Raw genomic sequence first — 72089 nt, 5'->3', positions numbered from 1 at the left:
TGGTTTTGATACATGCGTAGACTTGTGCTTATATCTCTTCCCACTCTTTAATTTTTATTGCTTAAAGAGCTCAATAAATGTAAATCTCAAAATGAAAAGAGATAATGAGCTGCAAAAGCCGTCGCATATACTAGTATTTGACTAGGAAAAAGGGAAAGCGACTTATATGAAATTGTATGATGCCCAAAAAGCCAAAGGCTTGTTCATCAAATTGAAATATCACAAATTTCAGGCATCGATCTCAAAATGAGATGTTTTGATTCAAAATGATCAAATGTTAAGAATTGTAAAGAAGCCAAATGAAAAGCTTCATTGTATGTAATCATTTTCTTGTGGGAGGTCATATATGTTCATTTCTATAATTGAGATAAACCACTTGACTTAGTACTAGTTGTGTATGACTTGATTGAATTGATCATTGAAGTTTCATTCTAGACTAAGGACTATTCCACATTTGATACACACACACAACACACATGCCTAATGTTCAATGAATGTCTTATTCATTTGTTAGATTGTACTTGTCTAAATGTGATGTGTGTGTGCTCAATCATATATGGTTCAATCCAAAAAGATTTTTGATCATTTTATATGTTTTTGGAAGTGATTTTTATCATTTTTTGTGTTTATGTTTAGTGCTTACTTTGTTTTTCAATGTTTAAACATGTTCTGTTTTGAAAACAAGTGTCAGAATTTTTGGCTACTCATTTTGGCTACTTGCGCGAGCTGCCAGCAAGCTGCCAGTTTTGGCTACTCAGTTTGGCGACTTGCAAGCTGTGAGTTTAAACTGCGAGTTCATCCAGAGAGGTTTCGCGGCTCTCTCGCGACTTGGCTAGCAACTCGCCAGTCGCGAAGCGCCCAGAATCAGCTTTTTAATGAGCTTTTTCGTGGGAAACTTGTTTTAAACCTCTCCCATCCTCTCTAAAACCCCTCTTTCAATATTTTTACATCAAAACCCAACCAATTTGAATGATTTTTCATTCCCTTAACATCTCTAAGGTAATTATAAACTCTTTTCATTAATTTTAATTCTTAGATTATGTTTTGGAGAGTTTTGTGCTATTGGTTGGGATTTTTATCATAGGGGTTGGGAAAACTTATTTTTTGTCAATTTTCTTCATGGGATTGGTTTCTTTTGATGATTTGCATTGGATGTTGGCCCCTTGTGGCAGAAAGAACATGTATTAAGGGTGGTTTTCATGATGTTCATGCATTGTTTCACATTTTTGTTCATAGTGTGCATGCTAGGTGTTTGATAAAATGCCTCTTAGACATTTTCTCGCTTGTTTAGACTCCGATGAGTATCATACTTTGGGGTTTCTCATGTTTCCTCATTAGGAACATATTTGGTTCATTGGTTGTGTATTTTGCACACTTTGCCCCACATGTGCATTTTTCATGCATTGGTCATACATTGCACTTAGTCACCTCTTGCACACACCTTTGCTACCCTTGTCATGCATTGGTCTTTACCTTCTTTCTTCATCCTAGCATGTCATGTTTACCTTATACTTTGTAGCATGTTACTTTGTCTTAGGTTTGAGTTTCATTTTCTCATTCATCTTGCACCCCTCATGCATCATTATCATTATTCGTTCTTTCATCTCTTGCCCTCTTTTCTCCTTGACCCTTTGTCTATTCCTGACAAAAAGGGGGAGAGTATACTCTAGAGAGTATACCGGAGTGTTTTGTCATTTCTATATGACTCTTGTTATGACTCTTGTGCACATCCTTAGGGGGAGAAATTCTATTTCTCGTGCACATTTGTAGGGAGAGAGATTTTTCATAGTGGAGATGCATATACCAAGGGGGAGAAGACATTGTGTTAACTAGAAAACTTTGTTCTGTTTGTTTTCTTGTTGGCTTTATGGTACTTTGAGTTATGCTTTGTTGTTCTCATTGCATCATGTTTGTGCTTTGGACATGCATATATCCCTATGCTATTATGCTTCCTTGAATGCATGTTCGGATGATCATTTGCTTTGCTATGTGATCATTGTAGTCATTTCTATATGATTGTTTTGGTGTTTGATCAAGTTTCTCATATGTTTCACAACATGTTTACTTGATCGCTTTTTACTTATTACATTATACTTGTCCTTGTATTACTTGCTTTACCTTGAGGGTCTAATGTGTTTTGTGCAAGTGTTTCAGGTTACAAGTATATATGTTCCCAGTGCATCGCAGCTTCTCATCATTTTGAAGGGGAGAAACTTTAAGCACTTTTAGTTTATATTGTTTAAGTTTTTATTCAATATAATGTGCTTTGTACCCATGTGCTTTTGTAAGCTTTTAGGGTTATGTTTTATGCTTTGATCTGTAGTCTTTATGGTCTGTGCCATGCTTGTATGCAGCCTTTTATACTTTGTTAAATCAATACTTTTAACTAAATGTCATGCATTTTCTTGTTAAGTACTGTCACTCTTGTGCCCTTGTAGGATTGTTCCTAAATGCATATACTTAGTGTATTATGCATTGGTTGAGTGTTTGGCATGCAAGAGACTTGCATTGAGCTTGTTAGCTTGTACGTCCTAGTGTTCATTCCAAGTGTGAATGAGCATTGTGGTCACTACCTTGTAGTGATTGCTTTGTTGATCTAGCCATGGTTTGTTTTTTAGCTCCATTTTTGCTTGATCACATATAGCTTGCTCCATATGCATTTCATACTTTTCTACATACAATGATCATGGTGTATTGTTGTGCTTCAGGAGACTCATGTTCATATGATTCAAGTGTTTCACAGCTTCTAGATTTAGGTGTGAGTGAGTTTTTCCATTGTTCCCAAACTCACGTTTAAGTCTAAAGTCTGTTTTAGGGTGTTTTGTCATGGAATAACCAAAGGGGGAGATTGTAAGGTTGAATTTAATCAACCATGTATTGGCTTTATTCCATGAAAAATTTGCTTGTAATACAGCACTTAGAAACCTTGTATTTAGGTGGGAATCATGTAAGGGTAGTGTGTGAGAGAGTGTGAAGAAATGCTCAAGACAGTGCAGTGAAGCGGAGACTCGCGGTTAGGACTCGCGGGAGGCTCGCGGCTTGCAAGCCGCCAAAAGTTGCACACGTGCAGAGCATGTAGGGGAGCTGAACAGTCATGCCAGCTGGAGCACTACAGGACAAAAATCCAGACTAGCCATTTAGCTAGCTTGCGGCTTGAACTCGCGACTCACTTAAGTCGCGAGGTCAAGTCGCCAGCCAGCCCTGTTTTTGGAAAACTGACTCTTCGCATTCCATTCACACACCAGTATAAATACCCCTCATTCTCACAAAATATGTGTGGCCATTCAGAAAGAAAAACCCTAAGAGAGGTTTCTTCAAAACACCCTCCCATTTAGAGAGAGCTACTCATTCTTAGAGAGAAATCTTTGTAGTCTCTTCTCATTCCCTCTCTCATTGTCATACCTATTGAGAGGAGATTTCTATCCAAACACTACCCACACCCATTTAGAGTGTTGAGTATTTTTGGAGCTTTGGGAAGCATTGGAAGATGCCAAGGATGGCGGATGCTTTGGTGAAGTAGCGGAATCCGGTAAGCTAGAAAAGAAAAAGGTTCGGCGCAACCTCGTTGGATCAAGAAGCTTGGAGGGCTTAGGTACATCGGGTAGATTAGGCTTGGAGGGTCTATTGCTGTTCATGTATCCCAACTACATTTTCTAGTGGATTATTGACCGCTTGGAGGGCGGCGGAGAGGTTTTACGCCGAGGGCTTCGGTTTCCTCTTCGATAACACATCGTGTGTTGTCCTTGTGTTTGCATCTCTCTTCCCTTTATCTTTGCCTTTTATTTTCTGCTGTGGATGTAATTTATAATTGGCTTAGATTGATTTCCAATTCTGTTTATAACTTATGTTCATTTTCCGCACACTTGTTGTTTGTCATAAAGTTTGAATTGGTTATTTTGTTTTTGGGGGTCTAAACGTTCAAGGGTGTTTTATACACGTTTTTGAACTTTCAAATAGTAAGCCCAGATAATTACAAAAAAGAACACACCTGAATTTTTGGAAACAATACACCAAGAATGGGAAAAAATTAAATTGAGCATTAACATTATTTTTAAACAAAACATTTTCCCTATTTCACCTAAGATAGTTGAACTCAACGAAGGCAAAACCTATTCTAAACCTAAGTTTCTATAATGCATTGATTTCCAAAACCCAATGACAAAATTGGCATTTGCCATTTTCACACAAATTATATAGCATTTTGCCCCATTTCCCAAACTAATTAGGAAAATACCCCGCTTTTGAAACTCGATTTACTCAAAATTGAGTTAAGCCATATAGTAGCGTTTTAAGGAGCCCTATAATGATATTTTAAGGACTTATAGTGGCGTTTTGGAACTCGAGCTCCATAAACTCGAGTTCAATGCAAGTTTTTTTTGTGTTTTTTTTTTTTTTTTTACCTATAACTCAAGTTCATGGAGCTCAAGTTCCAAAACGCCACTATAGATCCTTAAAACGTCACTATAGGCTCCTTAAAACGCCACTATTGGGCTCCAAAATTTTTTTTTAAAAAAAACTCGATTTTGAGAAAATCGAGTTTTAAAAGAGGGGATTTTTCCTAATTAGTTTGGGAAATGGGGAAAAATGCTATATAATTTGTGCGAAAAAGGCAAAGGCCAATTTTGTCCCAAAACCCAAGTTTCAGAAAAGCCAATATGCAAATTGACTTGTTTTCCTCTCCACTTCTTAGTAATAATAAAACTAAAGGAAATATAATGAATTTCTTCCTATTCACTTAAAAGTTCGTAGCAACTGAATGGAAAACACACATACTCAAAATTGCTACCACATAAAACCATACAGCATATGAGCAGAACCACGCAACAACAAAAGATCATCATCATCATATTTCCTTACAATGATACTTTTTTATAAGTAGTCCCTTTCATAAGTTTTGCAAACAATGTACCAACAAAACTATTTGATGATCTCTGCTAATGAGTCTAACCAAAGTAAATTTTTTGGGTACAATAGAAGATTGAATTCTCAACTTATATCATAGAATTTTGATTTTCTCTACAATTGATATATTCTTTAGAACTGAGTAGAAATTGTATGATCTTACAATATATGACCATTCATTCGATATGTACCAACTACAATATATAACCATTCACTTGATATTTCCTTTCTTAGTGGACAAATTCCCATTATGAGGCCAATGTACCAACTACCAACACCCTACCCCTAGTCATCTAAAAATCTTGGCGCAAACCCTTTGCTATTGGGTTAAAAATGCATCTTCTTTGCATTTATTGTGGTTCTTTCTTCATGAGTATTCTAATTGAAATATCCTTCTTATTACAAATAAATCTATTTCTATTTTTTTTCCAAAAAAGTAATCCAAGATTATTAACTAACCAGAGCTATTAATAAGTTTAATAAAATTGAGCAATATAAATCAATAACAAGGAACCCAATTGCAAAAAGACTAAAGCTTTAATGAATAATCTATGAAAATCAGAGGAAATTACAAACCCAAACCCCCAAAACCAAAGCAATTCAACAAAACAGAATATATATATATATATATATAAAATAAAAAAAAATTAAAAAAAAAAAAGCTCTTGAAGTTTTTGAAGGACACCCATTTACAAATACCTCATGTAGAGGACAAACTCCAAATTTATCCCCTCAAACGCATAAATAAAATTTGGTGTGTACAATATTAGTTAAGAAAGGCTTAGAATGGAAAAAGGCTAGAGTGATTACCTAGACTTAGGCAAACCAAGACTGTAGATGCAACCTTGTTCAAATACCAACATAACAAAACCTTAAAATTTCTAATATTACATGCTGCAAAAAGAGAATGCAGGCACAAAATCACAGCAAAAAGCACAACTTTGAAGCAAACCCACACACACATACATTATAAATAAACCTAACTCAAAAAACCCACATGAGACAACCTCAAAATCACCAAGAAATCACCAAAGAAACCATGAAGAAAGAGTTTACCCTTGTGGGTCACAACCAAAAACCTCAAAACCTTAGATCACCATCAAAGAAAAGCTGAGCCTTAGTGAGAGATAAAGTGTGTAAAATTGAAATCAAAGTAGGATATTATTAGGTAGGTGGTTTAATGTGATTGGACATATAGAGTTGGCTTTTAGAGTGAGGACTTGAAGAGCTAATAATCTTAACCATTATTCTAATACCACTGGTCTTGTGCTTTTTACAGGAGCTAAATCCAAAACCATTCATCTTCCGATCAAGTAAGATAGAGGACCATTTAAGAGAGATAGAGAACATTTAACTGTTTATATATCATCTCTTTGATTTTATAGGGACAATAGCAACTGAACAGGTATGAATTGGTTGGGTTCAATGAGGAGAGGAAAAGGCAAGAAAGGGAGAGATGGGGAGTCTTAGGCATTAAGGAGGTTACATTGGAAGTTGAAACCAATGGAGGGAGGGAGTTATGAGTATTACTTCCACATTTTATTTTTCCTTTTTTCTTTCCACCCGTTGAAGAGCACTCTAGAATTTTTATTTTTTTTTATTTTTTAATAAAGGCCAAAATTTTATCCCAAAATTTCAATTTTTTAAGTGAATGGTAGAAATTTAATTCAGCAAACTATATGAGGTTGCTGTAAATCACATATGATGGGTTGGATTTCTCCCGGCCACATCTATTTAGGAGTACAAAAGGCTTACTGTGCTAATCATTTGCCTCCTTGTATGTTGGTCTTTTTTGCTGTGTGCCATTGGATTATCTGAAAATTATTCTTGACATTTCGAGCTTCCTCTAACGGGTGTCCAAAAGAGAATACTACAAGTCTTCTCCCATAGACTTTGGGATACCACCTGCCCTTAATGACCAATGATTACATAGGGCAGGAATCATTAAAAATAAAATTTAACTTCAATTTTTTTTAGGGAAGTAAAACCTCAACACCCTTAAAATTTAAAGGGTAAAATCCAAATTCTAAAACATCAGGATGTAAAATCCAGACACTCCCAAACTTCAAGGGATAAAATTGAAATTCTAAAACTTCAAATTGTAAAATCCAAACATCTCCAAACTTTAGGACTGTAATTTGTAATTTACCCATATATATATATATATATCCAATATTGACCCATACTGAATTAGATCTAGGGAATAATTGATCAACTTGAACCATGTTCTTCTATTCTATAAAATAAAATAACAAAGACGAACTAAATCACATCCCTTTAAAACGAATAAACTTCCATGACTGGTCAAAATGTCTTAAATTAATTTTTTGGTAAAAAGATACTGATATTACAGAAAAACTAAATAGGAACAAAGTTTACAGGACAATGCCTATTAAGGTACAAACCATTAAAATTTGGGCTAAAAACAAGGTTTAAGTCCACAGGTGGACTGTCAAATAACAGAAAATATAAAGTTTGCTGAACTCCCATTCTAGCAAGGCTGATCTGCACTCTGCACATCTATTCGCTTCATGGTAGCAGTGCTTAATTCGAATCAGGTGAAATTGGGAGACTAGGTACCTGCAATCATCCACAAGAGGGGAGTTAGCTGAGTTAGCATGACTGGGATTAACAAGCATCTATACTACAGCTTTAACATCAAGTTCAACTTTTTCCACAAGAAAATTCCTAGCAAGACAGATATTAAGCCCATCACACAAAGGCCAAAGCTCAGCAGTAAAACTCGACGCTCTCCCAAAATGACTTAAATTATGTGTGTGGTGTTATGTATTGCACAATGTAAAAAGAAGTCAAGAATGCAATAATTAACACAAATTATAATTGCAAACAATGGACTTAAAACATTCTAATGAAAAGTGCTTTTCAAGTCATCTTTACATGCAGCTTGAAGTAGAATTCTAGCAAGGCGAACATAAGAACAAACAACCAGAGCAAAGCCCAAACAATTACCAGTTTGCATCACATGGATCCTCTTGTTTTTCTCCTTTGCTCATCCTTCAATAAAACCACACCAAGTTGCAAAATGAGGGAATTTAACAAAAGATGCATCTGTCATTTGGGATGGGAAAGCAAAATGCAAATACTTAAATGAACTAACCAGTTATTCAAATCCATTGTTGCCAGTATAATTTCTTGTTGTTTTGCTAAAATCTATCCGTTTATATTATTGTTAAAGTGTTGGTTTCAATTTCAGCATCAGTGAAAGACATGAAATTGAAATAATATGATGCTTGCATGGTTTTATTAATACAAAAAAGATGGTGAAACACATCAAACCACTCTACAAAAATTTGATCACCATTATGCTAAAAGTCACTTATAACGCAATCACCTCCTAATGGCTGTATGGGTCCTTTAGAATCTGGAATGTTATAGAAGTAAGAAACTTTTTCATATTACAAGACCATAAGATCATCAGAAATACCACATTGACCAAACAGACTCAGCAGAAAAGCGTCAAATACACATGGGGCAGAAAAAAAAAATGCCCCAAGAAGCCCAGTTTAAGAGTGACCCAATAAGCAATCACTTGTAAATCTAAATTTTTTTTCCTAAAGCTGCAGTCTTGCGCAGAGAAACATTGAAGGACATGTCCCTTTGGACTCCATCAAAACATAGCTCCAATAGGAAGCCCTACAATCAGAGTGGACTTCAAAAACTTTCTACATTCCATTAAATTCCAAACCATTTCATCCTCTATCCAAACAAATTTAGTGAACAAATCCCTTATTAGTATAGACCATAGCATGTTTCTCTAGCATAAAGAATAAAATAGTACAAACAGAAACACTACAGCTCAGCACCAAAACATGTTGATTTACATTTCCTAACAATAAACATGTGATTGAACCCAGCTAAGCATGAGAAAATAGCATTCTTATCAAAATATACATCTCATAATGGCAAGAGATAGGATGATATCACTCATCTTGGAACAGACTCTGTAGTATAAATTAGCTTTTTATTGTCAATATTAAGGTTAAAATGTGGTCCACAAACCAACAAAGACTATGTAGCTTCAACCAGTGAAGTAAGAACATGACCTTGGAATGGCTTTAGGCTTACTAGACAAGCACTTTGCCTAATCCTTTTCAACATTCACAGTTTTAGAGCTTCTTTTATATTCGATTATGTTTAGTCATTTAAAAAAGAAAAAGAAAAATTGAAGTCAAGAAGCTATAATCTAGCTCTTTTTAACCTAAGAAGCACAAACATGAACACGGGTACGGGTACATATACAACATTATAATTTTTGAAAAATTAGAACATGACATAGCAAGATACAAATATTAATTAATTAATTAATTAATTTTTATTTTGAAATATTATTAAGCATATATTTTTAAATATAATTTCAAACATGTATTAATTTAAGAGAAATAACGGATAATAAGGTGAATTCATGACTAATAAATGATATTTAGAAATTAAAATACAAATCAAGAATAAGATTCGAAAGAGCAAATAGAAGATAATTAGATAAGTATTCAAGATTGAAACTAAAAAGAAATAAAAGATAATTGTCTCTCCCATGTCTTGCAATTATTATTTTTTAAATACAAAACAATTGGAACACAAGTGCAGAAGCATCCTAGGCGTGTCTTGTATCCAATATGAGTAGGCACCTAAAATGAAGTGTTTGTGTTTCTTAGTTTGTAATACTAAGGAATAAAAATCACCCATACCACAACAACCATTCGCATACAAATATCAAGTATAAATGTATAGTAGCCACAAAAGGAAAATGTAAGCTTTGGACAAAATTCAAGCTTTTAGCAATACTATCATGCCTAATACAAAATGAAAAGGAAAAGCAAGGGTTTAGCTTCATCCATACCACTAATGATTTCACTTCTTATATGCACGCCACCATTTGCTTAGTAAGCTTCCACATTTGCTCCATCAAGTAAAACAAGGCTCTCAATAAAATTAGCTACAAATGAAGTACATTGAATGCCAGGATCTTTCTCATGTAGAGTTTCAGTGTCAATTAAAACAAACTTCGATCCCTGATTCTTTACTCTAGTGACGCACCGAGCCAGAAGTGAACCATACTCGGTAAAGGCAATGCAGTATGCTACTCTTTGAAATGGTACAACAAAAAGCTTATCCCAAGACTCAACCACACCATACTCCCTCATCACCCATATTGAGAATTGGAAGTCACGTTGTTCATTGCGTCCACACTTAATGAAAGCTAGTTTCCCTTTGAATAATGCAAGACATCTGTGCAGGGATCTTCCATGGAAACAATCATCGGGCAGTGCTAGCTTCTTGAACCTCTCACTATTGACATCAAATGCCATAATAATTACCCTCCTACAATTCTCTTCTTTTATATATGCAAACCAGTACAAAGATCCACTAATCAAAGGAACTGGCGAATAGAAATTTTTACGGAATATTAGATTGGCTGTCAACGAAATTTCAACCCTTCTCCATGAATCTGAACTTAACGTGTACACCTCAATCTTAGGTGTAGACAAAGAGCGACATGAAATCCTTACAACCTTGTAATCATTATTCTCGGAATGATAAGCAAATCCAAGTGTAACAAAGCTTACCTTTCCTAAGCAAGTATCAGGCAACTTCTTGAATTTTCTAATGCTGGGGTTCCACAAATATATATCATTATCGCCGGTGGAGAGACTTCTAAAATCAGCGAGACACAATAATCCATTGCACGAACCGACTATTTGGGCACAATCAGAAGAAAAATCAAAGGGAATTCTAACCTCATAAATCCTATCAAATGTGTGGTCAAAAGCAACCGTACAGACTGGGCTGTTAGAAGGAGTAGGAGGTGAAGACGGCTTGTGTATAATATAACCATTATCACGATCTTTGTTGTTGTTGTGATTAAGGTGGGTTGAGATGAAATAGGGGGTGGTGATTGAGGAATCCCAAGATTTGCATACGCATCTGAATCTTATCACTGATTTTACGGGTAGCTTTGCTAGGATGTTCAATGCGATGTCATATGGAATATGGTTATTCCTCCGTCGGAGGATCGGTGGTTGTGGACACAATTCTTTCATTTGGGATACTAGAATCAAATACAGATCAACAGCTAATATATGTCAATGAAGTTTCAAGATCAAATCTAGATTGGGCAAAATAGTAAACTAAACATACTGGCTGTGACTGGTCTGTTTGGGAAAGAAATGAAATAAGAGTATTGATCTGGGACAATGGGACAGTTCTATTAATTGAGTCAGTGCACCAACAAAAAACGGCAGTGGAACTAAAACAAATTAGAAATGATATTTGGATGTGCTAGAATATGCCTAATTCGTGATGCTACAAAGAGAAGGATTACATGTTTTTTGGTAAATCTTAGTTACATATTGCTATACAGGCTGGCCTGATTTGGTCTATCTCTCTATTGGGCTATTGAAGCATTCAAGCACAAACCATGTTTGCACTTAGAAGAGAGAAAAAAATGTGTGTAAAAAGGTGAAAAGGCAATAAGCTAAGGGGACGGAAATGTCTCTTACACACACTTTGTTGCACACACTGTATACATAAATTATTTTTTGAATTGAAATGTGTGCACATTGTGTGTAATAAGGCTGTGTATATTAAACACTACCTAAGCTAATAAGTTTAAAAATTTTCTAAAATAAAGGTTGTGATTAATTAAAAGTTTGCATTTTTACTTTGTATCTTAGTAATTGAATGGTGTGGACCTCAATCGCCTAGAAACTAATGCATGATTTTCTATCTTCAATCATTTATAAATAAAAATACTCTTATTAACCAAAGAAACGCATAAAAAAACTCTAACCACTTCAAGCTTTCATTGCAATAATTCTAGGTTCACACCCTACCTATACCCAATTTCATAACATACTAATGTGTGAGATTGTGTGTAGATACTTTCTATCCACTTCTATTTTTATTTCAATAAGTTGCAAAATTAAGTATGAATTTGGGTGTATCCGTAAGCGGCTTTTATTCATTGACCTCATTTATAGATTGTATTTACATTTTGGATTAGCATGTTTGTAGGTGGCCTAGATGCATTGCACTCTATTATTAACAAATTTATTGATTATACCTACTTTATAAATCAGTGTGCCCATAGACAGCCCACTTTAACCGCCCCCCCTATATTGACTCTACCAACTTTGTAGATCATAGATTGTCGCAATTTATCACATTTATCCAGAAGCTAATAAATGTGTGGATAAACTTGCTATGAACGTTAGATTGTGATCTGATGCAATACCTAGGATATTGTGCATCGGAGGCAATAACCAACCAAAATTTTAATAATTTGGAGTATTGCTTGAGATCCAAATTCATGAACAGTTGTAAACAACCAAAAAGGAAAATGCTATTGCGACACCTGCCCCTTTTATTGATAAATTTTTAAAAAGATTGTAAACACTCGATTTTGCACCCATAATTTAATCTTGGAAGATGGCTAGAGTGACCATTCATATACCCAAAATTTAGACTTGCATTACAAGCATTAATTAATTCATTGCATATTATAAAAATGATCTTGAGATTCTAACGGTCGCGATATGCCTGATTCCCAAATCGGACCGTTGGATTGGAAGATATCACATGATCAAGTTTTCACGATCTGCATGCATTTTGTTTTGATGGAACCGACCACGCATGATTAATTTGAATTAATTTTGATTGGTTAAACAATTAAGATTAATTAAATAATTTTGTGATTGGTTGTTGGTTAGTGTCAAAAATAGGCCTAATTGCATGGGAATAAAGTCGATAATCAAATAACAAAGAAGTTGTGGATAATTAAGTCTTTTTTGGAATATTTATCTATTAGATAATTATCACTTTAAAGACTTGAATATCAAGAAAAATGAATTAATTTTTAGAATATGAATAAAAAATGCATCTAGGTGTAATTTCTGGCTCAAAAATTCTCAAAAAGGAGTCCAAATCAAACCAAAACTCAAATGCGGGCCTGGCACCCAAGAGGGCCTACCAGCACTTCCCAAGTGCCGATTGGCCCAAATATGTTGCTCGGCTTGGGGACCTCCTGATTAAGATAAAGCCTATCTTTTTCAACTTTTTAGAGATAAGGATGCATTCCAATTTGTATTTGATCTCATTCAGCTTATTTTTTAAGCATCCCAACCTTTATAAATAGAGGAAAAAGATCAGAATTCAGGGCGCTTCTTTTCTGACTTATCTACTCCCCCTACGTTAAAGACGTTTTGGAGGCTGTTGCTTTAAGAACTTATTTTTTGTAAGTAAAGTATTTTAGACCTCAAAGAAGTGAAAATTTCTAAAATATTCTTCTATTGAAGAGCACGCTCATGCAAGAGGTATTTAGTTTTATTCTTCTATTTGTTTTTTTTGTCCACTAATTAATATGTTGTGATTGTTCATTGCATGAATATTGGTTAATATGTTTGATTTTATTATGCCTTGTTTTTAATTCATATTTGCCATGCTTATATACTTAGTTGGAATTTTCTTTGACATGTTCTTTAGTTGTTAGTTTGTTTTAATTTTTTCTTTGATTTCAAAATCTACTAATAATAACCAAAACATTTTTATCTAAAATAAAAACTGATCTGTATTTTCACTAAATATAGATCTGAAATTTTTTTTGAGTCAAAACTGATCTGTATTTTCATTAAATATAGATCTGAATTCTTTTCTAGTCACAAAACAGATTTGTATTTTCACTAAATATAGATCTAAATTTTTTCTGGAGACAAAATGATCTATATTTTCATTAAATACAAATCTGAATTTCTTTTTAACCACAAATCTGATTTGTATTTTCATTAAATACTGATAAGAAATTTTTTCTAAAAATGTTTTCTTTTTTTTATAAAATTGCAGATTTTGAAATTTCAAAGAATTGAATTAAAATTTAGGTTAAAGTTTTTTTAACATGTGATGCATGCATAATAGATTTGAATTATGAATATGAATCCTCTCTAAAAAATCTCATTTTTTAGCTTTTCAAAACAAGTATGATTTTTTTGAACAAAATCCTTCTTTTCGCCCTTTACAAAACATATATGATTTTCTACAAATCAAATCTCCTTTTTTTTTTTAACTCTTTTCAAAACAGATTTGATTTTCTATAAACTAAATCTCATTTTTGTTTCTTTTACAAAACAGATCTAATTTTTCATAAACCAAAAATCTCATTTTTTAACTTTACAAAACAGATTTGACTTTTCTTTGAGAAGAGCTAGGGCATATTCACAAGATGATTTTTTTTAAAAAAAAAAAAAAAAATTAATTTTACCAAGTGTTTGTTACATGTATTATAACATATTATTCAACATCATACAAAAGGGTATATAATGGTCATTAAAGTCCAGAAGACCAGACTCTGTCTTGGTGGAATGGGTTTCTAGCACCTTCCCATTCCGTAACCTAACCCCCGAACTTAGATTTTTGGATAAGTAGACTAGTGTTTTGTCTTTTGTTTTTGGTAGATTGTAACTAGGATCAAAGCTTTGTATTCTAGCATAGATTGTAAGTAGGACCAAAGCCTTGTAAGGTTATTCTACCAAATTGTACTTTTTTTTTCAAATAATGACATTTGATGTATTTTGGACATGTAATTGAACTTTATTTTTTCTTATTTTTTTTTTGTATAAAAAAATAAGTGGCAACTACACATAATTACCCAAAAGAGAGGTGCCCTAAGCACGCAAATCTCTTTTTTGAGAGCATTCCTTCATAAGAAGCGCAGTCTCTCATAGTGGCGACTCCACTAGGGATGTTAAGGGCTAACCATCGTATTAGACTTTAAGTGACCAAATATATACCCTTGTTTTTTGTATGATGTTGTTTGTTTGGTTGTTTATGTTTTGAGATATTTGTATGATAGTTTTTGTTTGTGTTGCCATGTTGATTGTTAAAAGCTTTCCCTAATTGTCATAGTGTGTGCCATCAAAATAACAAATATGCATGTATTCATCTCAACATATGGTGGTAGTAACCATGGATCACCGGACTTCATTAAATTCGGGTACCCAACAGTGAACTCACCAACTCATAGCCCAAAGTCATTGGATTATTTCTTGTTGACTATAAAGGATAGACCATGCCATTTGGACCAACGTAATGTTCATTACATTACAAGTTGGGAGGTGTAACGTCCTAGCTATGGGAAACAATGAAACAACAAACCCACCCTACAATGTAATGACTTAGAACTTACCCTTAGGCCGGTCCATGTTAAAATTGCATTGCCTTTTGCGTGTGTTTGTTTGGTTGGTAGATTGATGTAGATGGGGACCTAGCTTTGTTTGACCCACCCAAGCCTTTTCTTAGGGGGGAATTTGGTCAAGATCAGAGGGAAGACTCCAAAGAGAACCCAAGACCAACATTCAAGCTAGTAGTTCCAATTCCAAGCCCATCATGGTACTAAAGCCCACGAGCATAGAAGAAGTTTGAAGACTCCATTACTATGGCGGAAGGGGGAGAACATCCAAACATTAAAGAACCCATGTACACTTAAGAGTTACTAAACACCATGGTAGCTACTCAAATCCAATTGAGGGAAGACATGAACCTTATCGTACAACAATTTCAGAACCTGAAGAATGGCCAAGAGGAGAACAAGTTTGATCATAATCCCCCAACCATTGAGGGTGAGAAGAAGATTAACTAGAGGATAAATAAGGTGGAAGAGATGATCAAAGGAGCCCGCAAGATGGAAGACCTCATGGACTACCAATCATTCTCACTTTTCCCCGATTTGAGATTGCCTCCCAAGTTCAAGATGCCGACCTTGGACAAGTTCATCGGGACTGGCTACCCAAAGTCCCATTTGAAGATGTACATGAGGGCTATGAAGCCCCTAGGAGCAACTGAAGAATTACTTGCTCAAATGTTTCAAAATACCTTGACGAGAGTCGCTTTTAGGTGGTTCCTCAACCTAGATGATGCTAGGGCATGGAGTTGGGAGGACAACTGCCACGAGTTTCACAATCAATACAAGTATAACATTGAAGTGGATGTGATGAGGAGAGATTTGGAGACCACTAATCAAGAACCAAAAGAATCTTTCACTACCTTCATTACTAAGTGGAGGTCCAAAGCTGCACAAATGATAAATAGGCCAAGTGAAGAAGAACAATTGACCATGGTTGTAAAGAACTTGTTACCTATATACCATAAGTATTTGTTTGCTTAATATTTCCCAATTTTTAAAGCCTTGATTGCTGCTGGAGCCCAAATTAAGGATGTAATAAATAATGGCACTATAAAAAATGAGGACCCAACCAAGGTTTAAAAAGAATTTAGGATCTACTTCTAAAACTGTGGAGTTTCTAATATATACAAAAATGATCTTTACCAACTTATTGCCCCGTGCAAATATCACAAGGGCCGCCTCCAAGGCCTAGGAGAGAATTTCATGAGTTGTATATGCTTATAAGTCAAGTGTTTGAAAAAATAAAAGCAAAGGGGTTGCTAAAACCCTTAGACCCAAGATCAATTCCAAACCCATTACCTGCAAGATTTGATGTGAGTAAGAGGTGTGCCTACCATCAAGGCCCTAGCCACAACACTGACAAGTGTTTTGTACTTCGTCATGCAATTCAAGATTTAATAGACACTAAGGTGAATGCATCGCCTACAAGGCCTAGCATCACTAATAATCCCTCGCCCAACCACAATTTTGGGAGAGGACCAAGGATTAATTGCTTGATGACTGAAGAGGAAGGAGAAAAGGACCTATCTGAGTTGATTTATGACCTACCTGAGTGCTTTATGATGACATAGGAAGAGTTGATGGGTATGACATCCACCGTAAGTTATGATATATGGAGTGAAGATGTTACTGAAACCCCAAATTACCCAATATCGACATATGGGGGGAGACACTTCAAACCCCAATCAATCAAACCACCTGACATCCACAAATGGGGGGAGACACTTCAAACCCCAATCAAGTTACCAAACATGTACATATGGAGGGAGACACTTCAAACCCCAATCAAACAACCCAACACCCATATACAGGGGGAGACATTTCGAACCCCAATCAAATGACCCAACATCCGCATATGAGAGGAGACACTTCAAACCTAAGATATCGATCTAAATGATCCATAAAAAATTGCCCACATCACAAAGGAGGGGGGGGGGGAGCCACTTCAAACCCCCACATTTGAAGACAGACAACCCAATAAAAGCCTTGAATAAATCTACCCAACAAACACCCACAGAAGAGGATGAGGTCCTCAAGTAGTTGCAGAAGACACAGGCCAATATATCTTTATGAGGTTTACTCATGGCCTCATACAAGCACCACCAGGATCTGGTAGACCTCCTCAATCGAATCCAAGTTCCTACAACCACTACTTCTCAAGATCTGAATGCCATGATTGGTTATATAAGTAGGGAACTCACTATTTCCTACTCTAACAAATATTTGACTTAGAAGGGGAAGTATCATAATGATCCATTGCACATTACTGTAGATGCCAAAGGCAAGAGGATTCCAATGGTTCTAATTGATGATGGAAGTGCCTCAAATGTGTGTCCTTTAAAGACTGCAAGTTGCTTAGGCTTAAGTATTGAAGATTTTGTACCAATTGATTAGCATGTGAGAGCATATGACAATAGTAGAAGGGAGGTCTTGGGAACCATGACACTAGAGTTCACTATAGGGCCAATGATTAAAAAGGTAGAATTTCAAGTCCTGAACATAGAATCTTGCTTCAATATGCCCCTTGGGTGACCATGGATCCATGACATAGAGGCCGTACTTTCATCCTTATACCAAAAAGTTCGGTTTTCACATAAAGGAGCCATAGTTACCATATATGGTGATACTTTAACCATACCAAAGCCCATTTTTGTTATTGATTTTGAGGAGCTATTGACCTTGGATGGCTTTCAAATTGAGAAGCCTGGTGCTAGAAGAAGAGAACTAGAGGTAGAAAAGATTCCCATGGAATTTTCTCCCTACATCAACAACAATGTGGTGGCAATGATGAGAAGAATGAATTACCTTATAGGGATGAACTTGGGGAAGACGGCGAAGACGGCAATTGCTCAAGTCCCGATAATTCCTATAGTCATCCCACCTTTTGGGTTAGGTTATAAACCTATTAATGATGACTTGCTAGAAATGGAGGTGAGAAGAATGGCCCTTGCAAAGGCCAAAGCAAAGGGACTTGCTTATTCCTCGGAACCCCTAAAGCCCTATACTCCCACGTTGAACGGAAAGTTTGTCAAAGCTGGAGATAGTCAATGCTATTAGGGATTCCCTAAACTGAGGTATGATCCTAAGTCAAGAGCAATGGTGCCTGGGTTTAAGCTATTCTTTGATTGCAACAACAAGCTTCCAGAACCAAAGAAGGAAGACACAAATTGGGTCTCGATTGATTGGGCTGATTACATGGACCCTGATTTAATGACTACGCTTTTGGGTGATGCAATCTACAATATAGAAGAAGAGTACTGGGAAGTTTGCCAACATGCATTGAAAAGCCCATATGAAGCAAGCACAAGTGATGAAGATGAGGAAAGGGGAGAAGCCCCTAGTGATGATGATGAAGGTAGCAACAGCAAGAGTGATAGTAGTAGTGATAGTAGCAGTAGTAACAATGGAGATAGCGAGGATGATGGCAACAGTGATGGTGATAGCAACAATAGTGAAGAATATGATAGCCAATATAGTGGAAATGATTGGAGTGAACCCCTAGTGATAGAAAGGATGAAGATGTAGGACCTTTCTATGAAGACCACTATAATGATGACGTGGACGACTATGATGGAGATATAGAGAATGGTGATGAAGCTGAGCCTATAGATATGGAGGATGGTACAGAAGCTAAAAGTAAAGAAAATGATCAAGAAGCTAAAGGTGAAGTTGAAAGAGATGATGTGGAAGTTGAAGATGAAGAAGTGGAGGTTGCAAAAGCTAATGATATAGATTACGATGATTACCCCTATGGGCAGCCCTCGGATTGGAGCTACATTACTAATGTTAATTCAAGGTCAGGCCCATGATATGACAAGCATGGTAGAGAAATTCCTGAGTTAGGGTCATTCCACAATTCAGAACTTGGTTCATTGACCCCATACACTGAGGAAGAAGATGACATAAATGCTAGATTGGCCACCCTAGACAGAAAGCTAATGATCCACAATTTCAAAAACTTAACATTGGAGAATCTTGAAGGCAAAGATGAGAGAATGGAATGGAATGAGTCTAAATACCTCCCCCAATACATCTTTCCAAGCAATAAAGTGAAGCAAGATCTGTTTGGTGAATGGATGGATAGTATAGAGCATCTAGATGCTTATGTGACTGACAAGCTCACAGATATGGAGATTGATGGTGAAGGCACGAATTATATGGATGAACACCCTATGGTATTGATGTTGAGGGAAGAAGGAACTCATTGGGAGCCACCCGCCATTGTAGAAGCCACAACCGAGTTGAAGAATTAGGCATGGAAGGGAGCCACCCACCCCATGGAAGACTCTCTGGAGAAGATTAAGACCGTTGAGCCAATCACTCCTACCAAAAACATTGTCTTTATCCCTATTGAGTCTGTTTCTGCTAGTATTATTTTTCCTGTTGAGTTTGTTTATGATCGTATTCCTATAGAGTCTGTCTTTGTTGAGAACTCTTTTCTTTATAATGTGATTTCTAATTCTGCTTATTTGTTGGCTTTGAATGTTTTTATTTCGAAAATTAGTAAAGAAACTCTTAATATTAAGGAATTAAAACAAGGGCATGTAGAACCTATAAAAGAAGAAACCCGACCTATTAACCTGGAAACTGATAATGAACCTAAGATGATATAAGTGGGCAACACCCTAACCTCCTCTGAGAGAGACACATTAGTGGCACTACTGACAAAATTCAAAGAGGTATTTGCATGGTCATATGAAGACATGCTTGAGATTGATACAGATATAGTACAGGATTGCATTCCAACATATCCAACCATGAAGCCGGTCAAGCAGAATTTGAGAAGAATGAAGCCAGAGTGGACTCTCAAGATCAAAGAAGAAGCCGAAGTGTACTTTTTTCTTTCAATTAATGACATTTGATGTATTTTGGACATGTAATTGTACTTTTTTTTTTCTTTTCCTTTTTTGTATAAAAAAAAAAGTGGCAACTTCACATAATTACCTAAAAGAGAGGTGCCCTAAGTACCAAAATCTCTTTTTTGGGAGCACCCTTTCACAAGAAGCGTGGTCTCTCACAAAGATATTGTGGGTGAAGCCCACTTGTGTGTAATATAATGCCCATGCGCTCTTCTTTCTTGTATATTTTATATAATATCTCTATTTTCAACCCAAAAAAAAAAAAAAGGAAAAAAGAAAAAGAAAAAGAAAGACAAAGTGGTTAGCTACATATCATTTTTCATAATTTCTTGCTAAAGAATAATGTTAGAAATACAAACTATTTTACAAATTTTTTTTACAAACTACTGATGTGGTGAGTGATTATTGGTAAATGAAAAATTAATATTAATGGTGAATTTAGATTAAAACCAATAAGAAGTTGGCCATGTCGCCATTTTGTAAAAATTTACGATATTAATCAATTCTAATTAAGAAAACAAAAAAGAAACCCAAATCAGAATTAATCCTAAACATAGAACTATCAGACACAAAATATTCCCCCTCTGCCTCACGACTAGACATGGTAGAACGGGTCAAAATTTTTTGACCCGAAAAATACTTGACCTGAACTCGATTTTTTTGACCTGAAACAAAAACGGGTTGACTCATGACCCGACTCGATTTTTTTGCGGGTCAACCTGACCCAACCCAGAAAACCCATGACCCGACCCATTAAAAAAATTCGCTAAAAGAATATTTAAACTACGTCCTGCTACTAGGTGCATAAAGCACAAAGCATCAGAACCAAACCAATAGTCAATAAATTACAAGACATGACAATAGCTTCACATGCAATTTGACTATTTGAGCTTCAAAACCATCAACCAATAAAGCTTCAACTCCACTACCTCCATAGACATGACATGAGAGGATGAGACAAGACAACACGACACAACCATTAAAAAAAGAAAAAAAAAATCTCATTCATTGAATAGCTGACTTACTAGTTACTAGCTACTAGCTACAAGCTACAACACAACACAACCATTAAAAAATGGAAAAAAAGAGTGAAACGTGCAAGACAAAGAGTGAAACGTGCCCATAAAGGCAAAGCAGAATCCAAAGCCAAAGCCCATAAAGGCACAATTCACAAACGTGCAAGACAAAGAGTGAAACGTGACAACCACAACCACAATGTTTATTTTTAAATCTTTTTTTCATTTAGTTTATCTTTCTAAGTAATCTAACTTTACTATTATTTTAAATGTAACAGGAACATGTGCACTTAAGAAGGCCGATAACTTGATATGGTCCATGACATGTAGTTTTTTTTTGTTTTTTGGTGGGAATGATATTATTAGTAATGTAAACTTAAAATATTTTTTTTTACAAGTTTACAATTTTGCTATCATGTGTGTGAATGTAGAAGCAAACTTTGGCTTACTAGCATGATTCCCCTTCTAACACCCATTTTGTTTTGGTGGTCTTTAAAGTTGATTAAGTTGGTCTTGCTAGCTACTATATACTAGTGTAGGACAATGAATTCTACTGTCGTAAACCAAAATGAATGAATGGAGCAAGGGAAATCCCAATTCTTTAATATTAGTGTACAATGCATGTGCTTGTTATACGTGCTGGTAAATTACTAAATTGGATGTATACATCAGCTGGTTGTACTCTATTATAGTTTGTCATTCTTTACTTGCCACCTTCATTTTCTCTTTTTACTTTAAACATATCAAAAATTATACAAAGATTAGCTTCTAGAAAGCTGGAACAAGAGTTGCACCAAATTTGGGTTTCAAGTGTTTAGTGGTAATAGTATCACTAATGAGAATCTAATCACAGTTGAGGAACTCATAAACAATTGACAGATTGCATCTATTTCATCAAAAAAAAAAAAAAAAAAAAAACCTTGTTTGAAAAATACGGGTCAACCCGACCTGACCCGCTCGTTTTGCCATGTCTACTCATGACGAATGGCACCTCCCTCCTTGCCTCATCGGTGCCACTTGCCTCAAACTTCTCTCCTTGCCTTTTCGGTCTCTAACCCTAAATCAAATTCATTGCACAAGCCGCTAAAACCATGGCTGAGAATGGTGTTGCAATCCCATTGTTGACAGTGCCGCCATGAGCATGGTTTCTCCAAGCAATCTACCTCCCTCCTGGTAACGACAAACGACATATACTTTGTTTCAGTATTGAAATTTGTTTTTTTTTTTAATTGCAAATTTGATGTAGAGTATTGCAATATTTATGGCCTTGAGGCAATCCAATGGATTATATAAACATGTGGATGGAATGGGGAGATTTTCTATGTTTAGGTAGTCCAAGAATTTTTGTGTATTTTGAGCTTGTGAATAATGTCGAGATTTTCTGTGTTTACAAATGTAAATTAAATGTTTGGTCAAATTTGTTTATAAGCATGCTGATGCATCATTAGGAAACAACTATTTTGATAGTCAAGTTAGTTATCATAGACATACAAGAAGTGCTTGATTAGTTTCATGATTATAAAACTAGTCATGTGTATAGAAAATCTAATATGAGGGTCATAGCTCAATAATGGATTCTGGCGACTTTTAAGGGTCATAGCTCTTAGATGGAGACATGTGTGAAATGCATGAGGACTTACTCATAAAATCAAAATGGTGAAATGAAACATAGTGAGTGATAGGAAGTGTGTCTTATGCAATGAGGTAAGAGGAAAACTTGGATCTTTTACCCCTACAGTGCTCATGCTCTTTTGTTTGGAATCTTTGGATTACATTATTTGAGCCTTGGAACCGAGTTAATTTCTCCTTGCTCTTTGAAGCAGTGGTTGGCTCAATGGATGAAGGATCCAAATTTTTATAGATAGATGTTTAAGGGTGAAAAAAAGAGTCTGCTTAAGAAGTGATAATGCTTTGTTTTGCAGGTATGTACAAGTCTCTACAGAGTAACTGTAGGAAAGTACCAAGGAAAGTTTGTCAAGTTGTGGAGGGTTGTAGATGTTGCTGAAAATTGAAGGACACTAGCAGAGATGGTGTGGATGGGGTGGTTTTGGCTATAAAACTAAATCATGTGATGGCAGGCTGTTACAGTTCTTCCATATGCAACCAAATGGCATGTAGCTAAATGCCTGACTATGCAAAAGGTATTAATTGTGGCTATACAGCTTGATTTTTGCAGACTTATTTCAACAAAATCTAGAGCGGAGGACCTCTTTTAATGTTCCTTGGCAAATCGTTGTGCTAATTGAAGACCACAAGTGCATGGAAGTTGGAGAATGCAAGTGGCTCTAGCAGTAACTCTTGTATACATTTTTTTTGGTTGTGCATAGACAAGATGTGTTATTTGAGTCATGTTATATGGGGCTTTGCTCAAATGGGTTTGAAGGGTAATGATAAGAAGAGAAATGAAGTTTAGAATAGCTTCTCTTGTTTGTTAATGTAATGATGAAAATTACATAATGAGTTCTAATTGGATCTAAGGAAAAACCATCTAGTCTTTTCAAGCATGTAGTAGTGAATTTTTGCCATGTTACATAACATGAGCTTTTGGTGCTTCCACATTAAGCACTTAATTTATGTATTTAGTTATTTTTCAGTCCTCAGGAAACAAAACAGCTAAAATAAGATTCTAAGATTCAAATTTCTATTATATATATATATATATATATTCCTCCATATTTTTTAGCTACAAAACTAATATGAGCAACCCCACCGCAATCCAAATGAAAATTCAATATAGTGATTAGTGAGCCTATTCTAACCATTTAGCTAACCAATATATAAACTTATTCTTCTTTTCAGTTCACATACATACAAAACCAAACAACTCAAACAGTAAGATTCAATTCTATTCAATTCTTTGACTTTCCTTCCCTTTCCCTCAACTTCACTCCGTGGATTGGTGTGTCCGTAGGCAGCCTAGATGCATTGTCCTCATTTATTAAAAATACAAAATTATGATAGATGAATATAACAATCAAAATAAATATAAAATTTATTTTAATTTCTTAATATTTTTGGTAATAAGATTTTGGTCAAAATAAAATTTTTCAATTTCTTGAAACTTCTTTTTTTAATGGAAAGATTGTGTTTTAAATTTTAATTTAGATGGAATAAACCATTGCCTCATGAGCTAAACATGCTCAATAATAATAGAACAAATTTCCTTTATCCAATTGAAAAAATCTACAATGCCCCTATCCAATTGACAAAACCTAAAATGCCTCTAGCATGCTGGATTAGATAATGGGTTAATGAGTTGACAAAACCTGTTTAGACACCCTTATATTGTTTAGATAAAACCATAATCACTTCATGGACTGATGTGGTCAGATTTATGTTTCAATAAATATGACAATTGATTTGGTGTTCTTATTATTTATAAATTGATTATAAAAAAAAATTGTAATTATTTATAAATAGGAGTTGGTGTTTATTGTCTAATGAGTGCATTTTTGGGATTTTAAAGGATGTAAGCGATTTATAAATTTGGGACCAAATGTGGTGTGACAGAAAAATTAGTTCCTAAAAGAATCACTTTATAGTAGCTCAAAATGAACATTCTTTTCAATTCTCCTACATTATAGAAATTTAATGTAGTGTACCTGAGTTTTGCCCTTTATATAATTAGGGAGTGAACTTTATATAGTAAGTGTAGTACCAAAATCTCATCTTATAAGAGCAAGATGGAGGTCATGGGTTTAAGACACACTGGGTTTGTGTGTAACTTACCAATAAAAAAAAAAAAGCATGGAGATGCTTAAAATTATGGTTCTTGGGTTTCTTTACAATCAACATCAATAACAGAACTAGGGAAAAAACTTAACATCAAGAAATTTCACTATAAGAAGTTGTTGACATTTACTGCTCGTATATATGTACATGAAATAGAATATAGAATATAGGCTAGAGCTTTCCGAGTAACCAAAACTTTAACACCCTTGGAAGTTCAGCATAATGGCAAATGAAAATTTGCTATTGAATATGAAAAGCTTCATCCTTTAGCAAGTTTAATTGGGGGGATAATGAGTCACTGCAACATGCAATAAAAGTTCCGGAGAGTGATTTCTTGAAATTTAATAGAGGTTTTCCATTTATATATATTTATCCTTTGAATTTTTATTTTTGATTGTCAAAGTTAATAAATACCATCTTGTAGCATTTTGAGCTTACTTGTAACTCTTGGCTCCTACACCATAATTATATTTACTATACCATGCCAGTCCTTGCTTTTTAGGAAAATGATAAAGCTGGCTTGGAATTTTCCAATTTTAATTTCAATGTTTTTAATCATGGTGTTTCTTATCAGCAAAACCATGGAGTCAACTAGAAAGCAAGCAATTCAATACATTTTCATAGGAATCAGTCATTCAATCTCTTTGTCACATATTTCTATTCACCACCAGAAAGGTTTCATCACATATCTTGCACAACTGTGGTAAATTGAGTAGCACAAAACTTTAATCATCTTCCATTACGTTGTCAAGAAAATAGATTTCACACACTCATTTACCAACCCCAAAAGACTCCAACATAAAAACTTTTACCCTTCCTACTATCTTGGCAACCATGAGAGCAGCCACTAGAATGCTAAAATTAGGATGGTATCCAGCCAGGATCCTACTTTTCTAGGACTAAAACACTGGGTATTTCCTTTTTTTAAAACAAATTATGTTAAATGTTTGGGATAGAAAGAAGGGGGGGGGGGTTCGGCTAAGTTATCTAAGTTGTTTTTACTCAAGAAGGCAACGATGGACCTACTATTATGATGCACATGCAGTTATCTTGAAATAATGCAGCATTAACTGGTCTATTTGTGAAAGAAGTGACAAAGAAAATGCAATTAAGTTACAAACATTTTTCATAATTTTTTGGGAAATACGATTTCAGTCCTTACTCCTTACATTTTGCAGTCAGTGTCAATTTGACCCCTACATTTTGGTAGCAATTAATTTGGTCCCTGTTATTTTCAAATTTGAGCCATGTGATAAAGAAGCTATAGTGTGCAAGTCTTATATTAAAATAAAAAATTATGATAGATGATTAAAAAAATTAAAGTAAACATTAAAATTTTTGGTAATATAGTTTTTGTTAGACTAAAAATTTTCAATTTTTTGAAACTTTTTTTTTATAAAAATTTTGTGGAAAGATTGAAAATTCATTTAGAAGAGGATAAAAACATGATGTCTTGAGCTAAAACATGCTCAATAATAAAAAGAATTTCCTCTATCCAATTCACAAAACCTAGAATGCCTCTAGCAAGCTGGGTTAGATAATGAGTTGATAAGAACATGTTTAAATACCCTTAGGCTTAGGTTGTTTAGACAAAACCATACTCACTTCATGGACTGATGGGCTCAGATTTATGTTTCAGTAAAAACAACTTTAGATTTTATGTCACCAACTGTCGAAGAACTAATTTCAATCTTGCACAAAGAAGTTTATAATATACACAGTGATCAAAGAAATACAACATAGGATTGTTAAAGCAGAAGATATGGCAATTTGAATGTCATTAACATTAGTTAGACATGCTGTAACATATCTACCATATATTAAATTTAGTGTCTTGGGGATGTGGTTCCTCACAATGGTGTTTCATATGTTTGCGGTAGACAGAGGCACCTGCCACATCTTGCCAAGAGGTAGGATTCTGTTTGCTAATCACTTCTAAGTGTTGTTTTTGCTAATAAACCGAGCATATTATTTAAACAATGTAGAAGCAGTATTCTTCCTGCAGGCATCCAAGACTGCAGTAGGAAGAATATGCAAATTAGAACAAACAGTAGATCTATGAACAGCTACAAATTTAGCGAGACAATGAGCTGCAAACCTTTTATAGCATCACCTTTATATGAAGTTTTCTCCTCTTCCTATATTATGCTTCATAAAATTGACTTTTGTTTGCTAAGATAGTTATAAATACCTAATTTGAATGAATTTCAAGCAATCTCCACATGCAGCTTGAAGAATTCTTGCAAGTGAACAAAACAATTAACAACTAGAACTAAGTCCAAGCAGAATTCAGCAGCTACTAGATCGCATTACAACGATCCTCTCATTGTTTTTTCCTTTGCTCATCCTTCATAAAACCATAGTAGGATGCAAAAAATGGGGGAATTTAATTGAAGATGCAACTGTCATTTGACCAAAAAGTCGAAATACTTAAAAGAACTAACCAGTTGTTCAAAACAACTTCAGAATCATTAAGACATCCAACATATATGGTATGTGGCCTGGTTTTGTAGTACCAAAAAAAAAAATGGTGAAAAACATCAAACCACCCAACAAACATTTGACTACAACTATGCCAACAGTGACTTATCAGGCAACTGCCTCTAATGACTGTATGGACCCTACTGATCAAAAAATAATAATAATAATAAATACCTCCTGTTGTGCATAGTTAGTTACATGCCACATTAATGGAGCCATTATATTCTAATTCAATGTCAAAGAAAGATGATAATTAGGGCTATTTTACAAGCACTATGGTCTTTAATGTAAAAATGAAGATTAATGTATAAATTTTAAATGGCTGATTAAACTTCTACACTTTTGACAACCAACTATATATAGCTTCAACAAGAGTATCTTCCTGTCTTTCATGGCTCAAACATGAAAGAAAGTGTATGTGCACAGCTATTGAATTAAAGGTTTGTTAGTTCTGATTATTATAGCTTCAATGGTAGCAAAATGCAAAGGAAAAATATCAACAAAAATGTTTGTGAAGGTGAAAGGAGGGGGGAGTGGATTGAGATTATATTGGAGCATCAACTGCCAGCTATTCTTGACCTTAGTTTATTCTGTGAACAGTAGATTTATCAAACTATTAGAGTGGAGTGGAGTGCTTGTTTCTTTAATGAAACTATTGGAGTTATCAAAACCAGGTATTTCAGTTAAGAAGATTGCATCCAGCATTTGGCAGAGAAATTTAAGTGAAGTGGCAGCATCTATGATGAAACTATTTGAGTTATTAAAGCCAGGTGTTTTCAGTTAAGAGGATTGCACAAGAACACACAATTTCCTACAAGTGGCAAACAAATTTGAGTGGCTAACTAAAGTTCTGCATCATTGACAATCAGTATATAGCTTCAAGAAGAGTACAGAAATTTGGCATCGCAATACTTGTATGCAATTAACAAACCACTTTTTCATGCCACAAGACCATAAGAACATTAGAAGACCAGCTTATTTCTCCAAAATAATAATAATAATAAATAAATAAATAAATAAATAAATAGAAGATACCAGCTTGACCAAACAGACTCACCCACCTCTTTTTATCTCACAGCTACAAGCATGATTATCTCCATAACAAGGCAGAACTCCAGGTCATCATCCATCAAACAACAGTGCAACACGCTCAACAGAAAAGCTTCAAATGCATTTGGGATGGAAAAAGAAAAGTTCCAGTAAGCAAAGACTAAGAGCAACACAATATAAACCACTTGTAAGTCTTGATTTTCATTTTTGTCATAATTTATTCTATTGGCAATCAAGTGTCTACAGAATTCAAATTTAATTTTAGTACTTATAATGGACAAAATGACTATTTTGATTAAAAGATATAGGGACAAACAACTCCAATAACAAAATGAAATAAGAGAGCATGGGCTAGTTGAGTGATGCTGACAAGTATGTAGTGGGACATGAACATTTAATTTCATTACTCCAACATGAAAGAAATGTTACATTTTACAATCAATGAATTAAAGGTTTTTAGAACCGTTACTAACTCACTTGCTTAGAGTTGATTGTTCTACTTCTATCATCATTGGTAGAAAATGCCGGGTAAGAATGTCAATAAAAAAGTCTGTAAAGGTGCAAGGAGGGGTGTGGTTTGAATAGTAGTTTAAATGGAGTGGCTATATCTTTGATGAAACTATTGAAGTTATCAAAACCAGATGTTTCAGATAAGAAGATTGCATAAGGACACTGGAATTTCCTCCAATTTCTTAATTGGTTTTCGAGGGTAGGATAAACAGAAATTTAAGGGCTAGAATTGTAAAATAATTTTGGGCTTTTATATGAACATAATAGCAGGGTTAGTAGGAAAGAAGTTTGGCATATTGTGCAGAAACAAGTCATAACAATTTTCTAGACAGCAACAGAGGCTTTAAAATAGAGTGGTTTAAGGGGCTAATTAGAATTTAAGGCACTAATTTTATGGCCAGTTTGAACAAATAAGACCTAAGATTGTTTTAAATCTTAAAAGAGGCTAGACGAGGTAAAGCTTTGAGATTTTCATTAAGTTTGAGCAGCACTTGTAAGCCATATCTGTCAACTATAACAGTGTATAAAGAACAGATTGAGTAAAGATGCATCAAAACCATTTGTTATTAATTTATTTTAAGTAAGTATTTATTTATAGACATTGGGTACGACTTTAGTACACTGGAGATATAATGAAGAATCTTCAAGAAAGAAAAATCTACAGTGTCCGTAATTTTGTAGAAAGGGATAGAAAAGGAGAGCAAAAGGGAGGGTAGGAGGGAAGCAGCATACAACAAACATCCTATCGAGGAGCCATTGAATTAAAAAAAAAAAAAAAAAACTTATTCTCAACAGCCTCAAAAGTGCAGTTATTCCTTTTTCACCAAATTCACCATCTTAGTTAGTGTGGTATAACCATTCCAAATCCCATTATTGTTGTAGCATCTTCACCTTCCTTCCCACCATCCTAATAACTCAACAACCTACTTAGTCAGTCGTTAAACCTGAAACAAGGAAACAATTGCAGCCATAATCAAATTATAACTAAACCCTGCCACAACAGCTTATCAACATTTTCTCTTCACTGCCCTTGGACATAAACAACAGTCTATACCAACAATTAAGAAAAGGGAGACACTAACTCTAGCTCTGCTTCAACAAACCTTTGGCAATGATGAAGCCAATTTGGCTATCTTCACAAAACTATCACAAAGAAATATGACTAGAATATTAGTGCAACCTCTCCAAACCAAGGATCGTACTTAAAAAAATAAAAGCAAGCTTGCATGCCAAACAACTGAGAATTTCAGCCCAAGGTAAAGGGCCCATCAATCCATTGTCTTTTATTCATCTATGTTCTTTTTTATTTCTTATTATTAGATGTCAGATATTGAAGCAGCATTGGCTCTAGCAAGAATCAAAGTAGAAGGGAGAGCCACTACGATTAATGTAAGGTTGAATTTATTCAACCATCTAATTGGCTTTATTCCGTGCCAAATTTGCTTGTAATTCAGCATTTAGTAACCCTGTATTTAGGTGGGATTGTTGTAAGGGTAGTGAGTGAGATAGAGTGAAGATTGCTCAAGAGTGTGCAAGAAAACAGAGTGTCGCGGCTGGGACTCGCGGGTGGACTCGCGGCTGCAAGTCGCCAGAAGCTGTACACGTGCCAAGCATGCTGGAAGATGAACAGTCATGCTAGCTGGAGCACTACAGGACAAAACAGGACAATTGACCATACGGTTAACTCACGACTGGATCTCGCGACTTGGTCAAGCCGCGAGGTCAAGCCGCGAGCCACCCCTGTTTTGGAAAAACCTGACGTTTCACATTCCTCTTCACTCCAGTATAAATACCCTTTTAACCCACGATTGAAAGAGAGCTTCCAGAGAGAATTTTGAGAGAGAAACCCTAAAGAAAAACAAGATTGTTTCACACACAATCCCTACCTTAGAGTCTCATCAAATTCCCTCACTCTCTTCCTCTCCATTGTTAAATCCTTGAGAGGCATTATACCAAACCTGGTTCTCACCATCATCATCTCTGTGAGACAGTCGTTTGGAGTTCTGGGAAGCAGTTAGGAAGGAGCCAATCTTTATTGGTTGATGCTACGGTCTAGTAGCAGAATCCGGGAAGCTAGAAAAGAAAAAGGTTCGGCGCAACCTCGTTGGAGCAAGAAGCTTGGAGGGCTTAGGTGCACTGGGTAGATTAGGCTTGGAGGGTCTATTGCTGTCCTTGTATCCCAACTGTATTTTCTAGTGGATTGATTACCGCTTGGAGGGCGGCGGAGAGGTTTTTCGCCGAGCTCTTCGGTTTCCTCTTCGATAACACATCGCGTGTTGTCTTTGTGTTTGCATCTTTCTTCCTCTCTATCTTTGCCTTTATATTATCTGCTGAGATTTTATTATGTTATGGCTTAGATAGTATTTAATCTATTTCACATTATAGCATATGTTAAGTTTCCGCACACTTGTTGTTTAACATATTGCTTGTGTTGGTTAAGTTAATTTTTGGGGGTCTAAACGTTCAAAAGTGTTTTATACACGTTTTTGAACTTTCAATTAATATATTAAGTTTGAGTCCTAGGCTTTTGCAAACGCCCTTTCATCTATGATTCACAGGCGACATCAACAGAGTGTCAACCATGATGTCCTTAGGGAGACAGTCGTTACTCCCTTGGAGGATCAGTGTATATGGCTACATAATTTGTAGAGAGAGAGTGAAGGGAAAGTAAGAGAATTGCAATTTTGAAAGAGTGAGTGTACTCAGGTAGCTTAGCTTCAAATAAATTCCCAAGATAAAACAATTATCTAATTATGACTTGAGAAATATGTGTTTGCAAGATCTGTAGTGATAGGAATACAAATAATGTTATAGAGTTGGGAGGTCAGTGGACAATGTACATTGTCATAGGGAGATTGCTATTGCTCTTATAGAGGTTTGGGAATGAATTTATGTTTGTCACAACCTAGCTTCTCTATATGCCTTTAAGTTCTACCTCATTTACCAAACAAGTTTATTGAACAAATCCCTTAGTAGTATAAAACTTAGCATGTTTCTTTAGCATAAAGAACACAAAAGTATTGAAAGAAACACAATAGTTAAGCACCTGAACAACCATTCACATACAAATATCAAATACTAATTTATAATAGCGACAAAAGGATAATGTAAGCATGGGATAACAGTCAAGCTTTAGCAATACTATCTAACTAAAAGCCTACAACTAAAGGAAAAGCTTTGTAAGGTTGAATTTTATCAACTATCTTGTTGGCTTTATTCCGTGCCAAATTTGCTTATATTTTAGCAACTAGTAACCCTGTATTTAGGTGGGAATCATGTAAGGGTAGTGAGTGAGAAAGTGTGAAGAAATGCTCAAGATTGTGCAAGGATGTAGAGACTCACGGCTGGACTCGCGGGTGACTCGCGACTGGCAAGCCGCCAAAGTTGGCACACGTGTGAAGCATGCAGGGGAGCTGAAGAGTCATGCCAACTGTTGCACTACAGGAAAAAAGTCTCAGGCTGGCTAGGCCGTTAGCTCGTAGCTTGAACTTGCGACTCAACCCAGTTGCGAGGCCAAGTCGCCAGACCACCCTATTTGGGAAAAACTGTCTTTTCACATTCCTTCTCACCCTACTATATATAGACCCTTATACCCACGAAAGTTAGAGAGCTTCCAGAGAGAATTTTGAGAGTGAAACCCTAAAGAAAAACAAAATTGATTCATCCACAATCTTCACATAGAGACTCTTCAAATTCCTCTACTCTCTTCCTCTCCATTGTCAAATCCTTGAGAGGTACATTACCAAAACATTTTCTCACCATACCCATATTTGTGAGAAGGCCATTTGGTATTTGGGAAGCAGTTAAGAAGGGACTAATTTCATATTGGTTGATGCTGTGGTCAAGTAGTGAAATTCAGTAAGCTAAAGAAGAAATAGGTTTGGCGGAACCTTGTTGGAGTAGGAGCTTGGAGGGCTTAGGTACATTGGGTAGATTAGGCTCGGAGGGTCTTCTGCTGTTCATGTATCCCAACTACATTCTTTAGTGGATTGTTTACCGCTTGGAGGGCGGCGGAGAGGTTTTACGCCGAGGGCTTCAATTTCCTCTTCGATAACACATCGTGTGTTGTCCTTGTGTTTGCATCTTCTTCCCTTAATCTTTTTTATTTAATTTCTACTGTGGATGTGATTTTATTTGGTTTAGATTGTTTATCAATTCTGTTTTAAGCTTTTGTTCATATTTCGTACATTAATTGTTTGTCTTTAAGTTTGAATTGGTAATTTGTAAATTGGGGGTCTAAACGTTCAAAGTGTTTTATACACTATTTGAAATTTCAAGCTTCATTCATACCATTATTGACTTCAATCTTATATGCTCACCACAAACCAGTTAGTAAGATTCCACATTTCTTCCATCAAGTAAAACAAGGCTCTCCATGAAACTAGCTATAAATGAAGGATGTTGGATATCGGGATCCTTCTTCTCTTGTAGAGTTTCAATGTCAATTAAAGCATACTTCATTCCTTGCCTATTAAATGGAGCACTTCTGTAACCAACCATAAGTGAACCATAATTGGTGAAGCGAACCCAATAAGCTAGCCTTTCAAATGGTACAACAAAAAGTTTATTCCAAAACTCAACCACACCATAGTCTGTCATCACCCATATGGAGTATTGGAAGCTAGATTGTCCAATGAAAGCCAGTTTCCCAATGAAAGCCAGTTTCCCTCTTAATGATGCAATACATGTTCTTTGAAGCTATTGTCCATAGATAGAAACATCAGGTAGTGCTAGCTTTCTGAATTTCTCACTATTGACATCAAATGCCACAATATTTGTTTCTGTGATCCAGTTTAAAGCTCCACTAACCAAAGGGATTGGAGAAAGAAAATCTTCATTGAACCATACATCTGTTGTCACCGAAATTTCAACCTGTCTCCATGAATCTGAACTTAACGTGTACATCTCGATCTCAGATGGAGACAAAGAAGTACTATGTGAAGTCCTTACAACCTTATAGTCATTATTCTCGGAACAATAAGCAAATCCGAGAGTAACATTGTTTAAGTTTTCTAAGCAAGGATGAGGCAACTTCTTGAATTTTCTAACGCTGGGGTTCCACAAATATATAACATTATTTGAATCAGCTAGACACAATAAGCCATTGCACGAACCCACCATTTGAGTACAGTCAGAAGTAAAATCAAAAGGAATTTCAATATCAGAAATCTTATCAAACGTGCGGTCGAAAGCGACTGTACAGATTGATGTTTTAGGGGGAGATTTTGAACGATAAGAAGAAACCAGGCGACGTGCTTTCCATGACGCCATGTGTATGATATAATCGTTACCATTATATTTGTTGTCGTTGTTGTGATTAAGGTGGGCGGAGATGAAAGAAGGGGTTGTGATTAAAGAGTCCCAGGATTTGCAAACGCACCTTAATCTTATCACTGATTTCACAAGTACTCTTCCCAGAATGTTTAGTACGATGTCGTGCGGAAGATAGTTCATCCTGCGTTGGATCTCATCTGGACTCTGTTTTTTCAGCGTAAGGGGCACAGAGAGAGAGAGAGAGACACACACACACACACAACAAGGAATACTTTTTCCTGGGATTCCAGATTCAGATGGAAACAGGTTTTATTTAGGATTTAGCCCTAGGAGTAGTTTTAGTTATTAGAATTACTTGGGGCTTACAATTCTTTTTTGGGAATTCTTTATCAAAAGTGCCACCATGTCATTTAATTACTAAATTAAAATGAGTAATGCTGCTTACACTAATTATTTTACAATATTTTTATAAACTAATGATATGGCTTAAGAATTTTTTAAATAATTATTGGTAAGTAAAAATATGATACTAGTGATGGCTTAGTCTGCTTAGATTAGAACTAGTAAGAATTTGCCACATTAATAGTTTGTAAAAATATTGTAAAATAGTTTGTGACTATAGTATTATTCATCTAAAAATGCCACTAAAAAAAAAAAAAATTCTAAACAGATGATTTAAAAAAAAAAAAGTGAATTAAAAGAAGACAAAAAGTCCCTATTAAAATAATTATTATTATTTTCATTTTCTTGCTATCCAAACACAAAGATATTGGCTTGCCAAATGCTACCTTGATTTGTTCACTTGTGATGGCAGTTGCGTTTAGATGTGAGAATATTGTTGTGTTATGTGTGGTGGATTTAATGGGGTAGAAGGCTGAGTGAAGTGGTTGCTGTGAGACTAGATTACAGTTTCTAGGTTGAGCCATCACGTGGGAAGGGGGTTAGATCTATTTTCTCTCACAGTTTTCACTAAACCTTTACCTAGATGACCACACCGAAGCTCAAATCTATTCACCGGAGAACTCAAAAAAAAAAAAAAAAAAAAAAAAATCTAGTAAGTCAACAAATTTTATATTCATTCTCACAACTATTCAATGTGTCTGACTATGAGCGGTAAAATAAAATTGTGGATTCATATGAAAGTAATAAGAAGCCAGTCATAGTTTGCCACATTTGTTTTTCAAAAATGAACATTTGGTTGGGTGTTTTCATTTTGGTTCGTGTATTTTGAAAATATTTTCATTTCAGTTCAAGAGTCTTTCAAAAATATTTTTACCTTATGGCATGTTTGGATGGAGGGGGGAAGGAAGGGGAGTGGAGAGGAGTAGAGTAGAGTTAGCTAAAAATAAGTTAATTTTCTGCTAAATCTACTCTATTCTACTCTACTCCCCCTCCCTCTTCCTCAATCCAAATGGACCATTAATCTTAGAGCATTAGTATTAAGTTTAATGCAATTTTAACTAAATCTATCCAAAAACTTTACTTTTGTTACTTTAGCTAATATATTATTCATAAACAAGTAGGATTTCGAAATGCTAATCACTTCTATGATAGAATTAAATGGTTACCGTTGTTTCATACAAAATTATGATAGATTGATTAAAACAATTAAAATTCAATTTTGTTTAATTTCTTAAAATTTTTGGGAATAGAATTTTAGTCGGAGTAAACTTTTTCAATTTCTTGATTTTTTATTACTTTTTTTTAATGGAAAGATTGAAATTTCATTTAGATGGGGATAAAAACATTACATCTTGAACTTAAACATGCTTAATAATACAAGAAATTTCCTCTATCCAATTGAAGAAACCTACCATGCCTCTACCATATTGGGTTAGATGATAGGTTGATGGGCTGACATAACCTGTTTAAATACCCTTAGGTTGTTAAGATGGTGTTTATTGTTTAATGAGTGTGTTTTGGGGATTTTAAAGGATGTAAGTGATTTACAAAATTTGGGGTTAAATGTTCCTAAAAGAATCACTGTATAGTAGTTCAAAATGAACATTCTTTTAGATTCTCTTACATTACAGAAATTTAATGTAATGTACCTAAATTTTGGCATTTGTGCTTTTTAAAATTTTAGAGTGACACTAAATCCCAATTATATAGTTAGTGTAGCACCAAAATCACATCTTATAAGAGCAATATGGAGGGGAAGGTCATGGGTTCAAGACACATTGGGTTTGTGTTTTGCTTGCCAATAAAAAAAAAATAATAATAATAGCATAGAGATTAGGGGTGGCAATTCATGTTCGCAGGTTGGGTTTATTTCATGTCGAGCCATTAGTACTTAGCTATATGGGTTGACCCAAATCTGACATGTTTAGTAAATGTGTCAAAAATCCTCAACCCTAACCCAACCCATATTTATTAAACATGTCGAACCAACACGACATGTTTAACCTATTTAATTAACAAGTCATGTAAAGGTCAAGACAAATGACCTGTTCAATAACCTGTTTGATTAATAATTCATACCTAACTTGAATAACCTATTATTAATTTCCACATATCTAAAATTAAAATACAATTACAACCATAAATATAGTGATAAACATATAATTACAACAAAAAATTAAGAAATAATAACAAAATAATAATAACAAAATGTAATACCTTTATAACCAAAACAGGTCAAATGGGTTCACATGTTGAACATGAACACAACCCATTTATTAAACAGGTCAGTTGTATCGACCCAAATATGACCCGAACTTGTTTAGTCTTAACCCATAACCAGTTTATAAACGGGTAGTTGTGTTGGGTTTGCGGATTGTGTCAAATTTTGCCACCCCTACCATGGTTTGAAAAGTATCACTTTATCCACTTGAGATCATGGTTTTAAAAACCAGACCAGTCAAAAAACTAGAAAGAGGAGTGGTTCTCGATTATCTGGTTCGATCGAGGTCGAACTGAAGGTCCAATTGATGATGTCATAAATAATTTAATTAAGAAAAATAAAAATTAAATAAACGTATAATATTAATAACTTATCATATTTAATAAAATATATATAGACAAATATTTAAAAGAGTTTTCAACTATTCATGCCATATACTAAATAAGTATAAACAATAAAAAAAATTACAAAAATGGTAATTATTTTATAACAATTTTCCCCTATGATCCTTTACAATATAATTGAAAATTATGGATTTAATTGGACTCCCATCAAATAAAATTTAATATGATTTTTTTTTTAGAAAGAAATTTAATAGGATTTGATAAGTTTTTTTATTTTTATATATATATATATATATACTTATACTATAAAATAAATGGTATGTGAATAAGTCGTAGCAAAAATTATAATCCTAGCATTTTCCTAGTATCCCACTCTCCACCATTAATATAAATTCAAAAGTAATAATACACACACACACATATATATATAGTTCCCATTTCCTACCACTCACCTTAGTCAACTACCCTCTCAAACAACTACATTGCAATCTTTGATGATTTGATCTCTCTCTCTCTCTCTCTGTGCCTAAATCATAGTTATGGTTGTGCTCCTACCGTTCCAGATCTAAGAAAAATGTAGCATTTTTTTTGTAGAAAAATCCACTGTTTTAGCCCATTTTTAAATATTTGTGTCACACCTTAAACCCAAAAGGGTCCAAAGCATGAGAAAGACATCTCAAAAGTACTTGTATATTTTTCCTTTTTGACAATTCAATCCAAATAAATCATATCAAGTACCAACACTAAGAATTATCATAATAATTCCATTAAATATACTTTCAATGTAAGTCAAAGCTCTATGCAATAATTACAAGGACCATTGGCCACAAAAGAATAGAGGTTTAAATAAATATAATTACACATCATATACTTGTCTCATTAGTGGAAATAAAGTCATGACCACTATTAGATACAAAAGAATAAGTCAAGCCTACTCTAGGATGTAGATCAACTAAATTTCTCCATCACAAAAGTTCAGCCTCCATCAGTAATTACTCTAACTACTGCTAGCCACCCAAAGCTGTCTCAAAATGATCATTGCCTACTCTAAAAAAGTTGTAAAATGATGGAATGAGATAGAGCCCAGTAAGTAGCATAATTAATAGGGGTGAGGGAAATGCAAGTTTCATGATGATGAGCAATTTACAAAACGTGTTATAATATGGGAATTTCCACTAGGATAATGCAAATCCATTTTTCTTAATAAATTGACAAGAATGATTAAAAGAATATAGTACCAAGCTTTCTCAAAATATTTCAACATGAAACTACATACTATTTACTATGAGCTATCAAAACACCCTTTTAAAACCTGAACATCCAACCCAAGGTCACATGACAAGTCACTATAAAGATGTTAGGTATGCCACAAAGACATCAAGTTATGCCATGAAGACATCAATTATGCCACAAAGACATCAATCTGCCACAAGGACGGGGTGCCAAGATACCAATGTCACCAAGACTACGGTATCTGGCTAGGTAATCACCGGGTAGTCATATGTCACCGCCCAAGGGTAAAAATATGAAGATCTCACAGTTTACATGAAATCAAAACACGGTTCAATTTCGAGTAGTTTCAAAAAAAACTCTGAAATACCCAAAATATTCACAAGGTTCTCAAAATTTTCAAAATCATTTCTTGTCAATAAGATTTTCTATCAATTTCCCAAATATCACATGTCAAGATAAAAACATCTTTAGAATTTGGAAATAATGCAATAAATCCATAAAATCTGATAAGAATATAAAGTGAGAGAAAAAAACTGAATAATCTGTAAAATATATGTAAATAATAATGTACAATAAAGAGCCTTATATAGGCTAGGTATGTGTGCAGTACAAGTAATACGAGTAAACTACAAGTACGGTATACTGGGCTAAGCCCAGTGGGCTAATCTAGTCCAAGCTATACACTAACATCCCCCCTCAAACTCGAGGTGGCAAGGAGGAAGCCAACTGGAGTTTGGATATAAGATCTTGAAGACGACCAGGCGGGTGAGACTTGGTGAAGATATTAGCAGGCTGGTCAGCAGAGGAGATGGAGAACAACTTGAGATTGCCTGTCTTGAGATGCTGGCGAGTGATATGGCAGTCGATCTCAATGTGCTTGGTGTGTTCATGGAAGACATCATTATCAGCAATGTAGATAGCACTACGATTGTCGCAATAAAAAGGAGTGGTAGTGGGCTGTGGAGCATCCATGTCAGCCAAGAGCCAACGAAGTTAGACAAGCTCGCAGGTGGTGTCGGTAAGGGCACGATACTCAGCCTCAGTACTGGAATGGGAAACCACAACCTGCTTCTTGCTACGCCATGAGACAGGAGAAGTACCCAATAAGAAAGAGAAACCTGTGATAAAACATTGATCAATTGGATCACCTGCCCAGTTCGCATCTGAATAAGCATGAAGCTCGAGAGAAGACCAAGAGGAGTAGTGGAGACCACGATAAAGTGGGCCCTTGACATATCGGAGAATTCGAAGAACGACAGCATATTGACAGAACGAGGGGCATCCATGAACTTACTAACCATACCTACGGCATGTGAAATATTCAAACAAGTAACAATGAGATAGATCAGACTACCAACCAACTGATGATAGCGAGTAGCATTGGAGATAGGTTCACCATCTAAGGGTGTGAGCTTTGCATTGTATTCCAAGGGAGTGGAAACAGTCTTGTTGTCGGTGATACCGACTTTGGAGAGAAGATCAGAAGTATATTTAGCTTAGGAAAGATAGTTTCCATTAGAGGATGAGATAACCTCAAGCCCAAGAAAATAGCTGAGAGTGCCCAAATCTTTCATCTCAAAATGCTAACTAAGGAAGTGTTGAAGAAAGCGGATACCTGTAGAATCATCTCTAGTAATAATCATATCTTCAACATAAAGAAGAATAAGAGTGATACTAGCAGAAGATCTTCGGAAAAAGAGAGTAGTGTTATGAGGACTTGAAGTGAAACCCTACTGAGCAACAACTGAGTTAAAATTTTCAAACCAAGCTTGAGGAGCCTGCTTGAGGCCATAAAGAGCATGGCGAAGGCATCAAACTTGACTGCCTGAGTATGGAGTATGGATAGCCAGGGGGGTGGTTGCATGTACACTTATTCTTAGAGGTCTTCATTGAGGAAAGCATTCTTGGTGGTGCCACAGAATCTAAGACAGGTGGATCATATTCCGAGGACAGAACCGGAGATGAGTTGTCTGGAGAGGCAGTTGATGTTGAAGAATCCTCCACAAGTTCAAGATAGAGAAGGAGGAAAAGATCAGTAAAAATGGGAAACTTTGAGGAAGAGGACGCAGGAAACTTCTAAAGACTCGTGAAAGGATGATATTCCTAGAACTTAAAATGACGGGAGGCATGAAGGCGATGAGAAATGGGATCATAGCAGCGAAATCCCTTTTGAGATGCACCATAACCAAGGAAACAATAAAGACGAGCACGGGGTTGGAGCTTTCTTCGTTCATGAGGAGGAAGAGAGACAAAGCAAGCACAACCAAAAACCCAAAAAGAGAGGAGTAATTAGGGGTTTGACCATAGAGAAGCTCGAATGGTGATTTGTTATGTGTAGTTGGTGAAGGAATACAATTAATGGTGCACACAGTAGTGCATGCGGCCTCACCCCAAAAGCGCTTAGGAAGAGAGGCAGAAATGAGAAGCGTGCGGACAACATCAAGAATGTGACGATGTTTTCGTTCTACACGACCATTTTGTTGAGAGGTGTAAGGACAAGACCGTTGAGGAAGGGTACAATGACTATCTAAAAAGGATAGGAAAAATTTATCATTATATTCTTGAGCATTATCTGATCAAAAGACTTTGATGGTGCGATTAAACTATGTTTCAATTATTTTATGAATTGTTTGGTAAATAGACACAAGTTCAAAGCTATGGTGAAGCAAATAAATCCAAGTATATCAAGAAAAATAATCTACAAATATGACAAAATATCTAGATCCCCCCTCAGTGGGAATAGGTGCAGGACCCCAAATATCAGAATGTATAAGATCAAAAGGTGCAGAAGAAAAGGAGTCACTATTATTAAAGAGAAATTTTGTTTGTTTGGCAAAATGACAAGAAGTACAATTAAATTTTTGAAACTGAATTGAACCTAAATGACCTTGACATAGATCAGGTGAGGGGGTGGCAGTGGTAGCAGCTGTAGAAACAACTTATGAAGGAATCTTCAAGTCATGAACCTCAAACATGCGACCAACCTTATGGCCTATCCCAATCATTTGACCCATCCAAGGATCCTGCACATCCACACCATGATTAGTAAATAGAAGATCTATACCTAATTCACAAAGTTGACCAACAGAAAGCAAATTGAGGGATAACTAAGGGATAAACAAGGAGAAGAGATTGTTCCTTTATGACTAATAGGCATAGGAGTTCTATCAGTAGTGTAAATGGTGATGGGGTGTTCTAAGGGTGCCTTATCAGAAAATTGGGATTCATCAAGAGTCATATGGTTACAACATGCAATATCAAAAAACCAAGATTGTTTACCTGAGGTGACAGAAAGGGCAATGGAAGTTCGGGATAAAACCTGTTGAATTATTACCTCAATATCAGCCGTAGTAAGTGAGAAAGCCAAAGATGGACTTGTAGGAACTGATGGATTTGAAAGACATACAACAGCTGCCAGAGGAAGAGAAGTTTTATTCTACTCTTGCATAAATTTCTGCAGTTTGCGACAAATTGAGATGTCATGGCCTTTGGTATGGCAAAACTCTCAGCAAGTACCTTTGGAAGATTGAGAGGTGGGATGCCTAGAGTTTATTCATGGAGGAGCAATGAATGGGAGGTTGTGGAGATGGTGTAGCCAATACATGATCAGTTGATGACATGTGATGAGTAGGCCGATGATTCTCCTCAGAAATGAGCTCCTTGACTACAACATCAAGAGAAGGAGTAGGAGACCGGCTAAGTAGAGAAGCCCTAGTAGGCTTAAAATCTTCACGTAAACCCATCATGAAGTGCATAAATTTACGGTGATCCCGATATTTGACAAAGAGCTCAATGTCCTTAGAACACACTAGTGGAGGATCTGTAATAGAGAGTTGTTCCCACATAGTAGAAGTCTGATAATAAAAATCAGAAATAGACTAACCTGTCTCTTGGCACATTTGATAAAGTTTTGATTCAATGTGGAATTCTAGGCTTGAATCGTTAGTGCAATTATAGCGATTAGTCAAAAATTTCCAAGCAGCCTTAGCAGTCTCAAGACGAAGAAGAAGATTATGAATGGAGGGAATAGAGGTATTGATAAACCAAGACAAGATCTTACTCTGAATATTCGCCCATTCCTCTAGGCATTCTTCGTAATCATCCGTTGTAACAGCAGTCTTGGAGGCATCTTCAACAGTTATGGCTTTGGACGTAGGTTTTGGTACTGGCTTAGGAATTGAACCAGTCACATATATCCACAGTTTATGACTCTTGAGAAAGACAATCATATTCAAAGACCATGCATGATAACTAGTAGGACCATCCAACATAATGGTGATAGGACGTATGATATCTTGTTCGTTTTGTTGAGCTATAATGAAGAAAATGACCAAAAAGAGGGATTTCGGGACCTCAAACGAAGAGACTAAACCTAAAAATGGAATCTATGTGAAAAACTAAGCAAGTTAGGCCCCTTTGAAAAATTTTGACCTCGGTCTATGGCGGTGGTCAAAGTCAACGGCGATAGTCAAGGTCAACAGTGGCAATCAAGGTCAATGGATGCTGAAGTCACTAGGGCTAACGTCATAGGGCTAACGTGTGTTGACGCGGCAATGAATGGTGCGTGGGCACGTGAGATTGGGCGTGGCGCGTGTAGGCACATGGGAGCGTGTTACTGCGAGACCAAACCTTCTAGTGGCACGTGGGAGCGCGTGCGATGCCGGATTGATTTAGTTTGGGTTTTTCTCGGAATTGTGCAATCTATCAATTTGTGCATTCAGTTTGGCAGGGTGATGGATAGAAAGACTGGATCTGAGAGTTTTTGGTGCTGTGGGTCTGACGGCGGTAACTTGCTTCTGACAGTGGGCACTGGATGAAAGCAAGGGTAGTAGAAAGACACCGGAGAAGACCACAAGTGCCAAAAAGTCAAAGTATTTGGCTCTAATACCATGTTAAGAATATAAAGTGAGAGAGAAAGACTGAATAATTTGTATATTTTGTGTAAATAATAATGTACAATAGAGAGTCTTATATAGGCTAGGTATGTGTGTAGTACAAGTAATATGAGTAAACTACAAGTACAGTATACTGGGCTAAACCCAATGGGCTAATCTAGTCTAAGCTATACACTAACAAAATCCATTCCCAAGAATTATATCAAAAATGCTTATCTCTTCCATACTAATAAATGATGCATTTCCCCATATGAAATATTAAAGATGATGCACTTTTCATATATAATCATATATAATAGGGTAACAATACAATACATTTTAAGAAAACATAATTCCACAAATAAATTTCCAAAATGTGTTTGACCCAAAAACAAAGTTTATGCTACATGGTTATTTTCCAAAAATCCCATTAAAGGCTACTTACCTTGCAACCCGCAAAAAACTTAACTCTCCAAGCTCCAAAGGAGATTAGCTAGAACCTAAAAAATATCAAGCAAACCTATCATAATAAGCATAAAGCTTGAAATTGTTTCTAGCTACAAATTATGAATTGCCAAATAAGCAATTAATTAGGCAAGCCTAGTATGTAACCTCACAAATAATGTATTCTACTCCCAAATTTTCTCAACAATATATTTTACAAAGCATAGACCCCAATTTATAAATCATGTCATTCAAAGCCTTCTCCTTTATCATAAGAGATCCTAACACTTTATGAATTTCTCCCACAATATATACATACCATTTTCAAGAGACCCATGAAACAACAACATATATAACAATATCCACCATTACAAACCCAAATATAAATCCTCCACTAGCTCCAAATAAACAATAAAAATTAGATTTACCAAATATCTCACATTAGCAAGAAAAAACCCCCAAATCTTTTACCATAGGTAAACCTCAAATGGCTACCATTGTACAAAATCTAGAATAATTCACCAAATATGTCCACCAAAACAAAACTCATATACATAAACACATGAATATCACTTCCAAAACTTAGATTAGAAGAACCTCTAGCAAAATATGAAAACCCACCAAAATATAAGATGAGACGTAGGAGTTTAAGAGGTTCCTATGGAGTTTTTCCAACAAAACTCGCTGGAAAAAAAAAAAAGTGTGGAGGTGGTGGAGACTGGTGGGAGTGTGAGAGAGGGAGATATAAGTGTTTGTTTATGTTTGTGTGAAAAGAAGGAAAAGAGAAGAGAAAGAAGTGTAGGGCCGGGCAAGGGAAGGGGGAGATATTTTGAGAGAAGAGGAGTGGTGGGGAATTAAGGGGTAGGTGGGGGGTCACGTGGGCTTTAAAAAATCTGCTACTTTACCCCCCCCCCCTTTTTTTTTAAAGGTGTGGGACGTTACAATTTGCAAAACCAGTTTAACTGGACCGGTTCTTGGGTTTCATAGCTAAATAGGCGATTAACGGTTTTTTTTTTGGTTAATTTCCGATTTTTGTGAATAACCGGACCGGATTGATGTCTGATTCTCGGTTGAACTGTCCGGTTCGATTTTTAAAACCATGTTTAAGATTTGCTCCATTTGATTTTCGTAACCCATCTCGGTTAAAAAAAAAGGTAAATATGTATTTTTAGTCCCCTTTGATGTCTCTCTCCTCTCAAAACAAAAACAAAAACAAAAACAAAAAAATACAAAACCAAGAGAAAATAAAATTAAAAAGTGAGAGTTTTGTAAAAATCAAGAACTTCCAACCAATTCAAACCCAATAAAAACACTTTAAACAAAGAAACCCAGCATCAAAACCCACTATCTGAAATACACCGTAAAAGAAAATCACCATCAAAATAGAGAAACCCACCATCAAAATCCACCAACAAAGAAACTCATTGTTTGAAATTAAAAAAAAAAAGAAAAAAAGTCCACCATCAAAGAAACCAAAAAACAAGCTCCAAACTCCTCCCCCAATTTGTACCAACTTCATTAAAACCATTTACTCACAAAACATTAAAAGCTTAGAGCAACCAACCTATTGTGTGGTTGGTCCTCTCTTACATATAGCCAACGTTTAATACAAGTGCTACTGCAATTTTTGATCTTGGTTCCTAATTTATCGCCATAAGTATTTTAACCAACAACTTTTTGGGAAGAGGTTTTAAATTTTTAATCTAAATCGTATTTTATCTAACTCATTTAAGATTGTGAATAATGTCTCTTCTACTGCAAAAGAATGTTAATTAAGTAGCTTGAAGCAAGCCATTTTCGTCCCCTTTGTCTTTTGTACAAAAGCCATTCCTACTCTATTTGATGTAGGAGCTTAGACATACAAAAACCAACACACCTACACACATCCTAACCCACGATCCATTTGATAGCCATGCCCCAAACTCCATTTTTCAAATCCTAACAACTAAAAGAAACCCAATCCCTAAATCAAACAAATAGCAGCGTAGACAAAGGTTTAGGGTTTGGTTTTTGAGCGAAGAAATGAAGCCACCAACAGCAACACCAATGACCCACCAAAGCCATGATGACACTGCAACCAAGGCGTGACCATCTCAACAACCCAAAATCTCAGATCGACCATAATGACCCATATGTCATGCTTCTCCTTCAAACCCATACCCAAGGCAGTTGTGCTCGTCCACAAATCAAAACCCAAACCCATACAACCACTCTTTTGCTCCTCCACTGTCCCAATTGTGACCCAAAGCTACCATCAATTTGAACTAGATTTAGAGATGATAGAGACAAAGACTGAACAAAGAGATAAAGAGACAAAGGGAGGGAGAGGAGAGAGAGAGAGGGACTAAGAAATAAATGAAATCAAATAAGAAGAAACAAGGGATAGAGTTAAGAGTCAATATATTATGCCTTTTGTTTTGTTTTCTTCTCAGTGTTTTAATGACATTTTGTGATCTATTAGAGTTCTTGAGTCAAGTTTCTAAATTTTTACAAATGACTTCTTCTGATTTTGTACTTTTTTTTTTTTTTTGGGAGGAGAGAGACATAAAAAAGGTGCAAAAACACATATTTGCCTTTATTTTTAATAGAGATGGGTTACAAAAAACAAACGAAACAAATCTCAGGTGGGTAAAGTGATACTTTTCAAATCACGGGTAGGCAAAGTGAATTCGGGCCTAACTATAAGTAGGTTTACTGTAATTGCCCTTTTAACATAAAAAAAGTTTTAAAAGAAAAAAAAATCTTAATTTCCCAATTAAAAAAAAAAAAAAAATCTATCCCACTTTCTTTAACTTTCCTTCACTTTGTTAGGAATCAAACACCCTTAGAGTTCCTTTGGTTGGGGAGATGGAAAAGTGGGAAGATAGAAAATGGGAAATGAATGGAAAAGTGGGAGGATAGAAAAGATTTTAATTTTCCTCATTTATGTTTGATTGGTGGTGGAAAAGTGGAGAGATTAAAAAAAATGAGTTTGGTATAAATTTACTCATATACTCTTATTAAAGCCTAATTAAAACAAAAAAAGTGGTAAATAACCAACCAAAAAAACCAATGGCAGTCACCCAAATTTATTAAAAAAGAAAAATCATGCCCAGAAAAAAGAAAAGTAAAAAATAAATAAAAATTAAAATCGCATCTAGTTAAACCCAAAAAAAAAAAAAAAAAAATGAAGAAAAGAAGAAGAGCAAAACAGACTAACCCCTATAGCAAATTTTGAAAAAGAAAAAAGAAAAAAGAGAAGAACTTAATAAGATTCTATGGGTTCCCTTTTTGGACAGAGTGGATCTTGGATCATTAAGAAGGGGCTAGAGTAGGTTTTAGGTGAATAGGGCTTGGCTCACCGCGGCCTTGTTGGACTGTTATACGAACTGATCTGTGCACAAGTTGAAAGAACTCCACAACAAATACATATATTATATTGACTAAGCAAAGAGAACAGCAAGTACACAGAATAAAAGTGAACAATGATAGTTATGAATGCTTCAAGAAAGTTTTGTTTAATTAAGTCAAGTGTTAAAATACATTTGGTCTCAAAGATCCAATAAGCCTCAAAGATCACAGACTTGGATAGTCCCCTTTGGGCTCCTAAGACTTGTGAAATGTGAGACCATTGAATCCAAGTGGTTCAATGATTATAACTATAAGAACTTACATTGCTCTTTTACACTCAATGAACTCAACTTTAATCACTAAAACTCCATTTCTTATATTTCTAGTCTTTTCTACACCTTGCTTGTCGGCCTCTGCCCTCTTTTTATACTACTCTAGAAGGGCTTCAAATTAGCATTCTTTCCCCTTGTTTTTTGGCTAGTCTCCTTTGTCTGAAATGTTGGTGGCTGTTACTTTCCTCATCTTCTCTCATTTCATTCTTTTGGGAACTCTCCCCCAGAAAGTGCATCGGTGGGTTTTCCACTCATAGAAGCTTCCTTTTGGGACGAATTAGATCCTCCTCAAAGGTCAACATTCCATGGCCTTCTTTCAAGGCTCTAAAAGGACATTTCGAAGGTCCTGGAACCTTGATGTTGACTCCTTTTGGTTTGGCCCTTTCCTAGGAATGGCATAGATTCCTTCTTGCAATGGGTGAGCTTGGAAAACCTTTGATCATCCTTGCCCTTACTGCATGTCTTTTGGCCTGACCGAGATCCCTCGGTTCCTTCACCAAGTTCTGATCCTAAGGCCATCACTTGTCCCTTTCACTTCTCTCTGCCTCCCAGGAACTTGATTTTGATAGGATATCCAATGGCTCTTTCCCTCTTTTCCCTCTTTCAAGGATACATATGACTTGTTCCCATACTACTTTTTGCCTCTTACACATCCTTCTTAGCATTTTCAAACTTTCTCCCTAAGAACCTGCTTCTTGGAGGATGGATGACTCGTTAATGGTCCAAGCTTGGTTCTCCTCTTTTTATGTTTTTCTTTCACCTTCCTTCTTTTTGTGCCTTTGGGCCTCCATGGTCCTTTTTAACTTCATGAGCTGGGCCTCCTTTTGTTAAGGCCTAGGGTTCTTCCTTGTCTTCATGGACTAGACTTCCTTGTTATATTTTAGACCTCAACAAATTCAAAACTTTAACTTTTATAAGAACAGAAACAAGAATTTTAAATCTAAACAAAAATACACAAATAAAAGTTACTTTATTATTATTTTCCCATGCTCTCTCACCAACCAAATTAATAAATAAGTAGATAAAAGATTAAGGACTTCGTGGGAATGTGGTTCCTCAAATTTGATGTTTCGTTTGTTTGTTGTGGGTTGGGTCTCAAGAGGGCGCACTTCCCTTAGTTTGACAAGTAGGACTTCCAAATGCTAAGCACTTCTATGATAGAATTAAATGGTAAGAGTTGTTTCATAAAATTGAATTCCAAATGTTTTGAGCTAATCACTTTAATTTATTGAGCTTAAGTCATACCATATATTCATATTTTTGCTTTCGGTGAAGCAATATAGTTGCCATTTACGTCTCAAGGCAACATGCTAGAATTGCATTCCATGGATGGTTGGATGTTGAATTGTATTGAATTATATGCACTGTGGAATCCAAATTTTATTGACATCTCTGCACAAGTCAACTGTTTTTTACCTCTTGATAAGTAAACATACTTGGGTACCCAAACAAATAGGATTGAATATGTTGCTCTACTTTCCATCCCTTACATTTGGGTAAGGAGATCCCATATGGTACAAAGCACCATTGATCCATGACTTAAACAATCTATAATGCATGCTGCCTTGGCTAGCATTGTCAATGGCTTGTTTCAACTAATATCAACAGTTTCAGTTTTGGAGCTTCTTTATTCTTGTCTGTATAGCTCTAATCTAGCTCTTTGAAACACTATTAAAGGCAAACACAAGCAAAAAAGGAATATTTTGGCCAAGTATTGTTTCTTAGTAACATTGCCAGATATTGTTGTGTGCACAACAACCATCCACATAAAAATCTCAAATACTAATATAAAAGAGCAACAAAAGGATAATGTAAACAGGATAAAAATCAAGCTTTTAGATCAAGCCTAATATTAAAGGAAAAGTAATTACAGGGGTTTCACTTCATCCATACCGCTAATGAGTAATGACTTCAGTTCTTAACTGCAACAATCTGCTTAATATGACAACGTGTTTGGTCCATCAAGTAAAACAAGGCTCTCCATGTAAGTAGCTACAAATGAAGGATATTGGATATCAAGATCCTTCTTCTGCTGTAGTGTTTTGGCGTTAATCAAATGAAACTTATATTTCTTCTTCTCTACTGGACTATGGATGCACCAAAATGTCAGAAGTGAACCATACTCGGTAAAGGCGATACAATAAGCTGCTCTTTCAAATGGTACAACAAAAAGTTTATTCCAAGACTCAACCACACCATACTCCATCATCACCCATATGGAGTATCGGAAGCCAGGTTGTTCACCACTCTCAGAAGTAATGAAAGCCAGTTTTTCCTCGAATAATGCAAGATATGTTTTAGAGTAGTACGCATCCTTCAAACCATCGGGCAGTGCTAGTTTTCTGAATTTCTCAGTATTTACATCAAATGCCATAATTATATCAAAGCTCTGCTCTTTCTCTTCTATGCTACGTGCCATCCAGTGCAAAGCTCCACTAACCAATGGGAATGACGAAAGAAAACTATAATCATAGAACATAGTATTGGTTGTGAACGTGATTCCAAGCTTTCTCCATGAATCCAAACTTAATGTATACACCTCAATCTCATGTGTAGCTGAAGACAAACATGAAATCCTTACAACCTTGTAGTCATCATTCTCGGAATGATATGCAAATCCGAGTATAACAGACTGTAACTTTCCTAAGCAAGTATCAGGCAACATCTTGAATTTTCTAATACTAGGATTCCACAGATATATAACATTAGCGTAAGTGATGAAACACAATAGGCCATTGCACGAACCTATACTATTCTGGAACACCCAGGAAAAAAATCAAAGGGGAGTACAGCCTTTGAAATCTTGTCAAACGTGCGGTCCAAAGCGATTGTACAGACAAGTCTGTTAGTGTTGGAAGAAGAGTAAATGTCTACTGATGGCATGCGTATTACATAACCATTATCATGGGAATCTTTGTTGTTGTTGTTGTTGTTGTTGTGATTAAGGTGGGCTGAGATGAAATAGGGAGTAGTGGTGATTAAGGAATCCAAGAATTCGGAAACGCACCTAAATCTTATCACTGGTTTCACCGGTACACTTCCCAGGATGTTGAGTATGATGTCGTACGGAATATGGTTATTCCTCAGTCGGAGAATCGGTAATTGTGGACGTGGTTCTCTCATTTGAGACATTAGAGTGGGTTACTACTGGAGTTTTCTCAGATACATATTATTTTTATAGACATTATAGTTAACAATATGGTTAACTATAAATAAATAGATCGTAGACGGTCTTCTCATATGAACATAGCTTTCTTACCCAGCAATATATATATATATATATATATATATATTGGCGCGGTGCTGGGTTGCTTTTGTATTTGGGGTCAAAGAGATGGAAAATGACAATGCGACAACAGAGTTTCATTACTTTTTATCAATTGGGGCACCTTTTTTTCTTCTTGTTTTTATAAATGCACTTTTATTAGTCCATATGGTAGATGTTTTTATTTTGGTTGTGTATTTTGAAAAGTTCTGTTTTGGTCCTCGAATTTTTCAAAAATTTTTTATTTTGGTTCTTTTTGTCATCTTATTAATTATGGAATTTGATAATATACCTACTAGAAGGCTCATATGATATACTTAAAAGTGACGTGACATGATGAGCAAAACAATAACAAAAAAAGACAAAATTTTGTTGATTTTAAGCTATGATTGACTCATTGAATCAAAAATAAAAAAGTCGGATTGAAAATTTGAAATCACTAGATATGGACTCTCAAATTTCGAAACCCATCTCGGCTAAGCACATGTCCTCAACCAAAAGTGCTAAACTATTTGGGACCTAATTTTAATGTTAAATGATTAACACAATTAAATGTATAGGGATGTAACTGAAACTAAAATCAATGTATACAATAAGGACCCAATTATAGTTTTGACCTTTGATTTGGTTCAAGATATTTTAATATTTGTATATATATAACCAATATTGACCCCAAAGTGAATTAGATCTGGGGAATAATTAAATCAACCCGAACCAAGCTCTTCTATTAAAAAACAAAACACCGACCAAGTCGTACCTTTAAAAGATATGAACTTCCATGACTTTTTCGAAATGACTTATATTGTGTGTGGGGGTGTTACGTATTGCTTAATGTAAAAAAGAGGTCAAGAATGTACTAATTAAAACCTTTCTCCCTCTCCCCTTTGCGTGTGCGTTAAAATACTTTAGTATTCTCAAAAAAAAAAAAAAAAAAAAACACAAATATAATTGCAAACCAACAACCCAAGCAAAATCCAAACAATTCCTAGTTTGCATCACATGGATCCTCCTATCGTGCGTATGTAGTTAGTTATTTAGCAGTTATATTCTACTCTACTCTACTCTACTCCTCCTTCCTCTCCCTCAATCCAAACGGACCATAAGGACCATAAGGCTATTATACAAGCACTATGAATTACTATCAACACACACATAGAATAGACAACATTTTCATGTTACAAGACCATAAGATCATTAGAATACCAAATTTACCGAACAGACTCACCCACCTCTTTTCACTACTACGTACGCTAGTTTAACTATATATTTTTGAAATTTTGATAATCCATTTTTTCTTTCATGTACAAGCATGATTAGCTCTGTAAGACTAACAAGGCAGAACTCTAGGTCATCGTCCATTAAACAAAAGGGCAACACACTCAGCAGAAAAGCATCAAATACACTTGGGGCAGAAAAAAAAAAAAATAAAAAAAAAATAAAAAAAAAATAAAAAACCTCCAAGAAGCCTAGTTTAAGAGTGACCCAATAAGCAATATATCTCTTGTAAGTCTAAAAAATCTTTCCTTTTTTGATACACTAAAAATTCTTTCCTAAAGCTGCAGTCTCGCACAAGAGAAACAATGAAGGACATGTCCCCTTTGGACTCCATGGAAACATAGCTCCAATAGGTGCTTTGGAAGCCCTACAATAAGAGTGGACTTCAAACCTTCTACATTCCATTAAATTCCAAACGATTTCATCCTCTCCTCAAAGATGAAACTTCACCGAATCCAAAATTAAGAAAAACAAGACACTAACTCTAGCTCTAATGGCAGAGCTAGGAATTTATATTTGGAGGGGTCAAACATAAAATTAGACAAAAATAATTTCTCTGTGTGTATATTAATTATACCTATACTAATAGTAATGTACATACAATTTAATTATCAAAACCCAAAAGTGTATTATTTTTGAATTACCATCTCCTAAACTTGTCCATGAATCTAGATTTTTCAAATTAAATTATCACCCATTAAATATAATGACTAATTTAAAAAAAAAAAATACAAATAATTTAATGATTTTTAAATGAAAGACAAACAACCATTCAAATTTCAATATATATAAATTTTTTTAAAAAAAAAATCTATAACTACAACCAAAGACATGTTATATTATTTTATATATAAATTGAATGATATAAAAATAATATATTTTAATCATATACATCGATAATGTTATGATATATTGATTATTTTAATATTTTAAAAACAAATAAATATATGAGAAAAGTCAAATCAAACAAAATAAAAAATAAAATAAAAGTACATGGTAAAGTAGGAGTAGCCTACACAGTGGCACACTTGCTTTTGTAGGAAGGATTTTAACCACACGTATTTATCTAGTAGAAGAGGATAATTGTTTAAGAACTGATACATCTACAATATTTTTATAACAATTTCACAATAAATCTTAAGTGGTAAATTGTTACTAGTTCTAATTTTAATTCACAACTTAAATAATTTTTTGCACACTCATAATAGCCAATAACAACTTGCCATTTAGGATTTGTTGTAAAAATATTATGAGTATAGCATTTTTTTTTTATTAAAATAACTCTACTATATATATATATATATACACACACTAATTTTTTTTTCAAATATTTGGGGGGGGGGGGGGGGGGGTGGGGAAGGCCCCCTTTGGTCCCAATGTGGCTCTGCCACTGTCTAGCTCCCCCCAACAACTCACTCTCTCTCTCTCTCTCTCTCTCTATATATATATATATATATAAGTTCTTCCTCATTAACCAAACAAATTTAGTGAACAAATCCCTTTAGTAGCATAGACCATAGCATGTTTCTTTAGCATAAAGAATAAAATAGTACAAACAGAAACACTACAGCTCAGCACCTAAACATGTTGATTTGCATTTGCTAACAATAAACACGTGATTGAACCCAGCTAAGCATGAGAAAATAGTATTCCTTATCATTATATACATCTCACAAAGACGGGAGATTGGATGATATAGAAAGATCACTAATCTTGGAACAAACTCTCTGTCATAAATATTAGCTTTTTATTATCAATATTAAGGTTAAATGTAGTATACAAACCAACAAAGACCATGTAGCTTCAACCAGGGAGAAGAACATTACCTTTGAATGGCATCAGGCTTACTAAACAAGCACTTGCCTGCTCCTTTTCAACATTCTCAGTTTTAGAGTTTCTTTTATATTCAGTTATGTTTAGTCATTTCTTGTTTTAAATTGAAGTCAAGAAGCTATAATCTGGCTCTTTGTAACCTACGAAGCATAGACACGGACACACACACGAACATGGGTATAGGTATGGGTACCTGACACAGTAGGATATACATATTAAATAATTAATAAAATTATTTTTATTTTTATTTTAAAGTAATTAAGCATTTATTTTTGCATATAATGTTAAACATGTATCAATTTAAGAGCAATAATGGATAATAAAGTAAATTCATGACTAATAAATGATATTTAAAAATTAGATAAGTGTTCAAGATTGAAACTAAAAAGAAATAAAAGATAAGTGTCTCTCTCATGTCCTGCTTTATATATATATATAATTTAAAAAATAAATAAATAAACATAACAATTGGGACACTAGTGTAGAAGTGTCCTAGACATGGCTTGTGTACAACGTGGGTTGGCACCCAAAATAAAGTGTTTGTGCTTCTTATTTTGTAACACGAAAGAATAACCACATGTACCACAACAACCATTCACATACAAATATCAAATACTAATTTATAATAGCCAAAAAAAGGATAATGTAAACTTGGGATAAAATTCAAGTTTTAGCAAAACTATCATGCCTAATACAAAACGAAAAGGAAAAGCAAGGGTTTAGCTTCATCCATACTACTAATGACTTCACTTCTTATACACACGCCACCATTTGCTTAGTAAACTACCATGTTTGCTCCATCAAGTAAAACAAGGCTCTCTATGAAATTAACTACAGATGAAGGATGTTGGATGCCAAGATCATTCTCATGTAAAGTTTCAGTATCAATTAAAATAAACTTAAATCCCTGGTTCTTTACTCTAGTGATGCACCAAGCCAGAAGTGAACCTAAAGGCAATGCAATATGCTACTCTTTGGAATGGTACAACAAAAATTTTATTCCAAGACTCAACCACACCATACTCCATCATCACCCATATGGAGAATTGGAAGTCATGTTGTTCATTGCATCCACACTTAATGAAAGATAGTTTCCCTTTGAATAATGCAAGATATTTGTGAAGGGATTTTCCCTAGAAAGAACCATCAAGTAGTGCTAACTTCCTGAACCTCTCACTGTTGACATCAAATGCCATAGTATTTTCCCTCCTGCAATACTCTTCTTTTATAAACCCGAACTAGGTCAAAGATCCACTAACCAATCAATGGAATTGACGAAAGAAAATTTTTAAGGAACATTAGATTGGCTGTGAACAAAATTTCATCTCTTCTCCATGAATCCGAACTTAACGTATGCATCTCAATCTTAGGTGTAGACATATAACTAGATGAAATCCTTACAACCTTGTAATCATTATTTTTAGATTGATAAGCAAATTCGAGTGTGAAGGGGATGAAAATCAAGGATGACAGATCCGTTTAAATAAACCTGACGGTACTGAATTAGTGAGCTGTCGGGAATAAGGCAGTAAATGGAGTGATGGACGAATAGACCACATGATGGATGGACCCATCTCCATAATAGACGAATAGTCCCTCTCTATGGACGGATTCTAGGTTCTTGGGCCCAAGGCTGACGGATACCAAGGCCATGTGGCACTCACATGACTTGGGTAAACCCCACATGGAAATATCTTGCACCCCACACTTAACCCTAGTTGAGGGAATCCCAACATGGAAAGAATCCCGCAATATACGCACTTTTTGAGGATCTTCCTCATAAGGAAAACGTCTTCCTATGCAAGAAATGAAGGTCGGTTCTGCACTATTATAAAAAGCCCAAAGCCCTCAGAAAACAAGGTACGCATAATTTACCCCAACTTTGACACTCTAGAGTTGTGAGAAGCTCTCTAACTTAACCTTCGAAAGTCTTTGGCCGGTACCACACCGATACTCTCCTAAGATCTTCTTGTTCTGTGTTGTGTAGGTGTTGTCTTGAGCACGTGAGGACTGTGTGACTTACTGACGATTTTCGGCATCATCAATTGGCGCCGTCTGTAGGAAAGGAGATAGAAAGTAAGCCATACTTAACGCTTCCTAGACAAAAAGTTGCATGGTACTTACTCGTTCAATGACAACCACCACTAACCATCAGGGTGATGAACCAGACACCACGACCCTTGAGAGAGGTTCAAACTCTCGCAGCTACGGTGGAATGCCTCACCAAGAAAAACCATGATCTAGAAGAGCAGCTGCACCAAAAGAACGCGGGATTTAACACTCAGGAGGAGGACCAAGAAGGCACCAGTGCTGAACGGAAGGATCATGAGAGGTCGGAAGGTAGCAACGCCCCAAGTAGACTAGAACGACAGGACATAAGCTGTCCATCCACCATGGATACAACTCCACCTCATATAGTCACGGAGATGCAGATGATGAAGGAACAGATGGACTTCATGATAAACGCCCTCAAAGGGCAGGTGTCTAGCGACCTCGATGACTTGGTCCAACGAACTGATTCACCATTCACCGCACCAGTCACTTCATTCCTCCCTCCACCAAAGTTCTGTATGCCGCAGGTGGAGAGCTACAATGGATCTAAGGATCCCTTAGATCACCTGGAGTCATTCAAGACCTTGATGCACCTACAAGGAGTGGCAAACGAGATCATGTGCAAGGCCTTCCCCACTACGTTGAAAGGTCTCGCAAGAGTATGGTTCAATAGGTTGACACCCAACTCCATTAGTACCTTTAAGGAGTTAAGTGCCCAATTTGCCTTTCATTTTATCGGGGGACATAGGTATAAGAAGTCCACTGCATACCTGATGAGCATTAAGCAACGGGAGGATGAGATGCTGAGGTCTTACATAACCCGCTTTAACAAAGAGGCCCTCTCAATCGATGAAGCTGCAGACAAAATACTCGTGGCTGCATTTACAAAAGGGCTATGGAAGGGTAAATTTTTATTCTCTTTATACAAAAACGATCCAAAGACTATGTTGGATATACTGTACAGGGCTACTAAGTACATGAACATGGAAGACACCCTACTGGCTCGCGAAGAGAAACCTAAGAAGAGAGAAAGACAAGAGGAAGCATGGTAGGAAAGGGGGCAAAAAATAGCCAGGACTAGAGATAGAAAGGAAGATAGACGCTCTAAGCCTCCCACTGGAAGATTCACAAGCTTCACCCCTCTAAACACCCCAATTGATCAAGTCCTAATGAAAATCAAGGACGAATGAACCCTAACATTCCCTAGCAAGTTAAAGGGAGACCCTAGCAAGAGATCTAGAGACAAGTATTGCCGTTTCCACCGCGATCACGATCATGAGACATCCAGCTACTGACTTAAAGCAACAGATAGAAGCTCTTATCAAGCAAGGGAAGTTACAGAGGTTCATTAGTAATGAGGGGGCAGACCAGCCTCAAGAGAAGCTTTCTCAGAGAGAAAATGAGCATCCTAGACCCCCACTAGGAGACATAAGGGTGATCGTAGAGGGAACCTCAGCGTCTAGCTCATCCAAAAAGGCCCGCAAAACCTACCTACGAATGGTTCAGAACATTCAATTAATGGGCTTTGTCTTGAAGATGGCGCAAATTGATAACCCTGTAATTAGGTTTACAGAGGAAGATGTCAAGCGTCTCCACCACCCACACGACGATGCGCTCGTGGTTAGCATACAGGTGGGGGACTACAACACCCACTGAGTCCTTGTGGATAATGGGAGCTCTACTGACATCCTTTTCTACCCAGTGTTCCAGCAGATGAAGATTGATAGAGAACGGCTGATTCCAATTAACGTGCCACTCGTCGGATTTGGAGGGACAAGGGTACACCCTTAGGAGCAGTCACTCTACCTGTAACAGTAGGAGATTATCCATAGCAGATCACCAAGGATGTTACGTTACATCCATAGCAGACCACCAAGGATGTTACGTTCCTGGTTGTTGATTGTTCATCCACCTACAATGCCATATTGGGTTAACCCATTTTGAATTCATGGAAGGCCATAACTTCAACTTACGATTTGATGATCAAGTTTCCCACCGAGTACGGAGTGGGAGAAGTAAGAGGAGATCAAGTGGCGACGCACAAATGCTACATTGCCATGCTGGAAATGGATGATCATCTGCAGACTATATGTATAGAGGAACAACAAACAGTGGCAGAATCGGTGGAAGGACAGGAGGAAGTACTCCTTGACAATTCTAGACCTGAACGAATTACCAGGATCGGTACTCTGGCTAGCCCGCCAGTCCATCAGGCGCTAACAACATTCCTAAGGGAAAACCAGGATGTGTTCACTTGGAGCATAAGGACATACTCGGAATTGATCCGTCCATCATAGTCCATAAGTTGAACATATTGTCCTCTTTCCTTCCCATCTGGTAGAAAAAACGAGTGTTTATGTAGGAGCTAGACAAAGCCATAGCCGATGAGGTTTGTAAATTAAAAGAAGCAGACTTCATACAAGAAATGTACTACCCCAACTGGCTAGCCAATGTGGTGATGGTTAAGAAAGCCAACAGAAAGTAGAGGATGTGCATAGACTTCATGGACCTAAACAGGGCCTACCCTAAGGACAACTACCTTCTCCCGTGGATTGACATCTTGGTGGACTCAACAACAAGACACCAACTGCAAAGCTTCATGGACGCATTCTCGGGTTACAACTAGATCAAGCTGGACGAGGTCGATCAAGAGAAGACTTCATTTGTCACCAGCCAGGGTCTCTTCTGCTACAAAGTAATGTCATTTGGGCTCAAAAACGTGGGCGTTACATATCAAAGGCTGATAAACAAAATGTTTGAACATTAGATTGGGAGGAATGTGCAAGTTTATATGGACGACATGCTGGTAAAAAGCATATAGGTGGATGACCACTTGAACGAACTCCAAGAGACTTTCGATACCTTTCGGTCTTACAACATGAAACCAAACCCAAGCAAGTGTGCATTCGAATGACAGCAGGGAAGTTCTTGGGGTTCATGGTATCTTAGAGGGGTATTAAAGTCAAGCCAGAGAAGATACAGGCCATTATGGAGTTAAAGCTGCCAAAGACTATTAAGGAGGTGCAGAGCTTGAACGGCAAGATAACTGCATTGAACAAGTTCATCTCAAGAGCAACAGATAAGTGTCTGCCTTTCTTCCACACATTAAAGAAGTCATTTGAATGGATGACCAAGTGTCAGCAAGCGTTTGAAGACCTGAAGGCATATCTTTCTTCCCCGCCATTATTAAGCCCATCTAAGCCATGGAAAGAATTGTTCCTATACCTAGCCATCTCCCCAGCCGCTATTAGTGTGGCTTTAGTTAGAGAAGAGAATAGGGTGTAGAAACCCGTGTACTTCACCAACCGAGCACTCCGAGGAGCAGAAAAGAGATATCCCCCAATGGAAAAACTCACTTTTGCCTTAGTAATTGTAGCAAGAAAGCTCAAGACATATTTCCAGGCACACATTATAATCGTCCTAACAGACAAGCCCCTATAAAGGGCATTGAGCAGCCCTAAATCTGCTGGACGGATGGCATTATGGGTGATTGAGTTGAGAAAGTTTGATATACAGTATCGACCACGTACGATTATAAAGGGGCAAGTGATCGCTGACTTCATCGCAAAATTCATTCTCATGGAAGACCAGGGGACAAAATCGAGCCCACAATGGAGCATCCACATGGACGGATCTTCCAACAAGCAAGCAAGCAAGCAAAGCTAGTGTGGTGCTCCACAGCCCTGATGGGGATAAGGTCGAATGCATGATCCGTCTTGATTTCCCTACGACCAATAATAAGGTAGAGTACAAAGCTTTGATAGCATGATTGGATCTCGCCAAAGCAGCAAGAGCTGCAAATATAGTCGTATACTACAATTCTCGGGTAGTGACCAGTCAAGTTAATGGTGACTATGACTGTAAGAACGAACTGATTAAAAAGTACCTTGAGTAAGTGAAGAATCGAATAAGCGACCTCCAAGCAAAATTTATTCAGATACCAAGGGAGGAGAACGAGAATGCCGGCTGTCTTACTAAAGCTGCATTAGCTAAGCATACGCTCATCCCAGTAAGGTACTATCCTTCGTTCAAATCTCACCATTAATAGACGGCATCAGTGTGTAGGAAATAGGTTCTAGGAACCATTGGATGACACCAATAACCTCCTACCTAAAGGACGGCGTGCTGCCTGATGACAAGGAAGCTGCAAGTAAGTTGAAGGTTTAAGCAGCATGTTTCATTCTAATTAAAGACGTTCTATACAAAAGGGGCTTCTCTCAACCATATTTGAGGTGTCTCATCCTCGAAGAGGCAAACTATGTCATGCGAGAAGTCCACGAAGGAATCTGCGGGAACCATTTTAGGTCATGATCATTAGTGCATAAACTCATCCGGGCAGGATACTATTGGCTTACCATGTAGACGGATACCATTGCTTACGTCAAAACATGTGACAAATGCCAAAATGTTTGCCAACCTCATCCGGCGGCCATCAGAAGAACTCACTCCAATGACGGCACCTTGGCCTTTCGCGCAATGGGGATTAGACATCATGGGTCCACTTCCAATGGCAATTCGACAGCTTAAATTTTTGGTGGTTAGTATAGACTACTTTACCAAGTGGGTGGAAGCCAAAGCACTAGCCACCATCACAACGAAAAAAGTGCGAAACTTCGTATGGAAGAACATTGTCTGTAGGTACGGTATACCCAGTGTGCTGGTCTCAAACAACAAGAAGCAGTTCGAAAATAATGCATTCAGAGACTTTTGCTCACAACTAGGGATCAAGAATCACTACTCATCTCCCGCCTACCCCCTCAAGCCAATGGACAAGTTAAGGTCATGAACCAATCCTTACTCAAAATTATTAAGACTCGACTCAAGGGGGCAAAAGGTATATAGCCAGAGGAATTGCCAAGCGTCTTATAGGCGTACAGGACGATGGGAAGGACACCTACAGGAGAGACACCGTTTTGACTAGCATATGGAAGCAATGCGGTCATTCCAGCTGAAGTAGGGCTCACAAGCTACAGAGTAGGAAACTATGACGATGGTAGAAATGACGAAGCAATGCGCTTGCAGCTTGATCTTGTATGTTTTTAGACCCCTTAAAACACAATTGAATTAACCTAGTAAATTAACCAGGTGATTACTTAGTCCAAATTTTAGATCTAGGTTAACACAATCATATAATCATATCAATGTAAAGTGCGGAATATAAAAAATACAAAGATATGATGACCCAGGAAACTAAACCGGTAAAAACGTAGGGAGGATTTAACCTAGCTATCCTCAAGGTAAACCTGAATCTACTATGAAAGAATCGAAGTTGTACAATAGGACTTAGACCGCTAACATCCTATTGCTACCCACCAGTAGAAACTTACTGACACAACCACGTGCAAGCTCTGAGACCACGAACTCCTTCTTTCTTGGATTCTCTAACAAATACAAGCACACCTGCTTGTGTTACTTTAAGTTTTTTAATGCAACAACTGAATTGATTACCAAGTTCTGATATAGTCTTGAATCTTGGAAATCCTAAGTATGTGTGAAGGCAACCACCTCTTGATCTCATAAAAGATTCACACACACAGCATAATGGACAACCAAAAACGTGGCTAGGGTTTTCCCTTTTATACTTAAGACAAAACATAAAACCCTACATGTTAAACGGGCTAGGGCAAAGTTGGAAAATTCCGCAGAAAAACATTATGCCCTTATTTCGATCGATCGAGTCTAATTCTCGATTGATCAAGCCAAACAAAATTTCATAGTAAATTCTGCTATAACTCAATTCCAACTTTACATAAAAAGTATATACTTTGAGCAAGTCTAAACAAGACTAAAACCTGTTTTGATCATGGTTTGCCAACAATATAAATTAGAGTTCTAATACATTAATTCCTAATCCTTAGAACTTAACAAATCTGTTGGACAAGGTTAGAGCAACGGCTGAGTTAACACAATACCAAGACCTTATGGCCAAGCACTACAACCCCAGGGTTAGAAATAGGGACTTCCAAGTTGGAGATCTTGTCCTAAAAAAGGTAACAATCGCCGCGAAAGACACATCCTAGGGAAAGCTATGACCTAATTATGAAGGACCTTACAAGATCGCATCATGGCATAGGAAGGGAAATTACTACCTGGAGTCATTAGACGAGCAAAAGTTGCACCACCCCTGGAACACAGAGCACCTGAAGAAGTACTATCAGTAGACAGTAGCATGGACGACAATACTCCTCATTTCTATTTTATTGTTTTTTAGTTAAATTTTTATTCCTTTTAAGCCTGAAGGGCAAATTTTTCATTTTCTAAAAGACAATTTCTATATGTGTATTTATCACAATAAAAGGAGTTATTCAGAAATGCCATGTGTATACTGTCTACATTTCTACATGATCATTAAGCCTAAAGGGGACGGGTCCCTCCCAAAAGGACGACTCCTGTTTAACAAGTTCATAAATTGGACGGGTTCATCCTAAAGAGATGGCTCAAGTTTACCCAGTCCACATAATGGACAAATTCGTCTTAAAGAAATAACTTATATTTAAACAAGTCCATAAAATGGATGGGTTCATCCCAAAAGGATGACTCAAATTTACCCAGTCCACATAGTGGATGGATTCGTCTTAAAGAAATAACTTAGATTTAAACAAGTCCATAAAGTGGATGGGTTCATCCCATAAGGATAACTCAAGTTTATCTAGTCCACATTATAGACGTATTCACCTTAAAGAGCTTATATTTATACCAGTCCATAAAGTGGACGGGGTCATCCTAAAGGGATGACTCAAGTCCATCCGAATCATACAGTGGGCGGGTTTGTCCTACATGATTAACATATATTTAGTCTACAAAATGTACGGACTCATCCTGACCAATGATTTATATTCATGAAATCAGAAACTGGACTATTTCATCCCAAGAATTAATCTACAGGTATTAAGTCCAAAGTAGACGGATATCTTGTAAGGCAAATAATCAAAATATTATAAAAACCCATAAAGGGAGAAGTCTACATACAAAAAGAAATAGTTAAATTAACATAAATATTGTTCTTCCAAAAGATCTTTACGAAAAACTAAAGTAAAAAAGAAAAAAGTATAGACTAATCCTAAACCACGGGGTCCTCTCCGCCCTTCCCCTCAGCCATTGAGTCCTCCTTAAGTGGATGAGCTTCATCACCAACAAGTTTGGCTTGATCTACAGGAGGAGTCTCTCTGTCACTAAGAGGTTCTGTCATAGGGTCGTCAGAGAATAAGTCGTTGGTACCCACAGAAGAGACGGGTTGAGCTGGAGAATGGAGATATGGGAGAGCTCAAGGTCTGGGAAAAAGGCTTTGACCTGACAGATGCAATCGTCAAAATCGTCAGAAAAGGAGTCACCGAGCTCCCTTAGGAGGTCGTTGGAGTCACGATATTCCCTTATCGCAACATCCTTAGCATGGCAGAGTTGACTCTTAGCCTCCGAGATCTCTGCCTCTTTGTCTTTAAGAATTTTTTTCAAAACTTCAACTTGTGCCTTCGACTCCTTTAAGATCTGTTTGGTCAAGTCAAGCTTCCTTATTTAGACATCCTTCCAGGCTAACAGCTCCTGTACCTTAGTCTTCTTGGCACCCAACTTCTCTCTCAAACGGCCTAAGACTGTCTCATAAGATACACAATGATCCATAAGCCCCTTCATCATAACCACCCCCTACAGGAAACAGAGACAAAGTTTAGAGCAATATGACAATAGGACGGGACGAAGAACAGTGATGAACATACATACCTATGCCAAGCTAAAGAGGCTTACCTCCCCCATGGCCTCTGTAGCGTGGTTGCCCAAGTTCAAGTAGTCATCGTCCTTGATGATGGACGAGAGTTGATTAAGGGCATAACTTGAGTCCTCACGAAGGAGGACGGGGCACTCTTCGGTGACGGGAACGTGGCCCTTCATCAGGCCTTTCCCAATCCCCGAGCCTAGCTTAGGGGGCAACTTGGCTGGAGTCTCACTAGCGTTAGGCCCCATCACCACCTTAGGTTTCTTGGGTGGATAGTCAACCTTCTCCGACAACTTCCTTTTGGTTGATGGATTAGCTTGACCCATCGCCTTAAGGGGTAAGCTCCCCTCCTACTTTTTCTTAGCAACAGCTTGCTGCTTGATGTAGGCTCGTCTCCTACTATCTTCCATTTATGAAGATGGAGGGATAAAAAGTTATACAACTACCAAGTATTCAGATAAAAAGGAAAAAAGAAAAGCCAGGATGACGGGCTTACGTTTGTGTACTTAGCGGTCATAACGACGAGCAGCTTCTGTAGGTTCTAAGCCGTCATAGTACCAATTAAGAGTGTCTATAGGCATGTATTCCTGGTCACCGGGATGACACATCCAATCGTCCCCTTGGATGAAAAAGTAACGACTTTTCCAGTTTCTGTTGGAATCTGATGTCTCGCACACTAACCTAAGTAACAGACTCCTCAGTAAGAAACTGTACATGCCCCTCGACTGGGTGATCTCAGGCGGATGGTAACAATGGAAAAAATCTTCCACCGTCAACCTACACACCCAGTCAAACATCACCCCGTATAGAACTTCCACGCCTAGGAAAACCCTCTAGGCATTCAGGGAGATTTGGGTGACGGCCAGCCCTAAGTATTGAAGAAGACGACGATGAAGAGCACTTAATGGAAATCTAAGTCCTGCTTTTAGCATTTGCTCATACACTCCGACGTCATCAACACCTCTATAGTAACACTTTTTTGGACTTATAGGGTAGACGAATGGGTACGTGGATAGGTATTTGATACTTCTCCCTAAGCGTCTCGAAGTGTGTTTGTTTAATGGAAGAAATGAAATCATTGACCGTCCACAAAGGAAGCATGATGAACTCCCTATGTCCATTAGGACCTGTGAAGGATTGAGTGGAGGGTTCAGCACCAACTTGACCATCATTAGAATCACTCTTTAACCCATCTGTGTCCAAATCCTCATCCCTTGTGGAAGGTGAGGTGGCTGATGGATTCCTTTTGTCACTTGAGGTGTCGAGGTCGTCTTGACCTGACGTAAACACCTCATCGTAGCTCGCTCCTTCATGAACACACGATTGCTCACTCAACGCACTAGACATGTCACCTACATGTGACGAATAAACCCTAAGACTCTGACGGGTTCACATAGATGACGGATGTACAAAATTTAAATAAGTTGCAAGGGAATTCAACATAAAAAATACTTACCAGTTGAAGAGAATAGCAAGGAAGGTGTGGCTAACGATCGCGCCAAGTAGACAAAAGGCAAAGTGAATAAAGTAGATGAAAGGCAGAGTTAACAAGGTAGGCGAAAGCGCTTTGATTAAAGATTTGTTGCGGAAAGTAAAAATGAGAACAAAGGAAGAGTATATATATAGAGGTAACGGCAAGGAAGATGAAGGGACACGCTGGTTCGAGTGACTAACCACTAAAAACATGCCACGTACCCCTATGACATTTATTACCTTAGGCTAGCCTAGCAGGCAAAACATACTTCTTAGGAGATGAGCTAGATCGTCACTCCACGGGTCCTTCTGTGAAGGTAGGTGACGAACCCATGGAGTGAGGGGGCAACTGAAGGGGATGAAAACCAAGGATGATGGATCTGTTTAAATAAACTTGACGGTACTGAATTAGTGAGCTATTGGGAATAAGGCAGCAAATGGAGTGATGGACGGATAGACCACATGACAGATGGACCCCTCTCCATAATAGACGGATAGTCCCTTTCTATGGACGGATTCTGGGTTCTTGGGCCCAAGGCCAATGGATACCAAGGCCATGTGGCACTCACATGACTTGGGTAAACCCCACATGGAAATATCTTGCACCCCACGATTAACCCTAGTTGAGGGAATCCCAATATGGAAAGAATCCCACAATATACGCATGTTTGTGGGGATCTTCCTCATAAGGAAATGCAAGAAATGAAGGTTGGTTCCGCACTATTATAAAAAGCCCAAGGCCCTCAGAAAACAAGGTACGCATAATTTACCCTAACTTTGGCACTCTAGAGTTATGAGAGGCTCACTAACTTAACATTCGGAGGGTTTTTGGCTAGGTTGCACGGACACGCCATTTTTGGCGTCTTGTCGGTGTCGGACACCGGAACGGGTACGACTCGCTGGATTCCAGTGTCCGGCGAGTGTCCTTTTTTTTTTTTTTTCGTTTCTCTGACCTGCACCAACACGGCTCCGACGTGTTTAACATGCCAGCAGTGAAGAAAAAAAGAAGAAGAAAATCACAGATTTTGAGTCTGAGAAGTCATTTTAAGAAACCCACCTCTCAAGTTCTCAACCCACCCTCCCTCTGACCTCTGCCGCTGCCCTCTGTCCCTTGTCAGAGCTAGATTGGGCTGATCGCCGAGCTCCATAGATGTCGAGTGACACTGTGCCCTGTCCCTTTCGGCGATCTCTCTCTCTCTCTCGGCATGGACAACAGGTTCGACCTCTTGGTCCTCCTCTCTCTGTTTTTTTTTTTTTTTTTTTTTTTTCTTCTTCTTCTTTCCTTTGGATGTTAATTTTGGTGACTGAATGGTAATGGGTGTACTCAGTATTGTTACTCACTTATAGTTATAACGTGTTTTTTTTTTTTAATCCCATTCTCACAATTAACGTATTTCTTTACTCAGCCTTTTGTTTTGCCTTATAAATTATAATATTTATTATGAATTTAGTGATTTTTGTTTTTGTGTCTCCTGCTATAGTTTTATTTATTTATTAAAGTTAAATATTGCGTATTATTGTACTACTTTGGGTGTTAGTTTATTTATTTGTAGTTCTTACATAATTTAAATTCTAGACATAAACGTATTTTATGTCTAAAAATATTTTAAAAATGCCTAAATATAAAATATAATTAATTATATAACCGATGTGTCCTCGCCGTGTCGTGTCCTTATTTTTTAAAAATTGCCGTATCCCCGTGTTCGTGTTCGTGTCCATGCAACATAGGTCTTTGGCCGGTAACACACTGGTGCTCTCCTAAGATCTTTTTTTTTCTGTGTTGTGCAGGTGTTGTCTTGAGCACATGAGGACTGTGTGACTTACTAATAATTTTCAGCATCATCAGAGTGTAACAATGCTTATCTTTCCTATGCAAGTAGAAGGCAACTTCTTGAATTTTCTAACGCTAGGGTTCCATGATTTTATATATCTTCTAAAATCAACAAGACACAATAAGCCATTGCAAGAACCGACTATTTGGGCACGGTTAGCTGAAAAATCAAAAGGAATTCTAACCTCATAAATCCTATCAAATGTGTGGTCAAAAGTGAGTGTACAGAATAGATTGTTAGGAGGAGTAGGAGGTGAAGACGACTTGTGTATGACAACCATTATCACGATCTTTGTTGTTGTTGTTGTGACTAAGGTGGGTTGAGATGAAATACGGGGTGGTAATTGAGGACTACCAGGATTTGGATACACATCTGAATCTTATCACTGATTTCACTGGTAGCTTTGCCAAGATGTTCAGTGCGATATCATACGGAATATGGTTATTTCTTCGTTGGAGGATTGGTGGTTGTGGACACAGTTCTCTCATTTGGGATACTAGAATTAGATATAGATCAACAACAAATATATTTCGATGAAGTTTTGCGATCAAATCTAGATTGGCCAAAGTAGTAAACTAAGAGTACGTTTGGTACACTGAATGTAGATTACATTAGGAATAATAATCTTTATTACTGGGAATAGAAGACATTGTAATTGAATAACTATTATTATTCATAAGTTTGGTTGTTACATATGGAAAATTTGTAAAAGATAATGTATAAGGAAACTTTATATTTTTGGAAATATATTAATTTTAAAACCTATTATATACACTAAGGAATAGCTATTACATCCATTTTAAAGAGGAATATCTATTCTTCAATTTAAAGAATAGTTATTCTAATGTAATTACTAATCCATGTAATAAAGATGCAACCAAATGGCCGAATTGATATTACACATGAATAACTATTCCATTACAGGAACTATTACAGCGTATCAAACGTACCCTAAGCATACTAACTGTGATCGGTCTGTTTTGTGAAAGAAATGAAATGAGTGTATTGATTTGGGACAATGGGACAGAGCTTTATTACTTGAGTCAGTGCACCAGCAAAAAACGGCAATGACACTAAAACAAATTAGGAATGATATTTGGATGTGATGGAATATTCCTAATTCATGATGCTACAAAGAGAAAGATCACACGTATTTTGCTAATCTTGATCACATATAGCAATAGTAAAACAGGCTGGTCTGATTTGGTCTACCACTCTATTGGGCTATTGAAGAATTCAACCACTTACCGTATTTGCACTTAGAAGAAAGAAAATGTGTGTAAAAAGGTGAAAATGCAATAAGCTAATGGGAAATGTCTCTTACACACACATTGTTGCACACACCATACACAAACTATTTTTTGAACTGAAATGTGTGTACTTTGTGTATAATAGGACAATGTGTAATAAAAACTACCTATGCTAATAAGTTGAAGGTTGTGATTAATTAAAAGTTATCATTTTAAGTTTGAATTTGTCATTGAATGGTGCGGATCTCAATTGGACTAAAAACTAACTCATTATTTTCTATCTTCAATCATTTTTTTTTTTTTTTTTACAAATACTCATTATTATCGGAAGAAATTCATAAATAGCTCTAACCACTTCAAAGCTTTCATTGCAATAATTCTAGGTTCACAGCCAACCCACACTCACTTTCACAATATACTAATGTGTGAGATTGTGGGTAGATATTTTCTACCTAATTCTATTTTCATGTCAATAAATTGCAAAATTAAGTGTGAATTTGGGTGTATCCATAGGCAGCCTGTATTCAATGCCCTCATTTATAGATTGAATTTCTTTCATGGATCAGTGTGTTTGTAGGCAGTCTAGATGCATTACCCTTTATTTTTAACAAATTTATTGATTAAACCTACTTTGTAGATCAATGTGCCTTTAGATAGCTCACATTAACTACCCTCCTTTATTAACTGTACCTACTCCGTAGATCATAGATGGTCTCAATTCATCACATTTATCGAGAAGCTAATAATTGTTTTGATTAACTTACTATGAATGATAGATTGAGATCTAATGTAATATCTAAGGTATTGTGCATTGAGGGCAATACCTAGGTATTGCTCAAGATCCAAATTCGTGAACGGTTTTAACCAACCAAAGGGAAATGTTATTTCAACACTTTGCCCACTTGTGTCTAATATAATGCCCATGCACTCTTCTTTATAGTATATTTTATATAATATCTCCATTTTAAAGCCTGAAAAATAAAATAAAAAATAAAAATAATAATCAATGCGGTAAGTTACAAACATTTTTCATAATCTTTTGACAAAAATATCAATTTGGTCCTTATTATTTTCAATTTGAGCCACATGACAATGAAGTTTTAGTATGCAAGTTTTGTATTAAAATACAAAATTATAATAGATAATTAAAAATTAAAATAAACATTAAATTTATGACAAAATTTAACTATAAAATTGGTTGTAACCTAAGGTTATAACCTTACTCAATATTTTTTTATTTGAGGTGAATTTTGAGAATTCCACCATTGGTTTACATCTTCCTCTTATATCCTCTATACTTGCAAAATTTTAAGAAAATTAAAGATCAATAACTATGCCATCAATAAATTGTTTTAATTGTTAGTTTTTGTAATTTAAAATTATCCTTAAAATATAAGCTTATAGATCATAGTGTAAATAATATCCGATTGACACAAAATTTGACATGTATATTAAGAGTGTAAAAAATATGCAATTCAACGGTTAGATTTTCAAAATATCTAGTAATTTTTATTTTATTGAGTAAGGTTATAGCTAGCCTTAGGATACCACCAATTTTGTATCTAAATTTTGTTTTTAAATTTATTTTAATTTCTTAAAATTTTTGGTAATAGAATTTTAGTCTGAATAAAATTTTTCAATTTTTTGAAACATTTTTTTTATTAAATTTCTTGGTCCTGGCTAGGTTGGAATCATCCAGGAGTACGTCGATCAAGTACCTATGCAAATTAAGGTCGACCAATCCTTAAGATGACCTGAAAAGCTAAAAAGTGACTTAAGAAAGCGATCAAAAAATAAGTATTGTCGACTCCACCATGATCATGGATATGACACTCATGAATGTTATGACTTGAAGCAAAAAATTGAAGCTCTAATCAAACATGGTTAGTTAAAACATTTCATTGGACAAGAACAAAAGGATGAGCGACAATCTTTGAAGAACGACCCTAGGGTTAGGGTGGAAGAACCCCCCAAGAGCCTCTCTTGGGGAAGGGTGATTGTAGGGGAATCAATAGCATGAGGGTCATCCAATGAGGCTAAGAAAACTTATCTCCAAATGGTCCAAACCGTCCAAATTATAGGTTTTCTATCAAAGCAACAAAGATGGACAAGCCTTCAGTTTCCTTTATAGAAGAGGATATCAAACAACTCGATCACCCCCATGATGATGATTTGGTCATTAGTTTGAGAATAGTTAATTTCACCACAAGAACCATTCTAGTAAACAATGGAAGCTCTGTAGATATCCACTACTACTAACCCTTCCAACATATGAGAATTGACAAGGAGCGCCTTCATCCAGTAAACACTCCTTTGGTAGGTTTTGGTGGAACTGAGGTCTACCAAATAGAATCCATATCCTTACAAGTTGTTATTGGGTCCTACACAACATAAATGACAAGAGAGATAGATTTTATCATAGTAGATTGATCGTCCGCTTACAATACCATAATTAGAGGACCCACTCTTATTGTTTGGACAACAATTATGTCCACATATCACCCTACTTTTAAATTCCCAATAGAGTGTGTAGTGGGAGAAGCACAAAGAAATCAAATTGTAGCTCAAGAATATCACCTAACAATGCTAGAAATAGATAGACAACTGTTGAACCAATAGAATAGTTGGAAGACGTACCCCTAGATGAGAACAACCACTAGAATGTAGAAATTAGGATGGAATCCAGCTAGGATCTTGCTTTTCTAGAACTAAAACACTAGGTATTGCTTTTCTTAAAACAAATTAATTTCTTTTTTCTAATTCAAGAGTTTTTTTATTCGATAATGTAAAAGCTTTTTTTATTTCAAGTGATGCATTTATGTTTATTAACATTTTCGTTTACATTAAAATTTTAAAAAAAGTTATTTGATTGGTATGACTTATGGTTTAATCTTATATGTATTATAAAGTATTACAAATTCTGAGAAAACCAAAAGTTCTAGATTCAATATGGGATGACTCAGTATTTCTTCATTCATTCCCATCCAATTAAAGAAAAAACCTTGTTGATTGGATGAGTTAATTTTCTGATCTTGATATATGAATCGTCATGTTAAATGTTTGGGCTTGAAGGTGGGGTTTGAGTGAGTTATCTAAGTTGTTTTTACCCAAGAAGGCAATGATGGACCTACTATTATGATGCATTTGTAGCTCTCTTCAAATAATAGAGTATTAACTGGTCTGTTTGTGAAAGAAATGAGAAAGACAATGCAGTAAGTTACAAACATTTTTCATAATTTTTTTGACCAAAATACTATTTTAGTCATTCCATTTTGACCAAAAAAAAAAAAAAAAAAAGTAACATAGTTGATGATGTGACTTAACTGGAGCGTAACAATAATAAATGGTATGCTTTAGCTTTTAGATATATATATATATATATATATATGTATGTATGTATATAGATTAAGGTTAAATGTATTACACAAACCAACAAAGACTATGTAGCTTGAACCAAGTAAGAACATGACCTTGGAATGGCATCATGGTCACTAGAGATTCTTTTATTTAGTTATGTTTTTTTTAGTCAATTCTTCTTTAAATTCAAGTCAGGAGAGCAATAATCTAGCTATTCATAACTCTAAAGGAATAACAATCTTCCATACCACAACAACCATTCACATACAAATATCAAATACTAATTTATAATAGCCGCAAAAAGATAATGTAAGCATGGAATACAAGTCAAACTTTAGCAATACTACCTAACTATCTAATACTAAAGGAAAAGGAATAAACAAGGTTTTACTTCATCCATACAGTTATTTACTTCAATCTTATATGCTCACCACGAACTGGTTAATAGGATTCCACATTTGTTCTGTCAAGTAAAACGAGGCTCTCCATGAAAGTGGCTACATATGAAGGATGTTGAATATCCAGATCTTTCTTCTCTTCCAGAGTTTCAGTGTCAATTAATGCATATGTCAATCCCTGCCTCTCTAATGGATCATTTTCGTAGCCAACCATAAGTGAACCATAATCGGTCAAGCAAATCCAACAAGCTACCCTTTCAAATGGTACAACAAAAAGTTCATTCCAAGACTCAACCACACCATAGTCTCTCATCACCCATATGGAGTATTGGAAGCCAGATCGTCCAATGAAAGCCAGTTTCCCTCTAAATGATGCAATACATGTTCTTTGAAGAGGTGGTTCATATATAGAAACATCAGGCACTGCTAGCTTTCTGAATTTCTCACTAT

General features: G+C 36.2%; 4 protein-coding genes across 4 annotated transcripts in view; all 4 read right to left on the bottom strand.

Annotated features, from left to right (window-relative positions):
- Positions 1-9800: 9800 nt before the first annotated feature.
- Positions 9801-10961, bottom strand: LOC126722062 (F-box/kelch-repeat protein At3g06240-like). The gene has a single exon (XM_050425214.1). The coding sequence runs from the start codon at positions 10959-10961 to the stop codon at positions 9801-9803; it is 1161 nt and encodes a 386-aa protein (XP_050281171.1).
- Positions 10962-33071: 22110 nt separating this feature from the next.
- Positions 33072-34196, bottom strand: LOC126722050 (putative F-box protein At3g16210). Its single transcript, XM_050425207.1, has 2 exons — positions 33552-34196; positions 33072-33440 (listed from the first exon to the last, which is right to left on the bottom strand). Exons 1-2 carry the CDS (start codon positions 34194-34196, stop codon positions 33072-33074), a joined length of 1014 nt encoding a protein of 337 aa, XP_050281164.1.
- Positions 34197-49132: 14936 nt separating this feature from the next.
- LOC126722049 (F-box/kelch-repeat protein At3g06240-like) lies at positions 49133-50328 on the bottom strand. Its single transcript, XM_050425205.1, has 2 exons — positions 50035-50328; positions 49133-49951 (listed from the first exon to the last, which is right to left on the bottom strand). The coding sequence occupies exons 1-2, from the start codon at positions 50326-50328 to the stop codon at positions 49133-49135; spliced, it is 1113 nt and encodes a 370-aa protein (XP_050281162.1).
- Positions 50329-71682: 21354 nt separating this feature from the next.
- The window catches only part of LOC126722048 (F-box/kelch-repeat protein At3g23880-like), a 1176-nt gene continuing 769 nt past the window's right edge, over positions 71683-72089 (bottom strand). The window contains exon 1 of the mRNA XM_050425204.1: positions 71683-72089. This exon is cut by the window's right edge and continues 769 nt beyond it. Within this exon, the coding sequence (XP_050281161.1) occupies positions 71683-72089 (407 nt within the window).

This window comes from Quercus robur, chromosome 4, assembly GCF_932294415.1.
Source record: "Quercus robur chromosome 4, dhQueRobu3.1, whole genome shotgun sequence".
In the NCBI taxonomy this organism is placed as follows: Eukaryota; Viridiplantae; Streptophyta; class Magnoliopsida; order Fagales; family Fagaceae; genus Quercus; species Quercus robur.
This window is presented reverse-complemented; position numbering and strand designations above follow the sequence as displayed.

What these genes read in the sequence shown, in the direction of transcription:
- LOC126722062 (XM_050425214.1), bottom strand. Translation starts at nt 10,961, where the DNA reads ATGAAAGAATTGTGTCCACAACCACCGATCCTCCGACGGAGGAATAAC.
- LOC126722050 (XM_050425207.1), bottom strand. Translation starts at nt 34,196, where the DNA reads ATGAACTATCTTCCGCACGACATCGTACTAAACATTCTGGGAAGAGTA. An exon ending in TTCTTTCTCCAATCCCTTTG is followed by an intron (nt 33,441 to 33,551) that starts GTTAGTGGAGCT and finishes TATGGACAATAG; the next exon opens with CTTCAAAGAACATGTATTGC.
- LOC126722049 (XM_050425205.1), bottom strand. Translation starts at nt 50,328, where the DNA reads ATGTCTCAAATGAGAGAACCACGTCCACAATTACCGATTCTCCGACTG. An exon ending in CTTCCAACACTAACAGACTT is followed by an intron (nt 49,952 to 50,034) that starts GTCTGTACAATC and finishes TGGGTGTTCCAG; the next exon opens with AATAGTATAGGTTCGTGCAA.